At 37.7% G+C, this 72089-nt stretch overlaps 3 protein-coding genes across 3 annotated transcripts in view; 2 read left to right on the forward strand and 1 right to left on the reverse strand.

Annotated features, from left to right (window-relative positions):
- Nucleotides 1-1000: 1000 nt before the first annotated feature.
- Nucleotides 1001-26960, reverse strand: BPG2 (P-loop containing nucleoside triphosphate hydrolases superfamily protein). Its single transcript, XM_089140842.1, is given in 6 exon segments — nt 1001-1841; nt 22840-23003; nt 24689-25647; nt 25649-26048; nt 26131-26295; nt 26657-26960. Coding segments are annotated over 5 exon segments (1995 nt in total). The 5' UTR covers nt 26249-26295; nt 26657-26960; the 3' UTR covers nt 1001-1487.
- A 30675-nt stretch (nt 26961-57635) lies between these two features.
- On the forward strand, nt 57636-60127 carry LOC149000150 (RING-H2 finger protein ATL52-like). The gene is made up of 2 exons (XM_089140969.1): nt 57636-57938; nt 58155-60127. The coding sequence occupies exon 2, from the start codon at nt 58206-58208 to the stop codon at nt 59328-59330; it is 1125 nt and encodes a 374-aa protein (XP_088997095.1). The 5' UTR covers nt 57636-57938; nt 58155-58205; the 3' UTR covers nt 59331-60127.
- A 10899-nt stretch (nt 60128-71026) lies between these two features.
- LOC149000151 (phenylalanine N-monooxygenase-like) overlaps nt 71027-72089 on the forward strand; it is a 2072-nt gene continuing 1009 nt past the window's right edge. Inside the window, exon 1 of the mRNA XM_089139878.1 lies at nt 71027-72030. Coding sequence (XP_088996004.1) covers nt 71296-72030 — 735 coding nt within the window. The 5' untranslated portion in view covers nt 71027-71295. The remainder of the gene's footprint in view (nt 72031-72089) is intronic.

Raw genomic sequence — 72089 nt, forward strand, 5'->3', positions numbered from 1 at the left:
AGGGTACCAATTGCTATCCACATGTGAAAATGCGGTAATGAGCAAACGGAGGCTGATAAGGATAAAATAATAGCAAACCGGGATTAATCGTGGTCAGACCAGTGAGCCCGGTCGGGACTGGTTTGAGAACTAAACCAAAAAGTACCGTAAGCATGAAGGAACTTGACAATTATGAGAAGAAATGTGTCCCGGCTAAATTCAGGATAAACAATTGTGCCTTACATGGAAACAATAACAGACTCAGATTAAAATGGTAAAACTACGATCGGACGGTCACGAAGAAGTACTGTGAACGAATCTAACAATCGAAAATAAGAGGGAAATCCTATATAAACTAAAGTAACATGGAAATTTGAAGTATCTGAATCGTTTCCCTCCATTGTCATTTTCAATTAAGCTTTGCATTTAGCTAGAACTCTGTGGTGATCCATTATTGACTTAACCTTCGGAGGTGGCTTCTCAATTGTGGAGTCGACCCACATTTAATCTTGTTTTGCAAGCACACATTAAGGCATTGATCAATTTTTGGACACATCAGAGTCACATGAGAATCACCTTAGAATGCATGATTAAACCTCTAAGTATAGTGAAGAGCATGATGGCCACATCTATTACATATTTGACAAAAATTGGGTCTTATACTAGAGGTAGTCTAGTATAATGCTGAACATCTGAAGCATTCAAGAAAAATTGGATCAACCATGAAAGAGTTTTCTCCTGTTATTGTGCCTACTCGGCTTTGAAAGTGTGGAGGACCTACATTTGGATTAGAATGAGAATGGGCAGTAACAACGTTAGCCTTTTAAATCCTATTTGAAGATCTTCCCCACTTCTTGCCTCACTGGTGTGGTAAAAAATCTCCCACATCACATCAATGGTACTTTATCCAATCTACATGTTCTACAATGTCATTAGATGAGAAAAAATAATATGAAAATGATATAAAGTGCACATGGTACATAGGAATTTTCAGGTCGGTTCAGCCAATCTTGACCCCAAGGTAGGGTTGGAATTTTTAGATTAGGGTTTAATTAGGGAAGTTGGATGGGCAGGTATGAATTGGTAGGGGTCTAAAGAAGCCTGACCAACAAGGAATATAATATGCAAGTGCAATGTTTGTTTGAGAAGATGGTTGCCCTGGTAGATTTAAGCAATTTTCCTTCTCAAAAATTCCTCTCTCATTTGACATCTTATGTTTAGTTTCAATCCATAATTAAATAGTGAAGTGGACATAGGGTTTATACATCTTGATGTCAACAGCCACTGTTAAAGATGATTCTTTGAATGTCCAATTGAATCCAAGCAGATGCCATGATGATTTCTGGATAAATGGGACTCTTTGTTGTTTGCAAAACAGTGGCTTGAAACTGAATGCACCCAGTTGATCCAAACATAAACTTCAGAAGAGTATCCAGGGCTTCTCATCTAGAACTGACAGCTAAGCTTGGTTGGATTCTCAGTAAGACCTCTATCATTTCTTTGCATGTTCAGGTAAAAAAATCTGAAAGTGAATCCATTTCATCATCTTGAAGCTTCTTCTTTTTTTCAGCTTCGAGCTTAGTTTGGTTGCCAATGGCATCAGATATGGCCTTGGGCAGTAGGAATCCAGATCTCTCAAGGAATTGTGCCCGGTCGAGAACTAATGGCTCTCGCAAAGTTACTTCGACCCCATTATATGTTGACAAGGCCAAGGTTGCCTCACCTTTCAGTCCAAAGGAAAACCAACCAAACCCTGCCACTGCAATATCCATGCTATTCACATCCCAGCTGCTTCCAGAGACCTTGAATTCTTTCTGTTCCCACTTTCCTAATTCAGGTACTCGATCCGTTCCAATTGGAGGCTGAAAAAAACAATAAGAAGCAGAAATAAACTGAAATTTGCCAACCAATTATCTGGAATACAACCCCATTAGAAGAACTCAATAAGTGCACTGACTAATTGACAACCCCATTATGAGAACTCAATAGCTCACAGGCTAATTGATTAGAGATGGATTCTGTGGTGAAAAAGGAGGGCAAGTACAAAAAAAATTCAGAATTTGGATCTCTTTGTGATTCTAGAGAGTTGCTAGATTTTAGGTAAAGTAATCAGGAAATAGGAGCATGTGTACTGGGGACAGTCTTCTTTCAATCAGGAAAGCGAGAACTAGTAAGTATTATTGGAAAATCTTATCATTTGCCTGTTTGCTTTGAAATGGAGCCAAAGGATTCGATTTCAGGATTTCAGAGATCAACTAAGAAGAAGCACACAAAGTTTCACTAGTCAAGCACATGTCTGAAGCAAACCAGAAATATAAAGTTAAATATAAAAAGGAAAAAGGAAGATCTTGCAACTAAATATGGAAAATTAGATTTTGGTTTACTTGTCATCCAGAGGTAGGTGAGTTCTACAGGGAATTCAATCAGTTCAGGAAAATCATCTTTGTTATATCAGTTGCATACTATAAGTCGACTGACTGATTGGGGGAGGAGCAGGGCTTTAGAGTTTGAATACAAACACCTCTAAAAGAAAGATTCAGCTACACCCAGCTAAAACATAGCAGTAAGAAGATAGAAGAACGATCAAATGGCCATCTCAATCTGAAACATGCAATAACAAAAACAACAAGCCTTGCCCAACTCAGTTCATCTCAATCTGAAATATGCTGCCACATTTTATACTTCAAAAACCAACCATATACCGAGAGCTGTAAGTTGATAAGAAAATTAATATAAATAGTCACATATATATCTAGAAATTGCCACTTGACGCAGCTGTAAGGACTGTGGATTGCTGTGGCCTGGACATGGGATCTAATCACTCCTTTCACCTTTCGTCTACAATTTGACCACACACCTCAAAAAACTTTTGCCCTCAAAGGCAAACAGGTAGGGAAAAAAAGAAAGAAAAAAGAAAGCATATATAAGAAGTTCAAATTACTGCCTTTCCTTAATTTAACTCAGCCATTTTTCAATTATTTAAAACATAATTAAAGTTGAAGTTCCAAAATCCTTTCAGTATGCAACCATATTTATAAGGGTTCCTATTTTGCAGACCGAAATCTCAGTCCAACCTACTTGACTCGCTGGATTGGAAGATCAATTCGGGCAACTCCACTGGTTATTACTCAGCTGTATAATTGACAGGGCTGGAACAGTCAGAAGGTCCAGACGTTTTGGCATTGACCAGAATATCATGCCTTGCCTAGTTGGCGATCATCTTATCTCTATTATGGACTGAAAGCCATTAATGTATTTCCAGGTTGAAGGGTAATTTAGGACTAGAGATGCTACAAGAAAGGCAGGTCACATTCCATCTCTAGTATAGGTTCACTCAGAAAAATGTTTGGGATCCCTTGTAAATGCTAATGGACGATTGCTAATGCATGTACAGGTTTTTTGGCAGGGACTTTGAGGGCAGAGAAACAGATATAAAACATAAAGATCAAAATCAGTAACTAATGGGAATCCAAAAATATTGATATATAGGGAAGTCTCTTTTAAACCATCCTCTTTATTTCTACTTTTTGGCCACAAGGATGGCTAATCCTGATAATCAAACCATTACAAAGAATTCCCATGGGAGATTGTTCAGAAGTAATGTTTTCAGCCTATTTCATATACATAGAGCAACAACTTGTCTTTTGCATTATCAACTGTTAAATCAGGACCAAAATAACAGATAGGTGATTGGAAACTACAGAGAAGGTAAATAGGGGACCATCTGCATAGGCTATTAGGCATGTTTAAGGCAAAAGTTTGACTAGCCCACCCTGTAATAGATACCTAACCATCTAAATCATCATAAAGATTCAGATGTGACATGTGATGTGTGTTTTGTCAAAACTTACCATGAGTCATGGGAGATGTTGACAATGTTTCCACATAACTCAAGGGTGAGATTGAAAACATGGGCGTACTAGTTCTGAGATTCCATGACAGATTTTTAATGCCATTTAGGAAGGCTTTCCTAAATGGGATGTAGGAAAATGCCACCGTTAAGGGGAAAAGCACATAGGGTAATTTGCAAATCCGTGGACAAGGAGAGATCTATCATCAAACCCAAGAAATTATTCTTGACATTCTAACTCACATCCCCCTTACAAAGGGTAAAGTGATACTACAACAAAATGCAGTCCTAGGTTTAAAGGAGATCAACTAGGAACCAGTTCTTCAAGGATTCAGTAAGAGCCAAACTTGAATTTGGAAAATTAGGATCAGCATTTGCTGAACTTCAAGATTAGGGTTTCTTGGGTTTGTAGATAGAATTTAGGGGTGGGGTTTGGATCAAGCTCTAATGGGGGTGAAGGGGTATCCTATCCATAATAGGTCCAAAGTGATGGCTAAATGAGATCTCAAATCAGGATCTTCCCAAGAGAAACTGGTAAAGTCCAGATGATGTAGTTTTGTCTGGTGCAACCAGATTCAAATGGTTGTTAGGAGTGTATGGGATCTGATACGGAAGTTTCCTACCCGATCGGGTCAGACCTGGCTGGGGCTCCACATCCAGTCGGTTCTCTCATGATACAAGTTTCCTACCCGATCTGGTCATACCCGGTTGAGGCTCCATATTCAGTCGGGATGAGAGCCGACTGGCATGATTGAGGTGCGATGAACACTCGACTAATATGGCAACCATTCTCAATGAGGAAAGTCAACTCCTTTGCTGATTGAGCGGGATCGACCATAGGAAGGCGTGATCTTAGGAGAAATGGCAGCCACCGTCGGGTAGACTTACCAAATACATAAAAGGTAACATGAACATTATAAGAGGAGGAACCTACCCCTCCGGTAAGTATCCAATACGTTCTGAACTTCGTCTTGTGTTCTCTTGGCACAAGACCTTAGATTGTTCACTATCTAACTTGGCCATCGGAGGCGGTTGCTCGGTACTCTAGCTGGCCCACGTCTAACTCTTTTTGCAGGACTCATCGTCTTCTGCTTGAAGAGGGCTCAGTCGGGTGCAGCATCAACATAACTGATGCGCATCAGTTTGGCGCCATCTGTGGGAAACGACAAGTTTCTAAGTCATGGTGAGACAAGTAAACAACGGTCGTACTCGGCAGAAAACTGCCGGGGAAGACAATCACCAAGATGATCGAACACATCAAGAAGAAGGGGTCGACCGCTCGATCCAAATGGAACAGGACCCTCTCGAGGACAACTTGATTCCAGAAGACCCGAACGGGGAAGGTACATCCAAAGGTCCCCAAGGGCACGCCACTGCAGCGGATGTAGATGAACTTAGAAAGAGCATGCTCGAGATGCAGGGAGTATTGCGTAACTTGGTCCATCAAATTGGAGTCGAGCAAGGACCAAGGTGTAACACTCAGGTGGGACGATTGTTGAAAGCCTTCCAAACTGTTAAGGGATCCTGACAAAGAAGGGGGATCCCGAGAGGAAGGCAAACCGAGAGACGGATACTAATCCACCCTGATTAGGACAATCGTCAGCAGACTCCAAATGGAACCAAGGTCAGTGCCCTAGATCGTATTTCGGTACCATCTAAGATGGGGTCCCTACCTCAAAGGAACCGTCGGGAGGAGATTGAGGACCAAGGAGAAAGTCTTCCCTAGCCTACCCGGTCGAGGATATTGGTAGCATGAACACAGTCCGAAGGGAGGATGCCGCTGAATCTGATGAGGACGGAGCAAGACAAAATTGTCTTCGAAAGAGGATGGCTGAGGTCGAGCGAAAGTTAGAAGATCTGGATCATGAAGAGGATCTGGACGTGGTTGATCGGGAACCTTTTTCAGATGAAATCATGAATATGCCCCTTCCATAGAACTTCATCATGCCAACTTTCACCCCTTTCGAAGGAAAAACCAATCCGAAAGAGCACATAAGTTACTTCAAGTCAGTAATGACTATCCTCGGGCGAGAGGACGAGTTACTTTGTAGAACGTTCCCGGCTTCACTTAAAGGACCAGCCATCAAGTGGTTCAGCAGCTTGAAACCGGGATCCATCAACAACTTCTGAGAACTTGCTCAGAAATTCATAGCCCGATTTAAGAGCGCCATCAGGAGTAAAAAGACGTCCGATAGTCTATTCGCCATACGGCAAGGGAGAAATGAATCCATTCGGGATTTTCTGAAGCGCTTCGATGAAGTAGCCATCGAGATAGAAGACCTGGACGACCAGGTCACCTACAGTGCACTTTGGAGTGGTATCACACATCAAAGGCTTCTGAAGGTTCTTTTTACGGACAAACCTAAGACGTACGGGACGCTGTTACGCAAGTGCCAGAAGCAGGCCAGTGTGTATGAGGTGATCAATGCACGGGTGAAAGCTGATTGGGACCGAAGAACTGATCGAGACACAGAGAAGAGTTCCCCGAATGACCTAAATCAGGGATCTAAGAATAAATGGAAACGCGATCAAAGACGGGAAAGTTACACTCCCCTCAACGCAAAGCCATCAGAGATTCTGATGAACATTCGGGATAAGAAGTCTCTAAAGTGACCCGGGAAGTTGCATTCACTTCCAGAAGATCGGGATATGACAAAATACTGTCGTTTCCACAAAGATTATGGGCACCACACGGATGCTTGTGGAATCCTGAAGTCGGAAATTGAGAAATTGATCCAAGAAGGCAAACTTGGACAATACATAAGGAGACCCAGGAAGCCCCGTGACGGTTCACCTGAACCGAAAAAGAGAGCCCGGTCACCTAGCCCGAGAGAAGCCACCAAAAAGGCCGATAAAGGAAAAGAAAAAGAAGATCGGGAGGAGACACCCATCTATGTGATCATGGGAGGCCCGACCATGGAATCAATCAGGAAAGCAAAGCAGAAGGCACGGTTTGTGGGAGCTGTGCATCTACCTAAAAAGAGGCCAAATCCAGCGTGCCCGAAGCCAATAACATTCACAGATGCAGACCTGAGCGGAGTTATAGCGCCGCATGATGATGCAATCATTATCAAAGTCAAAATTGCAAATCGGGAGGTTCATAGGGTCTTGGTTGATACAGGATCATCATTCGATTTAATATCTTACGAGGCTTTCAAAAGACTCAAGTTAGCTGATGACCTACTGACCCCTTCATTAACTCCCTTATATGGTTTTGCAGGATCCTCGGCAATAGCTGAAGGAACAATCCATTTGGATTTAAAGATCGGGAAATTGCCTCGAGACACCTTAGTTCGGGTCAACTTCATGGTCGTGAGAGATCTATCAGCATACAATGTGATCCTGGGACGACCAACACTCAATGCACTTGAGGCGGTTGTGTCTCCCTAACATATGAAACTTAAATTCCCGACCGATGCAGGGGTCGGGGAATGTTGTTCCGATCAATCTACTTCCCGTCAATGTAATATCAATTACCTGAAAGAAAAACGGAGGTCAGAGAGCTCGGGAAGTGCATTAACCATTGAAGTTCGAGATGATCGGGAGGAGGAGAATATGCAGAGGGCAGAACCAATAGAGAAACTGGAGAGAATTCAACTCAACCAGTCACTACCCGATCGAGGGACATTCATCGGATCAAAGCAACCAGATGAATTTAAGAAGGAACTCACAGAATTCTTGTGTGATATCGCTGACATCTTTGTGTGGTTTGCAAATGACATGCCTAGGATAGACAAACGGGTAGCAGAGCACAAACTTTGGATACAGAAGGATGCTACCCCGGTCATTCAAAGAAGAAATTTCGCGATTGAAAAGCATGAAGCAATCATAATCGAAGTTGAAAAACTCGAAAAATCAGGTTTCATTGAACCAATTGAATGTCTCACCTGGTTGGCCAACGTAGTAATGGTCAAAAAGGCGAACGGGAAGTGGAGAATGTGTACCGATTACACAGATTTGAATAAAGCTTGCTCGAAGGACTGTTACCCTCTCCGAGGATCGATCTCCTGATTGACGCAACCGCGGGACATGAAGTCCTTAGCTTTATGGATGCTTACTTGAGGTATAACCAGATCCTAATGAGTCGGGAAGATGAGAAGCATACATCATTCATGACCGATCGGGAAAGTTACTACTACCGAGTAATGCCATTCAGGTTAAAAATCGCAGGGGCTACCTATTAGAGGGCTGTCAACAAAATTTTTCAACACCAAATCGGGAGAAACATGGAGGTTTACATTGATGACATGCTCGTGAAGAGTCTTGTTCGGGCAAAACACTTGGCAGACCTTGAAGAAACCTTTGATGTGTTGAGAACATATCAAATGCATCTGAATCCCGAGAAGTGTGCCTTTGGAGTTTCCTCCGGAAGTTCCTCGGTTTCATGGTTTCTCAAAGGGGAACCGAAGCTAACCCGGAGAAGATCCAGGCGCTGATCGGGATGAAACCGCCCGTTTCTGTAAAGGAAATCCAATGTTTAACTGGAAGAGTGGCGGCACTAAACCGGTTCACTCCTCGATCAGGGGAAAAGTGCAATTTTTTTTCAAAGCGTTGAAGGCTACACCCAGCTCGGGAGCAATCACCTGGACAGAAGAATGCCAGCAGGCATTTGAGCAATTAAAAACATCACTCGGGACAACACCTGTCTTGGCCCGACCAAGAACCGGGGAACCTCTTACAGTTTATCTCGCCATCTCACCGATTGAAGTCAGTGCTGTCTTGGTAAAAGGAGAGACAGTCCAAAATCCGGTCTACTATGTGAGTCATGTACTCATTGATCGAGATAAACAGGCTCTCGCTCTCTTGGTGGCATCGCAAAAGCTAAGGCCCTATTTTCAAGCACACTCGATAGTGGTCCCGACCAACTTCCCACTCAAGAAAATACTCCAAAGACCTGATGTAGTTGGAAGGATGGTCGGGTGGGCAGTGGAGCTTAGCGAGTACCAGATCGAATTCAAACCGAGGACAGCCATAAAAGCACAAGTTTTGGATGATTTTATCGTGGAGAGCAGCCTACCACAAAATGTATGTCAAAACAACTCCCGAGTCATCAAACTTATGGATTTTACATGTTGATGGCTCGAGTAGCATTTCTGGATCGGGAGCAGGGTTGACACTCAAAAGTCCGAGAACTTTACAATCAACTATGCATTGAGATTCAACTTCCCGGCCTCAAATAACGAGGCCGAGTATGAAGCTGTTATAACAGGTTTGAGAGTTGCCCGAGCCCTCAGAGTACGAGAGTTAGAAGTGAGAAGTGATTCCCAACTTGTTGTGAATCAAATAAAGGGGGAGTACAATGCAAAAGATGAAAGAATGGCCAAATACTTGGCCAAGGTTGAGCAACTCCAAACACTCTTCGATCGGGTATCATTCCTTCAAATACCCAGGAAAGAGAATGAACAGGCAGATGAATTATCTCGGCTATCTTTAGCCAACTACAAAAACCTGGACTCGGCAGTTTATATCGAAGAGTTAGAATTCCCGAGCACGCAGGAAACAGAAGCTTTGGGAATCACCAATAATCCCGACTGGACCACACCTTTGGTGGCATACCTAAAGGAAAATAAGCTCCCGACTGACTCCAAGGAGGCAAAGAGGGTAAAAAATCAAGTTGCTCGATTCACCATTGTAGATGACCAGCTGTACAAAAGATCCTTCACTGAGCCACTCTTGAGGTGTGTTGGACCTTCCTGAGCCAGTTATGCCCTGGCAGAAATCCATTAAGGAATTTATGGCACGCATATGGGTGGAAAAGCTTTGGCACAGAAGGTATTACGTTCGGGTATACACTGGCCGACAATACAAAAAGATGCTATTGAATATGTTCGCAAGTGTGAACAATGTCAAAAACATGCCAACGTTCCAAAAGTACCTACAGTACCCATGATGCCTGTCTCTAGCCCGACACCATTCGCAATGTGGGGAATGGACCTTGTCGGGAAGTTACCGAAAGCCTCAAGAAACCGGGAGTATTTTGTGGTAACCATAGACTACTTTACGCAGTGGGTCGAGGCTGAACCGTTGGCTTCCATTACAGAGAAGCAAATGGAAATTTTTTTTGAAGAGAAAGTTATTTACAGGTTTAGGATACCATGAATCCTAGTAATGGACAATGGAAAACAATTTGAGGGAGCGGGATTCAAATCTTTTTGCAAAAGATATCAAATTGAGCATCGATTCGCCTCATTTGCTTACCCCCAAAGCAATGGAAAGGTAGAGGTCACCAATAGGACACTATTGGACGGGATCAAGAAGAGATTGGAGGACAGTCACGTACAATGGGTCGAGGAACTCCCGAGTGTACTGTGGTCGTACAGGACAACTGCGCGAACCTCGACTGGAGAAACTCCATTTTGTCTTGCGTACGAAACCAAAGCCTTGGCTCCCGTGGAAGTACTGGCCGGGTCACTCCGTTACAACACCTTTGATGAGAAGCAGAACGACCAAGGCCTAAGGGAAAACTTGGACCTCCTGCAAGAAACCTGAGATAGGGCCCAGCAAAGGAATCAATTGTACCAAAAAAGAATAGCTCAACACTACAACTCCCGGGTCAAAAGCCGAAGGTACAGATCAGGATATCTGGTGCTGAGAAGAACTGGGGCTTCGGACCCAAAGAATCAAGGAAAACTAACTCCAACATGGGAAGGGCCTTATTTGGTTGACAAAGAAACAAAGCCGGGAGCATACTGACTGAAAGACTCAGAGACTGGAAAGCCAATTGATCGGTCATGGAACTCCACCAACCTGAGAAAGTTCTATCAATAGTTCTATAGCAACTGGCCGGGTCTTTTCCGGTCATCTTACACCTTAGGGTTAAACTGTTTCCTGGTTTACTATGCGCCTTTTAAGGACTTGCACTTTTTAAGGCAATAAAACTGATTTGGGTACGTCCCGGTCTACTTGCACCTTCATTAAGGACTTGCATCTTTTTCAAAGGATAAAATTGATTCGGTGTACGTCCCGGTCAACTTGCACCTTCATTAAGGACTTGCATCTTTTTCAAAGGATAAAACTGATTCGGGTACGTCCCGGTCTACTTGCACCTTCATTAAGGACTTGCATCTTTTTCAAAGGATAAAACTGATTCGGGTACGTCCCGGTCTACTTGCACCATCATTAAGGACTTGCATCTTTTTCAAAGGATAAAATTGATTCGGGTACGTCCCGGTCTACTTGCACCTTCATTAAGGACTTGCATCCTTGTTAAGGATAAAATGATTTGGGTACGTCCCAGTCTAATTGCACCTTTATTAGGGATTTGCATCCTTGTTAAGGATAAAATGATTCGGGTACGTCCCCGATTTATTTTACATCTTTACAAAAGATTTAAACCTCTTTTATCCCGGATGAGTAAAAAAGAACATAGTTGAAAAATACTTGGTTCAATTTCATTCAAGATAAGAGATTACACGACTCGGGAACAAGGAGCAAAGTAATGCATGCTAGTTACAGATAAAACTTGAACTCTGGGTTACTTGACTCGGGAAGGTACAGGACACGGGACACAAAAAAAATACCAAGATCACACCGGCAAAGAGATGCTTCATACTGAAACATCTTTGAACTCTTCGCAGCTGCCGAGAGCAAGATTCATGTGCCAATCAAAAGCCATGAATTTACCAACTAGTTGACGCCCGTCTTGGATTGTCACACGCATCCTATCCCAGACACTTCGGTCGATCTTCAAGGAGGGGCTTGCGGGAGCATTCTCTTCAGTAGAAGGCCCGACCAAACCATCATTGGACACATTAACGTCAACAATGGTGTCGGTTGGGGATCCCTTGGCTTCATCTTCAGGAAATGATTTCTCCGGGCCATCATCTTCAGCCTCTTCCTCGGACTCTCCCTCGACCTCGTCTTCGCCTTTTGCTTCTTTTTCTTCATCTCCCTCCTCAGCTTCTACCTCGGGTTGAGTCGGAGGTTGGGGGTCAATATATTCCATAGCATCAGGGAACGGGGTTTCAGGAAGTTCGGGGAGATCTTATGGCCGAGGAAGCTGGAGTTCATCGTATAACATGGGATCCAAGAAGCTCCGTAGTCTCTCGGGATGGGGAAGTTGCGTTTGTTGAAGGGTCAGCTTGAAGGCTTGACAAACACCTCTCTTAAAGGAGGGAGTGGAAATGGCAATTGCCAAATCTTTGAACTCCTGGGATTCAAAGTAATCCTCCAACACCTCCCACCTGAAAGTTTGTGCTCCCGAGGCCTTCAACTCCCCCAACTCCTTCCTTAGTTGAGCATTGTTCTCTCTCTCCTCAGCCAAGAGAGCCTCAGAAGTCTTCACGTCTGCAGCAGTCTTCCTGAGCTTCTTGTCAAGATCATTGACCTTCCCCTTGTATTTGCCTTTGCTTTTGGAAAGGTCGTCTTTCTCCTTCTTCAACTTGGCCAGTTTCCCTTGGGCCTCCTCCAAATCTTTCTCCGCTTGACCAACCCGAACGTTAGCCTTTTGATGCAGCTGTTCGGCCAGCACCAATTGGTTAGCCTGGTCCCGAGCTCTACCCAGAGAATCGGCAAAGATGTGGACCGCCCCCCGGCCACATACCTGAAGAAGAAACATTAGGCAACTGACAACAAAAAGAGAAAAAGAACGGAATAGAACCGGACGAACTTTACTTGTATCCTTCAGAAAAAAATTCTCTATTGGGGAGATTCTTCAAATACTCCCGATCAGCATCTTCAGTGGCATTGTTCAGCCACTGCTCGGCATGAACCGAGTCAACAAAAACCGAGCTAAACTTGGGATTGCCAACGGAAGTCGAAGGCCCGACTTCCTGTTCAGGTTTGTAGATACGAACCTTCTTTGGGGGAGGACGAGGAGCCACCTCCGCTTTTCTTTTCTCACCTCCCGAGGAAGGTGCTTTCATCCTTGGACTCTTTTCAGTCCCGATCGAGGCAGCCGCCGCAGAAGATTGGCCTTTGGCCACAGAAGTCTTAACCGGGACAGAACCCGAGGCGGGAGTCTTTGTTTTCAGAACCCCGGAAGCTGAAGCCTTAGTATTCGTCACAAGCTTCCTCCTTCGGGCCTCGTCCATCCCCCCGAGCGTTGCAGCCATCAGTTTCTCGTCAGAGATGTTCTTGGCCACTGCAAGACAGAGAGATATAATCAGGTCAGAATAGGGAATACAAAGTAAAGGCAAAAGAAACAAAAGCTTACTCGGGGAGAAGCCCCACAGTTGAAGCGCTACATTATATTCCATGGAATAACCATGGATTGCAAAATCATCCCCTTCCACTTGCTTAATGATCCCGACCCTTTCTTCTTCGTCGGGATCCAAGTCAATAGGGGTGTTCAGGAGATCAATGTCATCGTTGGATACCTCTTGGAATTGTGTAAGGAAAGGCTCGGGAGCAGGGGATCTAAAGAAAAGAAAGAATTCCCCCCACTTTTTGGTTGTGGATGGGAGGGAATCCTTCAAAATGAAATTCCCTTGGAAAGAGGAAGATATCCTCTTTGATAGAAAAAACCAGCCACACTGGGTATGAGGATGCAAGGAATAAAAATGATGAAACATGCCAAAGGTTGGGAAAACTCCTAAGGCATGGCAAAAACCGACAAATCCGATCATGATGCGCCAACTGTTCGGGCTCAAGTTAGACAAGCTAAGCATGTAGTGTGCTAAAAAATCTACAAAAAGATAATGCAAAGGAAGACGCAAGCCCCCGATGAAAGCATCATAATATAGGGGATAGAAGCCCCTCGGGGGACTATTTGCCCTTTGATTATCAGTCGGGAGGATAACCTGGTACCCCTCGGGTATACTAAAGCTTGACTTAAACCTATCTAAGTCTTCTAAAGAAAGAGAGCAAAGGTAGAATTCATGTCCTAAAGAAGACTGGACGAAATCGATGTGCCAAGTAGTCAAAGGCTGAGATTTCGCCAACGCCAGGGCATCCCGATCAAAGGTTTCTTATCTGGCTTACGAGGAACGATTCCTCGAAAACCACTAAGACGCTAGAATGGTGGACGGGGTGGGGCTTTTCTAGAAGAAAAAGACACTCGGGACGAAGTCGAAGCTTCAGGAACCAAGAAAGCTTGGGGAGAAGAGGCTGAGGGATCACGGGAGGTGGCTGTAGATTCAGGTCTTAAGGCACTCTGGGTAGAAGGGGTTGTAGAATCAGAAGCTGCAAAAGACTCGGGATCATCCTGATGTTCCTCATCCTGGGATTCAACACTAGGAGCTTCATGCACATGAGCCTGAGGAGCTTGAGCCTGAGCGGCTTGATATTCCCTATCCTTACGTTCATCTCCCGAATCTCCTCAAGAATCCTAGGGTCATCATCAATAGGGCCATCACTAAAAGTATGGGAGCTTTCATCGTCCGAAGACTGCTCATGAAGGTCCTTTAGGCGATCCCCAGTCAAGTTAAATCTTCTTGTCTAATCGCTGTCACCTTCACTCGCATATCCTTCGGTCCGACGACGTTTCCTTTCTCGATAGATTGGGACGTGAACCTTAATCTGATGCCTAAAACCTCTCAAACTCACTTTAGGTCTCTTCGGGGCCATGGAAAAAGAGAAAGAACTTACTGCTTAAAGACTTAAAAGATCTCAAGAGCTTAGTCGGGAGCTTTTCTTAGTCGAGAGCAAAGAAAACTGTAAATCAAAACGAAGATGAAAGGGTTCTATTTATACTGCCGGAAGAAGCGTTACGCTTCCTGATCGAACGATTACGACATTTAATGATCGACGGTTCAGGAAGGGAGACGATGTAACTCCCCGAGGCAGTCATTATGACTCTACGCATAGCTATTTGACGTGGCAAGCCCAGACTGGACAAGGACTTCGAGGAAAACCGTTACAAAAATGGCTAGTCACTTCATTGCAGGCATTTAATGCGCTCGAAGACAACACTCCCTCATTCTCCCGAATAAAGTTGAACAACATTTGGGACAAGAGATTTCTACTCTCTCCTTGGTCGGGACGAACGATGAAACTACATATGATGGCAAAACTCCCTTATCCTCCCGAACAAAGGAGAATAACGTTCGGGATAAGACGGTCTTGACCTAACAATTGGGATTGTCTTCAACTCATACAAGCACAAACATATATGTCTCTCACTCTTAACCTAATTTTCTCTACATTACATATATCTATCCTCGGGACAATCCTTGATATCCCCCTCAATCATGGATAACCAAGTGTTCTCTCGAAACTTGGCAGCTCTTGAAGGGGGATTGTATGAGAAGGATCTTTTAAGATCAAGAACCGGGAAAGACAAATACACTCGACAGCTTAACTTCCTTGCTGTCCCACACGTTGTAAACAACGATCGGGATAGGGGGCTTATGATACGGAAGTTTCCCACCCGACCGGGTCAGACCCGGCTGGGGCTCCACATATAGTCGGTTCTCTTATGATACGAGTTTCCTACCCAATCTGGTCATACCCAGTTGGGGCTCCATATTTAATCGGGATGAGAGCCGATTGGCTTGATCGAGGCGCGATGAACACTCGACTAATATGACAACCATTCTCAATGAGGAAAGTTAACTCCTTTGCTGATCGAGCGGGATCGACCATAGGAAGGCGTGATCTTAGGAGAAACGGCAGCCACCGTCGGGTAGACTTACCAAATACATAAAAGGTAACATGAACATTATAAGAGGAGGAACCTACCCCTCCGGTAAGTATCCAATACGTTCTGAACTTCGTCTTGTGTTCTCTTGGCAGGAGACCTTAGATTGTTCACTATCTAACTTGGCCATCGGAGGCGGTTGCCCGGTACTCTAGCCGGCCCGCGTCTAACTCTTTTTGCAAGACTCATCATCTTCTGCTTGAAGAGGGCTCAATCGGGTGCAGCATCAACATAACTGATACGCATCAGGATCATAGGGTCCAAAGGAGATCAAGAACGGTAGGATTGGGCTGGACAGAGTTTCTGCAAAAGCATTGTCTATTTCCAGCTTCTTTGAATTTGAAACTTGAAAAAGATTTGGTATGTGGATGTTAGGTTTCAATGGAGTCCATTGGCAGCAGCTAAGATTGAAAGGGGATGAAGCATGGGTTGATTTTGGAGGAACCAACGGTGAATTAGGCCTCAAGATGGATACCTGGGTATATAGAGCATAAGTAGAAAGGAGAAAAGAAGGGAAGATGGCTCAGATTATTACCCCTTACCTCGTACAAGCTTCACTTCTAAGGCATACCCTTATACAAGCCTAGATTCCAAAACCAGAAAGAAACTAGGATTTTAACACCTAGCACCCATGATCCTCCTGAACTTTGAATCACCAGGGAAACAACACTTGGACTTCAAAGCACTAAGCACAATCAGCTAACTGAACTTTAAACACCAGAAGACACTTTTATAGAGAAGAAATGCAGCACAAAGTTTGTTCAATGCAAAAATTTGATTATTCAAATCTGTTAGAAAACAAGCTTTAAACAATCAAAATAGCAGTTGAACTTGAACAAAGAAAAGAGAGAAGAAGAAGAAGAGAAGAGAGATGAAGAACTAGTAGAAAAGACCTGTGATTCTTAGCTAAAGAGTCTAGAATCACAGAGCACTTTTATTTATAGCTTCTAATGAATCTAATACAACTTGAGAGACAAGTAATTGTCCTCTAGAAGAAGGAAACAAAATATTACAGCTTTAGTAACTTCCTAACTCCTAAAATAGAAAGTTCTGAAAATAGAAACTACCACCAAAATAGAAACTATGCTTTCTAAAAAACTCCCAAAACTTATGTAGCAAGATTCCCAAATTAGAAATAGAAAATATAATCAAAACAACAGCAAAATACTGTTCACGTGAACGAAAAGCGTCACGTGAACGAACGTGAATAGTAAACTCCAAATTTATGTATACTTTAACACTCCCCCTCAAGCTGGAGCATACAAATCTCCCATGCCCCACTTGCAATGAGATAGACTGAAAACTTGGTTGCAGAGCTTTGGTGAACAAATCAACTAGTTGGTTAGTAGAGCTCACAAAAGGAGTTGCTATAAGCTTCTTCTTCACTGCATCACGCACAAAATGACAATCTACCTCTATATGCTTCGTTCTCTCATGGAACACTGGATTACTAGCAATGTAAGTGGCTGCCTGATTATCACAAAACATTTTCATAGGGACAGAAACTAGAAATCCTATTTCCTCTAACAATGAATGAAGCCACATCAATTCAGCACCGGTGTGGGCCATAGCCCTATACTTAGCTTCAGCACTAGATCGAGCAATGGTGGACTGTTTCTTACTCTTCCAAGTCACAAGATTTCCACCAAGAAAAGTACAATAACCTGTGGTTGACCGGCGATCAATGACGGATCCAGCCCAATCTGCATCAGAAAAGGCAACCAAGTCCATACTCCGATTTGGTCGATAGATGAGCCCTATTCCGGGCGCACTCTTGAGGTACCGAAGCACTCTCATCGCTGCATCCCAATGAGCCTTCCTAGGAGACTGCATAAATTGACTCAACACACCAACATAATAAGAAATATCAGGACGAGTAATAGTAAGATAAATAAGTTTCCCAATAAGACTCCTGTAACGATGGACATCATCTAACAAGTCACCATCATCACGTCCTAACTTCAACTGAGGATCCATGGGAATGTCACTAGGTTTAGAAGCAAGCATGCCAGTCTTAGTCAAAAGATCTAACACATACTTTCTTTGTGACAAACTTACTCCTTTTTTATTGCGGATCACTTCAATCTCCAATAAATATTATAGATCACCTAAATCTTTGGTTTGGAAAGATTTTTGTAAGTGTGCCTTAACTGTATGGATTGCATCAACATCATTACCGAAAGGACAATATCATCAACATAAACTGCCATAATGACAACACAATCACCCTGCCGTCTAACAAACATAGAGTGATCATAATAACACTGTACAAAACCAAAAGACTCCATAGTCTTGCTAAATTTCTCAAACCAAGCCCGTGGAGACTGTTTGAGTCCATAATCGCTTTATGAAGCCTGCAAACACGAACACTGTCCTCCCCCTGAGCAACATACCCTGGAGGTTGCTCCATGTAAACTTCTTCATGAAGATCACCATATAAGAATGCATTTTTTATGTCAAGCTGAAAAAGAGTCCAATCATAATTCATGACCAAAGATATCAAGACACGGACAGAATTAAGTCTTGCCACAGGAGAAAAAGTCTCAAAATAATCTACACCATATGTTTGTGTATAGCCCTTAGCCACCAAGCGGGCCTTAAGCCTTTCAACCGTACCATCAGAATGGTACTTAATTGTATACACCCACCGACAGCGGACCACATCTTTCCCAGGAGGTAAGTTGACTAAAGACCATGTATGACGAGAATGTAAAGCATCCATTTCCACATCCATAGCGGCTTTCCAGCCAGGAATTTTAAGAGCTTCGGTATGATGGGTTGGAATATGAATGGCAGACATAGACAAAGCAAGGCAACGAAAGCTAGGAGGGAGATGAGAGGTAGAAACAAAATTGGAAACAGGATAAACAATGTTAGAGTGTAAAGTGCAAGTACGAGTACCTTTCCTTAAAGCAATTGGTAAGTCATCTGAAGGCAGAGTGGGATCTCCACTAGAAGAATCCGCCGGTGGAGAGGATGAAGAAGGAACATCCGTAGGGCCAGCTTCAGGCTCCACTAAAGGAGAGCCGCTAATATTGTTAGGAGGAACTCTACTATCCACAATATGTTCTGGCAACTTATGTCTTCGCTGATAAACTTGTAGAGGAACATTGCTAGTGGAAGGAACTAAAGAGGGAATAGGAGGAGTATCATCCAAAACATTTTCAACAGACACAGATTGACTTAGATAATAAGGAGTGTCTTCAAAAAAGGTCACATCCGCACTTGTAAATTGTTTGCGAAGAACCGGATCATAACAACGAAAACCTTTTTGAGTGCGTGAGTACCCAAGAAAAATACACTTAATAGAACGGGGGAAAGTTTATCCAAAGGATGTGGTATGTGAACAAAACACACACAACCAAAAATTTTGGGTGGAACTGAAAACGGTTCTCTATTGGGAAAAACAATTGAAAAAGGAGATTTTTCAGAAAGCAAAGGCATAGGCATGCGGTTAATTAAATGACCAGCAGTCAAAATTGCATCACACCAGTAACTCTTTGGAACATTCATCTGAATCAAAATAGCGCGTGCAACCTCCAAGAGGTGACGATTTTTGTGTTCAGCCACTCCATTTTGTTGGGGAGTGAATGAACAACTGGTTTGATGAATCATTCCAAGAGAATCACACAAGTTAGATATATCATGTTGCACATATTCTAAAGCATTATCAGACCGAAAATTTTAATAGGAAGAGAAAATAGAGTCCGAATTTCATGAATAAAACTTTTAAATGTAGTTAAGAACTCTGTCCGATCCTTTAAAAGATACAACCATGTAAGACGGGAGAAATCGTCCACAAAAGTAACAAAATATCGAAAACCATGCCTATTACTAATTCTACAAGGGCCCCAAATATCGGAATGAACAAGAGAAAATAAGGACTCACTACGAGAGATAGAGCGTGGAGGATAGGTGGCACGATGATGCTTCCCTAACTCACACGCTTCACAATTTAATCTAGACACTGATTTAAAAGAAGGAAATAAAATTTTTAATCTAGGTAAAGACAGATGGCCTAAACGACAGTGCCACTGGAGAGCATTTACACAATCATCAGAAAGAGCCGCAATAGGGGTAGCATAGTCCAGATAGTAGAGTCCGTTCCTTTCACACCCTCCACCAATCGTCTTCCTCGTGTGAAGGTCCCGGAAAACACAATAAGTGGGAGTAAAAGTCACAGAGCAGTTTAGTGCTTTAGTTAATTGACTAACAGATAATAAGTTAAAAGGAAAGTTAGCAACATGAAGTACGGATGATAAAGTAAGAGAAGGTGTAGGAGAAACACTTCCAGAGCCTAGAATAGGTGTGGAAGTCCCATTAGCTATGACAACAGAATTTTTAGTGGTAGATTTAGAAAAAGAGCTAAAAAGTGATGACTTACCAGTCATATGGGAAGAGGCCCCTGAATCGATGATCCAAGGGGTGGGAGTAGAAGTGAGAAGTGCTATGTTACCTGCATGAGAAAGTGTGGCAGCAGAAGTACTAGTGGATGTGGAAGCGCCAGTTTCAATATTTTGCAATCGGCGAAGGATTTGGCTTACATCATCTCTTAGAGTCTTAGACAAGTCCCCTGAAGAAGATCCAGAACCACTATCGTTGTTTGCTACAGTATCAGTACCACCATCAGAAACGGCATGATTGGCAAGGTGCTTGGCCCACTCTGGTTTTCCATGTTTGGCCCAACAAGCTTCCACTAAGTGCCCTGTTTTACCGCAATGAGTACAAAGTCGAGATGTCTTATCAGACAGTTGAACACCACGACCTCCAAAAGACCTACTAACTCCCCCTGAACCACGACCACGTCCCCTTCCATAAGAGGTAGTGAAGGCTGAATTTTCTCCTTTAGAACTTTTGTTTGGAGAACTCCCTTCAGGCAAGGCAATACGTTGAAGTCTAGAATATGCTTCACTAAGATTAGGGACATGCTCACCAGCAAGAAGATGTCCTTTAACAGATTTCAGTTCAGGGTTCAATCCTGCAAGAAACTTAGACACAAAAAATTCATTCCGTTGGGCCTTTAGCTTCTCTATATCAGTGGTGAGAGGTTGAAAGACATTCAACTCCTCCATCATGCCTTTAAAGGAGTTGTAATAATCCCTGAGAGACTTGTCGACTTGCTGAAATTGAAATAGCTTTTCATAAATACTAAAAATCCGAGTCATTTTTAGCTTGGGAATAAGTCTCTTGCAAACCATCCCATATTCCCTTTGCAGTCTTATGGAACATAACATTCGCTGCAATATCAGGTGCCATACTATTCCACATCCAAATTTTGATGATTGCATCATCTTAGATCCAACTAAAATAGGATTTATCAGTCTCAGCAGGAGGTTCATCCTCAATGAACTTTACCTTTTGTAAGTATGTACACCCGAACCGCTTGTGACCACAACAAGTAATTAGAACTACCTTTGAGCTTGATAGATGTAATTTGAACGTTTACATGATCTCCTTGAGATCCTTTTGATTCAGCCGTACTCATGATTGAGTCACGTGTAAGTGAAGACATTAAACTGAGGTAGATAGCACTCAAATCAGTTTTCCAAAACTTGAAGTAGAATGAGCAGAAAAAAAAATTTTTTTCTGCAACCTTAGGACAGAATAGGATAAAAAAAAAAGAGAGAGGTAACAAAGGTATCCAAGTTCTAGAACGTGTAAGAGTAAGGTAATAGGTAGAGAAAATCAGTTCACATGAATATCTGATCTAACAGTCCATAATATACAGCATTAGGTGGCTGCACACCAAGGAAACAGAAAAAAAAGAATTTTAGAAGAGAATATTGAGAACAACACTATTTTGATTCAAAAAAGCTCTGATGCCATGTTAGAAAACAAGCTTTAAACAATCAAAATAGCAGTTGAACTTGAACAAAGAAAAGAGAGAAGAAGAAGAAGAGAAGAGAGATGAAGAACTAGTAGAAAAGACCTGTGATTCTTAGCTAAAGAGTCTAGAATCACAGAGCACTTTTATTTATAGCTTCTAATGAATCTAATACAACTTGAGAGACAAGTAATTGTCCTCTAGAAGAAGGAAACAAAATATTACAGCTTTAGTAACTTCCTAACTCCTAAAATAGAAAGTTCTGAAAATAGAAACTACCACCAAAATAGAAACTATGCTTTCTAAAAAACTCCCAAAACTTATGTAGCAAGATTCCCACATTAGAAATAGAAAATATAATCAAAACAACAGCAAAATACTGTTCACGTGAACAGTAACGTGAACAGTAAACTCCAAATTTATGTATACTTTAACAAAATCTAATTTCATTTCCCCCCTAACAGTAAAAAAAGGGGGGGAAATACCCGGGGGGGGCCTTTTTAAAAAAAAAAAAAATATAAAAAAAAAAAAAATATATTTTTTAATAAAAAAAAAATTTTTTTTTTTTTTTTAAAAAAAAAAAAAAAAATAAAAAAAAAAAAAAAAATAATTCTTTTTTATATTTTTGGGGTTTTTTGTTTTTTATAAAAAAAAAAAAAAAAAAAAAATAATGGAGTGGGGTTGTGTCTTTTCCTTTTTTTTTTGTTGGGGTTGGGGGGGGTGGGGGGGTGGGATGTAGGAGGGGCAGGAGGGCCAGCCCCCCCACTTCCCCCTCCCTTCTTTTTTTTTTTTTTTTATTAGCACAAAATTGGTTGAGGATCTGCATCACAACCACAGACATCTAGATCTAGGAGAGTGAAGTTAAGCAAAACACAAGGACATCAACCTAAGAAAAATGCCTAGGATCTAAGGAAGAAAGGAGAAGGGGATGTTAAAAGTCAGAAAATCGGACTGATCTTCCATGAATGTTTCTGAAAGAACATTAGCTGCAGCTTGGTCAGTTTCGAACCTGCAATAACTGTTCCAGATGTATACATGATGCCTTTGAATAGAATGAAAAAAGTGATTAGTGTGACTGCAACTTCCTTGAAGCATAATAGTGAGTACATGTCCTTAATTGATCATATAGAACCAACGTAGCCTCTAAGCATCCTGACTCCACCATACCCATCAAAGATTCAATTAGGATTGATTCTGATGTTTGAATTCTCAATTTTGGTTTTGCAGGTGATGCTTGAATAAACTGATAAGTCCACCCATTCCTCCCTTCTAAGTTCCAACCCACCCTTTCCACCCTCCAAAAGACACCCCCTACTTTTTTCTTGTATGCCTTGCCCAAAAAGTCAATGCAATAATTTATCTGAGATTAGCCAACATGTTGGGTTGTGCCTCTCTCCTACTCCTGTTTTTCATCTTTTCATCATTTTTTTTCTTCTCACCCTTCGGTTGAATTCCAGTTTTCCTTACCACTGTTTTGTTCAAACCCATGCAGCCAATCCCTTTTAGTTTAGAATTAGGTTGAATCTGTCATTTGTTGTTGTTGTTGCCCAAAACATTGACGCATTCATTAAAAACTGATACTACAACTCTGTTAAGTGAAAATTTTACCTGTAACCTGACACCAGCATGCTTTCTCCACATTTCATCAGCATTTTCTATCTTTCCCAGGTGAAGAGAAACATTTGGTGAGGCCCAAATTGTAACATAAATTGTTTCTACTGAAGCTTGATTCAGGTCCAGTCTCATTAAACCACCAACATGCACTGCCTGCCCTGCCTACAAGAAGAAAGACAGTTTTGGAATTAGAAGCAAATAGACACCTTCCGAGGCTAATATTTGCATTTGTATCGAATTTGGTGAGGACCTAGTAGAGACAAAGGAACAAAAATTAGAAATGTATGCAGTTGATAACAGTTTTCTTTTCTTTCCTTTTTTTTTTTTTTTTTTTTTTTTTTTTTGGGGGGGGGGGGGGGGGGAGAGAGAACTAAACTAGTCTCATGTTCAATGAGAATGGTAATCATTTTTCTCTTGAGGAAAAGATGTGTAATCATAACTAGCCAGGATCCCAATTGTGAGTGGTAGAGTGGCTCAGAATGACCCTAAGGACCTCACCTTCTCTCTTCAGTATGATATATATATATCTTCTTTGGTCATCTTGAACCTTTATTGAATCATATTCTTCCATTTTGGTATAGACCAATTACTTACGTGTTGATCTTCATCTTCCATTTTTTCTAGTCTTTTCCTCAGGTATATATATACCATATCATCACTACCACGAACCTAGTCATAGATTCAATTTCCAGCCATGTCAGAATATTAAAACCCTCAATCCAGGGCCCTCTATCTTATTTTTTGACTCCCCCAGACTCCAATTTCTAACTTAGATTTAGAGCAACCCAACCATTAGAACCCTCCAAAATTGGAACCACATAATGCTATACCACACCGTCTTACTTGATACAAGTTACAGCCCCATCCAGTGACTATAACCTTGGTTCTTGTGTACTTCAACATACTGGCCAAACCTCAATACCCTAGAGTCCCTTGGTGTTGAAGAAAACATCTTTTACCCATCCAATTTGTTCAAACTGAAAACAGCCTTGTATTGCCTCTTATCACACACCACACATAATTCTTGGGTTTAGCTGACTATCCAAGACCTGAAAATAGATAACCCATCTTAATAAAAAAAAATTAAAAAAAATTAAAAAAAAAATCCTCCAATCATCCACCAAAGTGGTTCAAAGTTTGAAAAGTTTCAAGTTTTGACAAACAAATAAATTTCAAGATCATCTATTGTGTCACGCCCCCATTTACTAGGGGCAGGTACCCATGACACCTAAACCCTACCGGGCAACATGGCAAGTATTTCTCTTTTTCCTCATCTAGGACAATAATGGAGACCATTATTACTATGCAACAGCGGAAACATTAATATTAAAGAGAGAGAGCAAGTGCAAACTTCAGATTATCTGATGGCAATGATTACAATGTAGTTATACAAAACCATAGTCTTCAATATTATAGTATCATCTAAATAGGACATCCCTACTATTTTATACAAAACCTCAAAAGTGCAAACATAACCCTCGAAACTGATATAAGCTAAACTATCATTTCTCTAACAAATTGCCTTGTAGATCCAGCAAAATCATAAGGAGAGTATACATGATTGACATGAGAGAAAAAAGACTAGCAGTGAAATAGAACAAACCAAAGGACGTTCAGAGAGAGTTCAGCATTAATAATATGATAGTTTGCTCCCTCAAGATATAAAGAACTTTGGCCCTCAACTGGAGTTATAACATTGGCCTGCTCTTGAGCAAATCATAAATTGATGAGTAGGCAGTCAATTCCTTTTAACTTTGTCATTTGTGCTCCTAGATAAATAAACAAGAAATGCATCCAAAGGTTCAAACAAAAAATAAGTGGTGGTGGTAGTAGTCGGCAAGACTTGCCTTTATTCTATAGGTCCGAGGTTTCAGCTCCTTTCGAATTTCAACCATCTTTTGTTCATCTCTATTGAGTTTCATGGACATCAAGTATGGATGCAGGAGGCCTGGTGTATCATACATTTTTGCCTTGGCTGGAAGAATCCCTCCAACTCTTAATATACCTAGAGTCGTCCCTGGAACTGCAGCCTCTGTAAGCTTTGTAACTTTTCTACCTCCTTTCTTGGCTAATGCATTAATCAGGGTAGACTTGCCAGCATTTTGAGCCCCAATGACCCACACATTTCCTCGAGGACCTGCAAGTTCCTTAATGAAAGATAGAAGATTTCTAACACCTAGATCCTTTCGGGAACTTACAAGGTACACCCCATTTAGTTTAGGGGCACCTCCAGCTTTGGCACGGTTGCGGACCCATCTATCTAATCTCGCTGGTGAAATCTCAGATGGTACGAGATCGACCTTAGTGGCAACCAGGACACACTTTGGAAATTTGTTGCTGAGTTTCAGGTCCTTCTTGCTATGTTCCAATGCCCTGAATAGTGACTTGGCTGCTCTTTTAGGGAATGAACCATCAAAATCAACACAATCAACAACCATGACTACGACAGTATTGCCAGAGTTACTGCCCGGTTTCATCAATCGACTAGTAATCAACCGATCAAAGTCAAAATCTGGTATCAGGTTTTCAGCATTTGGGTTCTTGACCTGTCCATAATTTCTCAAAGAATGACAGCGAGCACAAACAGTAACCACCTCTTCATCTCTTTGAGCTTCTCTGACTTTTTGTTTCTTCTCAGATTTTGAAATTCTCTCCTTATTTTCCTTTTTAAATGTCTCTTCAGTAATGTTACCATATCCAATACCAGCAGGTGTAAAACCATCCAATTCCTTCCTCCAATTCTCATCTTCATCATCAATCAAGGATTCCCAATCATCTGAATCCCAATCAATTGCATCTTCCCTTCTCACATCCACTGTCGCTATCTTCAAATTTATTCTGGAAGTCATCCATGAAATCCTCTTCTTCCTTGTCTCCACTTGACTGTGCGAATTCATCAATACCAAGGGCATCAGAAGCCTCCTCAAACAGTCCTGTTTCCTTCTGAGATTCTCTTCTTTTCTGAAAGAACCCTGGGAGATTTGGGTCTTTATCCTGCATGAATATGCCACAACCAGGGCAGATAAGGCCATGATTCTCATCGTCATCTCTTCCTTCACTCAAAACTGGATTATGAGCATGTTTTCTTTGGCTTTTTCCTATTTGGGCTGCCACCACAGCAGTTTTCCCGGGCTTTATTGAGCAAGAAAGAGACCATACAGATCTACCTCTAATGCTGTGATTATATTTCTTCTTCTTGATACCTGAAATGCAAAATTGGTTTAGATTAAAACAGAGTACAGCAGTATAATGAATAGATAATGGCATCGAAGAAAGCAACATCACCTGTAGATAGACTATTTATTAGTGGTTCTCCTTCATTTCTTCCATTGTCTGACAACTTGAAACTTAATTTCCTGAGGGCTGTTTGAATGAGTGTGTCAGTCGAGAGTAGGATTGACATTTTCCCCCTCTATTCTTTAGCGTCGAGTGATTCAATCTATGTCATTTCTGTCACAGCAAATTAGTCATGTTAGAGGTGGTGGAGATGAATGAAAAACCGTAAGCCACTCTATACTTTGACAGTAGGGACGTTTGTGAGGGTTGAGAAACTTTAAGGGAGGAAGCAAGACAGCCCATATATTCTATGCCACAGAGTCTCATCAAGAGACCTCATTAGCTAAAACCCAATCAATGGACACAAGAGAGTGAACCCACTTCTCATAACGTTCATTACACTAGTTGAACTGACCTGTTCACTTAGATTTTACTCTCTTCGGACAAAATTCAAACACTTGCAATGCACTCTCATGAAGAAACCGCTAGTGACCGAAACCCACTAATTCCTATTGCAAAACAGAACGAAATTCACCTCTCTTAAAAATATAATTAGACTGACTGATCTGTCACCGATGTGCTTCAGTCCCAAAACACTGGTTTGCCAACCCGTAATGTCACAGAAATCTTCTTCGTCCTCTTATAGAATTCGTCGGTTCTTTTATTTTGGCGGTCATTAATTTTCCGGAACTGTCCTTCTGAGGTGGAGATTTGTCATGAATTTCAATGCCTCCCGGCTACTGTTATCTTTTTTGAATCCGGATATAGGAAACCATGGAATCATTTCTTCCGTGCAATTTGTTTAAATGAAAAAAAAAAAAATGGTGTTTCATGTAATTTTTTTTTTCCACCACAGAAAATGTATAAATACCAAGCAAACAACGTACATCCCCTACAGTTGCAAAATGTGTTCTTGGCGCATTTGGTAATGGGTCAGAGAATTGTTTTTGGAGTTTTATCGTTTTCATAGCACTGTAAAACAATCATAATGTATTGGCAAATTGATTGTTCTAAGACTGTTCTAACAGCCCTTTCCTCTTTAAGTTCACTCCCACACTTCGGTGCATAATGGCACGTTCTCCAAATAAAGCTTATAACTTTTGAAGGTGCATTACATGCCTACACATTCCTCCAAAGTTGCACAGAAACTTGACTCACTGCCTTGGCATCTTCTTCATGCTCCTTTAGATTTGTCAAGTGGTCGTATGCAGATTTAGATGAGTACTCCATTTCTAGTCGGGCCTTATGCTTGATGATCTATCAATTGAAACACTCGAATTTAACCTTAAGGACTCCTTAGCATCGTCTGAGAGGGTTTGTTGCACCAACTATGTATTCTACATTCTAGTTTCTTGATCAATGAGCTATGAACTTTCTTCTCTAAACTTGCTATGCTACAGCATATAATTCCATGTGGAGCCATGGGTTGTCCCACACATACCCTCAATTGATCCATATCAAACCACTATTCAATACATCCCTACCAATTAAGACTCCTCTCCAACCCCAGGATATTGAGGATCCCGAAACCCACGGCCACCCCTATCCTTACACTTGCACATGTACTCCAAGAGACCCAACAAGGTGTTGCCTTGTCTTCTTTGTTACCCTAGTAGAATTGGTTGATTGCTTGCTTGAGCTTCTTAGGTGTTTTAGGCAAAAGTGGGAACTGGGAAGTAGCATAATTTCGCATTGATAGAGCAACAAACTTGATCATCACTTCCTTGCCGGCCTTAAGCAGCTTCCTCCTCCACCTTTGAAGTTTGCACCCTAACTTCTCATTTATCTCCTTAAATAGCTCTATCTTTGAAATACCAAATTTAGTGGGAAGACCTAAATATTTCTTGGGACCTGAGGAGCGGAATTTTGAAGAATCTTTGCAAACCATCTCTTGAACTTACGAGTGCAACGAAAGAAAGTGATGCTGGATTTTGAAAATTTATGCATTGCCCACTTGCTTTGTAGTACAACTCTAGGCATTCCCTCAAGTTATGCACTTCTTTCATCACCTTAACTTTTGAGAAGATAATATTGTCATTTGCAAAAATTAAATCGGTGAGAGGTCGAGTTCTGCTTCTGATTCTAATCCCACTAATTATATTTGCCTCTCTAGCTTCATTTAACGTTAGCACTTAGGACTTGAGCACAATACAAGTAGAGTTGGGGAAACGGGATCACCATGTCTGATCCCTATGGTGGGTGTAATTGGATCATGGGGACTCCATTCACCAAAATTTGGTAAGATAGCAAACTCAAGCATGACATAATCATATGCACCCACTGCTCGCAGAAGCCAAAAGCACTAATGGTTTTTCTATAAATTTCCACTCCATATAGTCGTAGGCCTTTTCATATCTAACTTAATGACCATGAGGTGCTTCTTACGTCTCTTTTTTGCCCAATGTAATGGAAAGCCTCATATGCTGATTACATTATCGGGATATATGAGGGCTTCGTGGGGTTACATGAACAATGAGTACCCGTTTGGTTACAAAAATTCAGAATCACGAAACCGGGACCCCACAAAATGTGACGGAGGGGGAAATCTAGGATCAAAAGTCACCCACCGCGTCAAATAGTTAGGAGCCGTTCCCACCAAACTCTAATTTAGAATTCTATAGATTTGAAATCTATAGATTTGAAATCTCCAGACTCATGTAATCAAACAGGCCCTAAGAGAATCTATGTAACTCTTGATCCTTGATGCCATGATCTTGCTCACCACCTTACTGGAGATGTTACATCAACTAGTTGATCTATAATGGTCAACCATTTCGGGTTGATTCACCTTTGGGATTAGGCAAATATAAGTTAAATTTGCATGGAAATGTATGTAACTAGTGAGAAAAAAATCCTTCAACAAAATTGCAATGGTCCTTACCCTCAAGAGACCATAACCTCTGCAATTACTTTAATATATTAAATGTCAATAGTGCAATATAACCTCGGTTAATTCCAGCTACTTTAATATATTAAATGTCAATAATGCAATATAATTATTGTCACTGGCCTTGTTTTGTAGCATAGGATAGTCATAAAATTAAGAGCATTGTGATATTTTTTTCTCACATTATTCTTTCCCCTTTAAAGCCATCTATCCGCCTCGACAAAGATTGAGTATTGGATTTCTCATAGGTTGCACTTAATTTGAGTTTACAAGCACTTCTAACAAAATTTTGAGATAAAATAAGTTGGAAGGACATGTAGTGGGACTTTTACAGGAACATGATGTGAGATGTAATTGTATTGTCATATTCAACAAGAACTTAAAGATATGGTTCGAAGTGTTGGCCCGCCATGTCGGACTGGGATGACACGACCCCTCTGACACGATGTCACACCCCACGCGCCGGTCTTGGTTACCAGCCCGACAACCTGTGGGAGTGAACCGTCATAGGATCCACGGTCTTACCGCCATCAATAATAATAAATGCAAGTAATAGATAATCATGAACGTACAAGAATAAATGCGATAATTAATAGAAAGATTACAAGAGTCCAAATACTCCAATAAAAATGATAAAGGAAAGAATCATGGTTCTTATGGCCTCAAATCACGATGGTATTGCTTTATAGTAGACCCTAGAGGAGCCCTGATAAACCAATCCCTACTTCCCTAGGAATGAATAGGTGTGTTGTGTATTCTGTCTCCTTAATATACAAATTAGAAATGCTCGGTAGGGTATGCCCTAGCATTGGGTAACTATATATTCAAAAATTGTGAAATATTTTTAGTTAGATAGGCAAGCACTTGACTTGAGTGCACTGAAATTCTAATAGAGTAAACTAGTACTAAGGTTGCTGAAGTATATTTGAAGTCATTTTATTGTCATTAGGTGTGTAAATTAGGTTTTGATGACCTAAACCCACCTTGATGCACCCTAAGTTTGACGAAGGCATGGACTGAATTAGGGTTAAGGCCTTGGCGCACGGCCCAATCCAACTCTGAACTTAATCATGATATAGTGCTATGATTTAATAATGACTTTCCACTTTAGCTTTCTCGTCATTGAAAATGATCCCTAAGGTGCATTTTCTTTAATTTTTTTTCTTTTTTCTTTCATACACAGGTTTTCAATGCTAAATGGGGTTACTCAAAGTTGTCAAGGCCAATCAGTGCTTGAAAAGGCTAACTAGGCCCAAACAGGGTCAATCAGACCAAGTGGCTAGAATTGTGAATACAAACATGCAAGTGGGTAAATAAGTAATTTCCATGGGTTGAGGTGAGGGAACGACTTGTTTGCCCTAGCCTATACAAGATGAGTGGCGGTGATGCTCTAAATCTAAATCTTCTATGGCGGCTCCATCTTTTCCTTATATTGATGAAGATCTGCTATGGTTCTCCATTCTTTTGAGGCTTAATTCTAGGCGATCTCTTCTTTTTTCTTTCTTCTATAGTATGCTTTCTTCCTTAGGCTTCTGCACCAAGGTAAGACTCATTTTATGCATTTCATTTTCCAGTCTTGTTCTATGAACATTAAAAAAAAGCAGTTGTGTATAATTGTCCTCAAAAAATTTATGCTGTTGTAGATCAACTTCTACTTTTGTGTTAAGTTCTCTAAGATTGTACTGTGTTGCAGATAGTTTAAAGCTAAATGGTGGAATTGGGGGTAAAACGTTCTATTAATTCACAGATTGAACTCATTGTTGATGCAAACTTTCCTGGAGATGTATCACTTTTGTCGATCTCCTCTTTTTATGCTTCTTCTTCTTCATCAGGCAACTGGATCAAGGTAATAATCATTTTGGGTATTTAATTTTCTAATATTTGTTTTATCATTCTAGTGTTTCTAAAGTAACCCTGGAGATTACAAGGTGGGGTTGATCTTGGACTATTTCATATCCCAATAGGAATGACTATCATTGAACCTAAACTAGTTTATTGTTGTTGTTGTTGGTTAGTTTTAAGAGGAAGAAATCTATTAGTGTAGGCGGAATTGTCTTAAATTGAAATGATTATGCTTAATCCAACATTTCATCCAATGAAATTGATTTGAATTTCTTTCATATCCTTCTCTCTCTTTCATTTCCCTTTCATCACAAGATATAAGGGGGAAACTATTGTTGTTATTTTAATTTAACAGAAATTAGGGTTCCCATTGAATTGATCAAAACAACAATTGTAGAAAGAAGGGAATTGCTATAGAAAAGTATGTAGCTGAAGATTCAGATTTTACTTCTATACCAAATTACTTATGATTGTTGCCCTATCGACAAATAGGAGGCAAATAGAAATAGAGGCAAACCTTTTTATTAATTCAAATATTGTACTTATGATTGATTCAAAATTTGGTTAAGATATATCACATGCCTTGCATTATAGTTATATAGTATTGGCTTCTATAATTTAACATATCCTAAATTTTTTTCATTATCTTCCCTAACACAATGCAATGCATGGAAATAATTATGAAAATTTGATCTCAGTTAACCAATGATGTGAAGGATGTACGTGAAAATTGGATCAATGATTTACCAGAGGAATGAGGTTTGTTTATGTTATATTTTCTCTCAATTATGACTTACTCTATTTTTCTATGTGTGTTGAAATACTCCCTATTCTAATATCTGTAAAATTATTGAAGAAAGTTCTTTTTTTTCCTTCAGAGGTTAGTGTTATATCTTTCTCTCTCTCTCGGACAAGATTTTGGACCAACTTCAACTTCCGAGCGATGTTCTTGCTGGTTATTTCCAAATAGTATAAACCCATACAGTGCAATCCTATTGCACCTCCCAAAGGTCCTCTCTCTCTCTCTCTCTCTCTCTTTAATTTTTTAATGTGGTATCAGAAGGACTTAACCCTTAATTTGTTTATTGAGTTTGCAGTTGGAATGAAACTATTTGTCAGGCTACCCGCAAACCGAACAACTAATGGAACTGAAAGTAGATCCTAGGATTTCGTCCAAAACATCAATGCTATGATTCAAGAACAAGAGTGCATAGCAAATCACTATTTCACCCTAATCTATTCTGGAAGAGAATTGAACTCTTGCTACTAACTATATCCAGAATGAAGCAATATTGCAATTGATTTTAACCCAAGAGATGTGATGACAATATCTCTGTGAAAAAAGCTTGTGGGCAGAGGATGAGGCTTGAAGTGAAGATGTTGTACATCATCGATATCTCTGATATTAAATCAATGGTGGAATGCATGAGTGGCATCCCTATGTTTCACCAGAAGCTTATTTATGCGGAGCAGCAGCTAGTGGATGACTAGACATTGGCTCTACCGCAATACATGAATTGAAGGATACTATCCAAAGTTGCACAACACTTTCACCAACTAAGCGCTTCAGCTGTAATGCAATTGAACTTGTCAAGGAATTCATTAATTAAGAAGAAACTTTACAACAATATATTTTTCAACTAGGGGGTCTTAATGGGCATTCTTGCAGTCTCCTACTGTCTATATGGCTCTAGGCATTTTGGCAAGCAACATGATTCTTCATTGCAGAATACAAGATTGTTAAGTGTTTTGTGAATAGCAAATGTGGGTACTCAAAAATTTGGTGTTTGTCCACAAGTGAACCTCTACAAGATGTAATATGTGGAGTTCAAGTAAAGATAACATGGTTAATTATGTAAATACATACCTTTTATCAGTAAATTTGAAAATACATACCTAATTGTAGCTAATCAAGTAATTTTACCATGTTGTTTTGGAGTTTGGATCATTGTTTTGGATTCCGGATTATTGTTTCGGAGTCCGGATCGTTGTTTTGGGGTACGTGAATGACTCCATCCACCCTAGCCTATAAAATGTGGTTAGGAGTTAGTGGAAGGTCATCATTCTCTACATAATAGCCCTTACCATCCTCTAGAGGAAGTTCCCTTGTGTCTCTTCCATTATTTTGGGGCTTTTAGCTAATTTATTGTCAGTCTTTCTTTTTTCTGAAGGCTTAACATCGAAATAAGAATCATCTTGATATCTCCCCCCCTCTAACCTCTTACCCATTTTTATATTTTAACCATAGAGATCAGTAGGTGAATTGACCTTAAACTATTGCATATTGCAATAGAATTGAGTCTCCCATTTATCTGAAACTATTCCATTTCTGTGACTCTCAGTTCCTGGAGGAAGAAGTCCATTAAAGGGTAGGAACGCAGCCTTTAGGTGAAATGCACGTACGTTTAAAGCTGCTCTTCAATTGGTTATCTAAGCTTATCGGATCAATGATTTACCAGGAGAAAAGAGGTTTGTTTTTTCTTCGTATTGTATTGTTTCTTGATATTTTCCATTAAAGAGAATCCAGGAAGGGTCTTATTCCTCACTATTCTATCTAACCTCCTTGCATTTCTTTTTATCCAAAAAAAATATGAATGAGAATAACCTTGTTGTTCTCTACTACCAATCCAGCAAGTCCGACAACAATTTTCAGTTTTGCATGTTAAATCTAATTTTGTTTGCTTTTTTCTAAGCCTCTATGGATCTCTTATTTAGAGAATAATTTAGAATATGGTAGACTGCTCATTTTTTATTCTGTGAATTTTAACTCTTCTGTTAATTATTGTTAGGAGTTAATTTAATTCTGATTTTATTGTTGTTTTGCAGAATATTTCCACCTAGTTTCCAGGAACGCCATTTGCCCTTGGCTATACAAGGTGGTTTTGGGGTGATGTATAGCTAAGGTGATGGCTATACAAACTGACTTGACAGATAAGTTGAGTAGAGGTTCTGTGATTGGTCTCGATCTTGAAGAACCTTGGCTCGGTACCTTAATCTTGAGGGTCAGGCTTTCAAAAACACAAAGAAAAGAAAGCACCTTGTATGCTTTGGTTCTAGGATCAAACCCTAGTGAATATTGGTGGAGATTTTGTTTTTTTTCTGGTAAGCGACTCTGAGGAAGCTCAAGGATTTCCTGGGTAGCAAGGTTGAAAAGGAAGAAGTCAAGCTTTTCGTCATTGGGTTTTATCAATGCCATCTCATTACATGAACCTACAATCTTTCCGCTGATACGAACACGCGCGCACTGGATTTTAGAAACCAGCCCTTCTTTCATTGTAACAAGTTGAGTCTCATATAGTCTCACTCTTTCCTCTGGAACACTTGATGATGCTTTTTCTGAATGCAAGCTTTCTTTGACTTCAGGAGGATCGGTGTCACGGGGTCTTAGTGTTTGCTCTTGGAAAAGCAAGGCCAACCCAACGTTGAGGTGGTAAGCTTCAAGGAATTTACGGTCACAAATTGTATTCTTCCATTCCTTGCATACAAGTGATGCATTGTAAATAGATGATAATGGAAGGCAAAGGAAACTTTGAACCAAAATTTCAAAACAAAGGTCAAGGGCATTTGGAGTCTTCGGGCTCTTGGTCTTTCTTAGTTTTGTCCATGTCGATCTTTTCCTCTTAGAGCCATGGCACAAGAACTCCACAATGAACTCATGACTGAAACTAAACAAGCATTAATGTTTGGGAATTCTTTACTGCACAATAGGGATGTCAACGGTGCGCGGTTTTGGGCCGGTTTGGTGTGTTTTGGGTTTGGGTTAACTAACGGTTTGAGCTAAAGGTCTATACTAGGGTTGACTAATGGTTTGGGCTAACAATTTAGGATATGCAAGAAAAAAGAACAAAAAGAACCAATTGAACATCCTGCAACAAGAGCCAAAATTCTATGGAAAGCAAAATTGCTATTGATCAATTCACATTAAAAAAATGAAAAGTCATTGTACATTATAAAAATTTTACCCACCTTATAGAAATCAAGAACTCAGATAATAAATGGTAACATAGAAATTGCAAGCTCATTCCTTAAGCTCCATCGGATAGTTTTGAATCAAACCTTCAAACTAAAAACCTTTTTAAGATTCCAATTGGCACTATGATTGATTGTCTTGAAATTGACTTCTTGTTTTGTGAGAATGTTGATTTTTTTCCCCCTTCTATAAAATTGTTTTTTTTTTTTTTGGCTTGTAAAGAAATATCTCTACATTGGATAAATATTTACTTAATTTAAACAAACTTGGTACGTTCAATTGGGCATTGATGCTTAATCTTTTTAATTGTCCTTTACAAGTAGTAGAAGACTATTTGATCTTATGCTCAATTTTTCGATAGTTTATACCAACTACCTAGTGGTAATATGATAACTCAAACAATATTTAATTTAAAACTATAAAACAGGTTGTAAAACGGTTTATATTGGGTTTGGGTTGGTGCGGGCTCTGCGACCCTCAACCCAAACATGCCATTAAGGTTCGGTTAGGGCTATGATGGGCTTATGCGGTTCGGTTTTAACGATTCGGGCTGCAAATTGACACCCTTACTGCACAATATCTTCGGACATGCAAGGACCTTTGTTGCTTTGAAATGCACAAAATAAAATATGAGTAGTTCAGCATATTATAAAGAAGTTCCGCTTACCATGTCATAATAGAGCTAAAGACTAAGCCATAAAATTGAGCGAAATGGAAATTAGATTCAACATGAAAGTTCGGAAGTGGTGAACTCTAACAATATGATGATGATAACGACCAAAAGCAAAAGAAGCACTCCTAATTATTTTGACGAGGTGTTAAGGATAATAATGGCCTTTTGCAGTCTGAGGGCAAAACAAGAAAATCACAGGCAACCCTAGCCGAATCTAGGGTTGTCCTAGCTAGTGATGTAACCGCAGTGGGGCCGTGCCCCCCCCCCCCCCCTTTTTAAATTATATTACTCACTGTAATTTTTTCCATTTTTATATTAATTTCCTTAATTTTCCTTTTTTTTCTCTTCCCACATGTGAAATATCACTTTGGCCCTCTCAATATGAGAACAATTTTTAAAGATAAAATAATGGGTATAAATGTCATTCTAATTAAAAACTAACTCCTCAATCCCTATTTATTCTCCCCTCTCTTCTTTTTCATCTTTTCTTCCTATTTATTCTCTTCTCTTTCATAAACGTGGGTTAAAGGAAATATTTGAAAATAAAAAAAATCTTTTTAGGTATTCAAAATGTCATTCCTAATTTGAAACTAGTTTCCTCAATCCCTATTTATTCTCTCCTCTTGTCCCCTCTCGTCTCTCCTCTTTTCTTCCTATTTATTCTCTTTCCTTTGTATAAGAATGATTAATGAAAATTTGGAAAAAAAATCTTCTCCACAATCATGTACTCTTTTTTTTTTTTCCTCAATTTATTTATTGTTTCTGTTTCACTTATTTTTTTGTTATTCTTTTTATTTGATTTGATTTTCTCTATTCTTTATTTCTTTTGCAATTTTTTTTATTTGATTTTATATTGTGAATCAAATGTCTATAGTTAGTAAGGTAGCTTTTTTTTTTTTTGGTAAGAAGTTAATTAGTAAGGTAGCTAACTACCATTGGTTTGCATCTTTTACCTAAAAAAAATTAAATTGATATGCATCTTCTACCAAAGAAAATTTCAATTTGCACCAAAGAAAAAAAATATATAAAAAATTAAATAAATAAATAAATAAATAAATAAATAAATAAATCGGAAAATATGGATATATATCGGATATCGATATATCGTATATATAGTATAAGGTAGCTAACTACCGGCCAAAAACCCAAACATCCCCTTATAGTATATATATATATATATATATATATATATATATTATTGTATTATCTTTATTTTACCTATATTTTGTCGGTATTTTTAAAAAAATATCATTATCAATAATTTATCTATTTTTTCAAATATGTGTAGGCCCCACAAAATATGTGTGGATTTATTCCTTAATATAATAAAATAATTCAGAATTGGGATCCCCAATTGGTCTTATAATGGCCCACACTCCGAAAAAACATTAGTGCTTCCCCAAGTGGGAAGGTTATCTGGATTTTCATTCTTCGCCCCCCCCTCCACAGTTGAATCCTGGTTCCGCCCATGGTCCTAACCACCACTACTCCATGCGTGTAAAACTCAACTACCTCCATGTGTGCAAGACTTTAAGAACTAGACTAAAACTCAATTACTCAAGAGACTAGCAGATAACATCTTATCCACAAGTGGATTAGACTCAGAGTTGTACTCAAACACACAATAGACACTGTTTATACTATATACAAATAGATAACTTGAGTAATTCAAACTCTAGAGTTAGAGCCCAAGATTAATGTTGAGCATGACTCTTGTAACTATAAATATGTAATTGTATTACAGTCAATCTCAAGGAAGCAAATCACATTCCAGTGGATGTAGGTTTCAGAGATCAACCGAACCATGTAAAACTCTGTGTGTGTTTGTCTGTTTCTCTCTCTCTCTCTCTATCTCTCTCTCTCCCCCACATTTTCTCTCTTTCTCTTCATTACTCAAAAACGTGTCTCTCTAACCCAAACTCGTGGCTTTTAACATGTCATCATAGCTCTAGGTTCCCACCCATTTGTTTCCCTCCCTCAATGGTTTCCTCTCAACAAAGCTTAATGAGACAAATTATTTGTTATGAAGATCTCATATAGGTCATCTTCTGAAGACATACGAACTATTTGAGATTGTTGATGGCTCTAAAGATGATGCTACGATCTTTTGACCAAATCCTGACTATCAAAAGTGGAATCATCAGGATCAACTATTGATGTGCTGGATCATTGCTTCCCTTACTGAACCACTTCATGTGCAAGTTATAGGTTGCTCCATCTCTAGAGAAGTCTGGTCTAAGCTTGAGTAGATCTACTCAACTTGCTCTTTTGTTCGCATAATGCAACTTCACCTTTGGATCCAAAATATTCGAAGAGGTAATAGTAGCATTCATGATTACCTTCTTCGCATAAAAAATATTTTTGATCAATTGGCCATTGTGGAATGGCCTGTGAATGATGAAGAACTCTGTCTACATGTCTTGAATGGTTTGGGAGTTCAATACTCTCCTTTTGTGACTGCCATTACCACTCGCCATTCTCCCATCTCCTATGTGAATTACAAGGTATGTTATTGACTCTAGAAATTCGGTAAAGAGATGAACTAACAACTGTTGACTCTTCTTCCCCTATGGCAAACATAAGCCACTAGCCAACCCACCCCTATTAGGTCTCCATGTCACCCTTACAGAGGTCGTTTTTCTCCAAGAGACAGATTTGGTCATGGTTGTTTTCACCTCATCAAGCTAGCAATTGTATTATCTGCCAGATTTGTGATCGTTCTTGACATAGAGCAAATGACTGTTACCAGTGTTTCAGTCATGCCATTCAAGGTACCTTTAATGCAACTCCATCTGTGAATATTTCTGAACTTTCTAGTGCGTCTCCTCCAAATGAAAATTAATTGGTACCATGATTATGGCGCTACACATCACATCACCAATGCACTTGAGAATCTCCATATTGCGTGACCCTACTGTGGTTCAGATGGGGTTCAAGTTGGTAATGGCATTGATCTTCCTATCAATAATATTGGTAACATCAATATAGGTACATCTTCTTCTCCAGTCTATTGGAAGTTTGTTTTCATGTGCTCTCTATTTTCAAGAATTTACTATCGGTCTCCCAATTCACTAAGGATCATAATGCTCTATTTGAATTTCATCCTGATATCTGTTATGTGAAGGATCGTACAATGGGGAGAAGTCTTCTTTAGTGTAGCGTTAAAGATGGATTATACCAAATTTTGTTGGCTTCAATCATTCTCCCAAATAAGGGTGTCAATTGCGTACCGAAACCGTTTAACCGTATCAAACCGCGCCATCTAAAACCGCACCATACAGTATAGTTCAAAATTTGGTATGGTACGTATCGAAACTGAGTTTCTTCGGTATGGTTATGGTTTTTAGTACTCATACCGTTGGTATGTACCATAACTGTACCGAGTTGGTACCGTACCAAATTAAGGGATATAAATTGTAATTTTACAATTAAAACACTTTACCTTTACTCTATCCCTAATTCCCTATTTCAGTTTTTTGTTTTGTCCTTCACTCATTTTCTTAGATTTATTTGTTTTGTCTCTATTACTTAGATTTACTTGCTTTATCTCTGTTAATATCAAATTCTATCTATTGGTCGATCGCAATTTCATTAGGATCTTAATGAATTAATAACAAAAGTGGCATAAGTTCATTCTTACTGAAACTATACCGCACTAGATACTGTGTTTAAACCATTTTCCCGCACCGGTCTAATACTGAAATCATACCGAACCATTTTTGTAAATACATAAATCGTACTGTACCATGTAAATTCGGTACAGTATGCTTTTGGTTTTCGGTATTAAAAGTTGGTACCATACCAAATTACGGAAACCATACCGATTGACACCCTTACTCCCAAAGCATTTGTTGGAGAAAAGACTTCTTTTTGGAATTGACATTCATGTTTAAGGCACCCTACCTCTAAAGTTTTTAACAATTTAATTTCTAATTTTGAGTTGTCAGTTAGTTTAGATGATTTTGTTTATATTTGTGATGCTTGCCAGAAAAAGAAAAGTCACAAACTTCCTTTTCACCCATCAAAATCCGTTTTTGACGGACCTTTGGACTTAGTATTTTCTGATGTTTGGGGCCCTTCTCCTGTGGAGTCCCTTGAGGGGTTTCGATATTATGTGATTTTTGTGGATTATTTTAGCAAATTTATTTGGTTTTATCCTATGACTGTTAAATTTGAGGTACTTGGTATTTTTAAGAGATTTAAGTTGATTGTTGAAAATCTCTTTTCTCGAAGAATCAAGCATTTTCATAGTGATTGGGGAGGTGAATATAGAACTGTCTCCACTTTTCTTCAATAGTGTCATATTGAACATAGGCTCCCTTGTCTTCATACTCATGAGAAGAATGGTGCTGTTGAGCGCCATCATCGGCTGTGGAAACTGAATTAACTTTATTAGCTCGTGCTTCTTGCCCTAAAAAGTTTTGGATGCATGCCTTTGAAATTGCAGCTTTTTTAATTAATCGTTTGCCTACTCCAGTGCTGAAACATTCCTCTTCATATTTCAAATTGTTAGAAGTTTAGCCTAATTATGACTCTTTGAGGATTTTTGATTGTACATGTTATCGATATTTGAGACCGTATAATAAACATAAGCTGGAATTTTGGTTTGAACTAGATGTCTTATTGAGATATAGTTCTTGTCATAGAGGATACAAGTGTTTTAATCCTATTACAAGAAAACTCTTTATTTCTTGACATGTTATATTTGATGAAAAAAAATTTTCCTTTCCTTGCTAGTGAGGTAACTCCCTCCCCTAACCCCACCACCACTTCCCTCCATTTTAGGGTCTCCACCTTATTTAGTGGAAAACCCTAACCCCATTCCCTCAATTTTAGGAGCCCCACCTCAGTTGAACTCCCCTGGAGAATCCTTCACCCCAACTTCTCCCATTGGGTCCCACACCTCCTCCCCCGTGGCTTCTTCTCTTAGTCCCCATGTTTTTAGGGTTTCCCACACCCCCTTGGCTGAATCCTCTCCCTCCCCACCTCCCTTGGCCGAGCCTCTCTCTCTTGTTCGTCTAGTTGTTGACCTACCCTTTGACTCCCAGGCTACTTTGCCACCCATCACTTTCCAACCTTCACAAAAAACTCATCCCATGATCACTAGATCAAAAGTAAACCCTAGGGCTCTTCTCACCCAAATTGATCACACCCACATTGAACCTACTTCCTTTACTATTGCCAACAAATACCCTCACTATACACTTTTGAAGAATGGTACTTGGTCTCTTGTTCCTCCTCCTTCTTCTCATAATGTCATTGGATGTAAATGGGTTTTTCGAGTCAAGCGAAAGGCAAATGGTTCTATTGAAAGAGACAAAGCCCGCTTAATGGCTATGGGTTTTAATCAATAGGAAGGCCTTGACTATCATTAAACCTTAAGCTAGGTGGTCAAACCAACTACCATTCGTCTAGTCTTGGCTCTTGCAATATCTCAGTCTTGGTCTATTCACCAATTGGATATTCAAAATACCTTCATTCATGGGTTTTTGCATAAAATTGTATATATGAAGCAACCACCTGGCTTCACTGACTCCCTTCATCCTAACCATGTTTGGAAACTTCACCTATCTCTTTATGGTTTAAAATAGGCTCCTCGTGCTTGGTTCAACCGGCTTAGCTCATTTCTGGTTAAATATGGGTTTATTGGCTCTAAGATTGACACCTCTTTATTATTATTATTTTTTTGGATTTGCTAGCACTATGTTTATTCTGGTATATGTTGATGGTATTATTCTGACTAAAAGTTCTGATGCTTTATTGGCCCGATTCCTCAGTGATCTTGGCTTTGTTTTTTCCCTAAAGGACTTGGGCTTTCTTCATTATTTTTGGGCATGTTTGTCACTCAATCTCATGATGGCTTTCATCTCTCTCAACATCAGTATATTCAACACTTTTCTTAAGAGTACAAATACGTCTGCTTGCAAGCCTATCTCTACTCCTGCCTCCGTCACTGACAAACTCAATAAGTTTACTGGTGAATTAATGGTGGATCCTACTCTTTATCAGAGCATCGTTGGTGCTCTTTAGTATGCAACTATGACTTGGCCTAATATTTAATTTGCAGTTAATAAAGTTTGTCAATTCATGCACTCTCCCATTGTTGATCATTGATCTGCCATCAAGCGCATCTTACGCTACCCAAAAGGAACTTCCTCTAATGGCATTTTTGTTCATCATCGATCTATGAATTCTTTATTGGCTTTTTCTGATGTTGACTGGGCCGGTTGCCTTGATGATTGAAAATCTATTGGTGGCCATGCTATCTTTTTCTGTTGCAATCTTATCTCTTGGAGTTCTAAGAAGCAACAAACTATAGCTCGCTGTAGTACTAAGGTAGAATATCGAGCCCTAGCAAATGTGGCTGCTGAACTCACTTGGTTACAATCTTTGTTAATAGAGTTAATGGTTTATTTGCCTTCTGCTCCTATTCTTTGGTGTGATAATGTGGGGTCCACATATCTTACAGCCAATCCTGTCTTCCATGCACGTACTAAACACATGGAGATTGATTTTAATTTTGTTTGGGATAAGATTGCCAAGGGTGATCTCCAAGTTCGGTATCTATCAACTAAGGATCAGCTTGCAGATATCTTTGCAAATCCTTTATCGTATCAATGGTTCAGTACTCTTTTGTCCAATCTCAAGGTCTCATCTTCGCCCTTGAGTTTGAGGGGGCGTGTTAAGGATAATAATGGTATTTTGCAGTCTAAGGGCAAAACAGGAAAATCACAGGCAACCATAGCAGAATCTAGGGTTGTCCTAGCCACCACTACTCCATGCGCGAAAGTCTTCAAGAACTCCCCTCAAACTCTACTACCTCCATGCGTGCAAAACTTCAAGAACCAGACTCAAACTCAACTACTCAAGAGACTCCAGCAAATTACATCTTATCCACAAGTGGATCAGACTTAGAGTTGCACTCAAACACACAAGACACAGTTCATACCAAACACAAAGAGATAACTTGAGTAATTCAAACTCTTGAGTTAGAGTCCAATATTAATGTTGAGCAGGACTCTTGTAACTATAAATATGTAATATGTATTATAGAAGGGGGAAAAAAAAGTAAATAAGATACGTAACTTCCAATGGACACAGCCCTTCGTCACTTCTCCCCTATCAGGCAATATCAACTGAGTGCCCTTTAGTCCTCTTACGCAAATCCTCTATGACTTTGGAACTTATGTACTATATTTCAAAGAAAGAAGAAACTTTCGATAAATAGAGCAATCAGTCAATGCATGTTATCTAAATGCATGTACCATCTGGAGAGGAATCTCTTATGATCATTTAAGCCCTCTAAATTTGGAAGTCATAATATTACCTAAAAGTGGTTTATTTTATCGAAAAAGAAAAGAAAAAAAATGTACGATATTTACCTTAAATATTAGAGAGCAAAGTCTAAAGTATCAATATCGAGTATTGTGTGGTTGCATGATTTTAAGAAATGTTTTGTATCATATTAGGAATATGTATCCAATGGATAAAGGAAAAGATTGGGCTGAGTTGAATTGCAATTCAATTAACCAAACAAATCATACCTAGTTGAATGAGAACAGCTCAACTTTACCGGAAGCATCAAAGAACACAAAACACTTTTGTTTGAGGGGCTTCAAAGGTATGAGAAGTCACACTTCACTTCTGCTCCAAAGGTATGAAAGGAAAAATGGGCATTGCACATCTAACCTAAACAATCACTTAACAATGTTATATCAATTTTTATCTAATAATCATATCAATACAATAATCCCGGCTTCAAAAATCAATACAATAATATATGGAGATGGTGATTCCAATAATGCCATGAACACCATTAGAAGTCAAGGGACAATAGTAATTTTATAATTATATAAGAGGGCAGTCATAATGAACTCATGACTAAAGATAAAGCAGAAAACAATATTCCATAGTCTTATTGAACCTGAAACTTGGGAGCTCCATAGCATCCCATTGTAACTTCTTCTATATATTTCCAGTCACTTTCCAATAGAGGTGGAAGTCTAATCCTTAGCTGCAGATTTCACAAGAAAATCCACAATAAGATTTGCTTCATGAAAACAATGCGAGATCCTCCATTCAACCAAATCCAAAAAGGGTTGAACTCATATTACGCCTGCAACTTTTAGTTAGTTACCCTCATATGGAGTTGAATTGAAGAGTTTAATCATACTATGAGTTGCCTAAAAAACCTTGATTTTGGCTTTTTATCGCATAAAGAATCTAGTTGTAATTATTTTAATATATTAAACGTCGATAATGCAATATAATTATTGTCACTAACCTTTTCTTGTAGTAGATGACAGTCATAAAATTAAATGTTCGCGTTCTTTGTAGTATTCTTTCCCCTTCTAGTATTCCTATTTAAAGCCATGTACTCCCCTAGGCAAATATATGGAGTATTGGTTTTCTCATAGGTTGCAATTAATTTGAGTTTACAAGCTCTTCTAACAAAATTTTGAGATAAAATAAGTAGGAATCACATGTAATGGACTTTTATAGGAGCATGATGAAGATGTAATTGTATTGAGATGTCGTGTTCAGCGAGAACTTATAAGATATGGTCAAGAAGAACATGATTCTGGGTCTTTTTCCTTCACCAAGATACATAATTAACGGAAATGCATGCAAAGGTACGCAGTTGTTTAATGCCCTAATGCATACGGGGTCCTTAGATGCAATCCAGTAGAGTAATTAAAGAATTTCTTGAACACCCAATATTTTGCTAGTCACTGTATAAAACCTTGGGCAATGCACTTGGAACCTTGAGTGCACTGGATCTTATGGCCTCAAATGATGGGGTAAATTGCTTTTAGTACCTAAGGTTGCTGAACGTACTATTTGAATAGGTGGTCATTTTATTGTCATTAGGTACAGTGTAAATGCTGGGTAGGGTATGCTGATGACCGGGGCTTAAACCCACCTTGGATTAGGCTGTAGGGACTGTTGCCTTGGCACAGCCCAACACGGCCCAATCCAACTCTGAACTTAATCATGATGTACTGCCATGATTTAATAGTGACTTTCCACACTATAGCTTTCTAGTCATTGAAAATGTTCCCTAAGGTGCATTTTCTTTAATTTTTTTTTCTTTCATACACAGGTTTTCAATGCTAAATGGGGTTACTCAAAGTTTGTCAGGGTCAATCAATGCTTAACAAGTCTAACTAAGCCCAAAAACAGGGTCAATTAGACCAATCCAACCCTATTTCACTCCTAGTTGACATAAAGGCAAAGTGGCTAGTTATGTAAATACTAATATGCAAGTGGCTAAATAAGTAATTCCCATGGGTTGAGGTGAGGGAACGACTTGTTTGCCCTAACCTAAACAAGATAGCGGTGATGCTCTAAATCTAAATCTAGATCTTCTATGGCGGCTCCATCTTTTCCTTATATTGATGAAGATCTGCTATGGCTCCTCCATTCTTTTGAGGCTTAATTCAAGTCGATCTCTCTTTTTGTGTGTCGTATGCTTTCTTCCTTAGGCTTCCACACCAAGGTAAGACTCATTTTATGCATTTCATTTTCCAATCTTGTTCTATGAACTTCAAAAAAAGCAATTGTGTATTATTGTCCTCAAGAAATTTAAGCAGATGTAGATCAAATTCTACTTTTGTATTAAGTTGCCTAAGATTGTATTGTGTTGCAGATAGTTTAAAGCTAAATGGAATTGGGGGTAAAACGTTCTATTAATTCACAGATTGAACTCATTGTTGATGCAAACTTTCCTGGAGATGTATCACTTTTGTCAATCTCCTCTTTTTACGCTTCTTTTTCTTCCTCAGGCTGTTGGATCAAGGTAATAATCATTTTGGGTATTTACTTTTCTAATATTTGTTTTATCATTCTAGTTTTCAAAAGTAACCCTGGAGATTACAAGGTGGGGTTGATCTTGAACTATTTCATATCCCAATAGGAATGACTACCATTGAACCTAAATTAGTTTATTGTTGTTGTTGTTGTTGGTTAGTTTTAAGAGGAAGAAATCTATTAGTGTAGGTGGAATTGTCTTAAATTGAAGTGAATGTTTAATCCAACATTTCATCCTATGAAATTGATTTGAATTTCTTTCATATCCTTCTCTCTCTCTCTCTCTCTCTCTCTCTTTTCTTTCTTTTCTCTCTCTTCTTTTTCCCTTTATCATTACCCTTTCATCACAGATATAAAGGGGGAAACTATTATGATTATTTTAATTTAACGGAAATTAGGGTTCCCATTGAATTGGTCGAAGCAACAATTGTAGAAAGAAGGGAATTGCTATAGAAAGTATGTAGTTGAAGATTCGGATTTTACTTCTATACCAAATTACTTATGATCATTTCACTGTAGACAAATTAGAGGCAAACTTAAATTGAGGCAATCCTTTTCATTAGTTATCATACTGTACTTATGATTGATTCAAAATTTGGTTAAGATATATCACATGCCTTTCAATATAGTTATATGGTATTGACTTCTATAATTTAACATATCCTAATTTTTTTTTTCATAGTCTTCCCTAACATAAAGCTATGCATTGAAATAATTACAAAATTTTGTTCTCAGTTAATCAATGTTGTGAAAGATGCACGCGAAAATTGGATCAATGATTTACCAGGGGAACGAGGTATGTTTATGTTATACTTTCTCTCAATTAGGACTTACTCTATTTTTCTCTGTGTGTGTTGAAATACTCCCTATCCTTATAAAGTTCTTTTTCCTTCAGAGGTTAGTGTTATATCTTTCTCTCTCTCTCGGACAAGATTTTGGACCGACTTCAACTTCCGAGCGGTGGTCCTGCTGGTTATTTCCAGATAGTATAAACCCATACAGTGCAATCCTGTTGCACCTCCCAAAGGTCCTCTCTCTCTCTCTCTCTCTCTCTCTCTCTCTCTCTCTCTCTCTCTCTCTCTCTCTCTAATTTTTGATTGTGGCATCATAAGGACTCGACCTTTAATTTGTTTATTGAAATTGCAGTTGGAATGAAACTATTTGTTAGGCTACTAGCAAATCGGACAACCAATAGAACTGAAAGTAGATCCCAGGATTTCGTCCAAAACATCAAAGCCATGATTCAAGAACAAGAGTGCGTAACAAATCATTGTTTCACCCTCATCGATTCTGGAAGAGAATTGGACTCTTGCTGCTAACCATATCCAGAATGAAGTAATATTGCAATTGATTTTAACCCAAGAGGTGTGATGACAATATCTCTGTGAAAAAAGCTTGTGGGCAGAGCATGAGGCTTGAAGTGAAGATGGTGTACACCATTGATATTTCTAATGTTAAATCAATGGTGGAATGCATGAGTGGCATCCCTATTTTCCACTAGAAGCTTATTTATGCTGAGCATCTGCTAGTGGATGACCAGACATTGGCTCTACCATAGTACATGAATTGAAGGATACTATCCAAAGCTGCATGGCAATTTCACCAACTAAGCGCTTCAGCTGTAATGCAATGGAACTTGTCAAGGAATTTGTTAATTCAGAGGAAACTACAACAATATATTTTTCTACTAGGGAGTCTTAATGGGCATTCTTGCAATCTCCTGCTGTCTATTTTGGAATATGGCTTTGGGCATTTTGGCAAGCAACATGATTCTTCATTGCAGAATACAAGATTGTTAAGTGTTTTGTGAATAGTAAATGTGAGTACTCAAAATTTTTTGGTGTTTGTCTACAAGTGAACCTCAATAGAATGTAATACGTGGAGTTCAAGTAAAGATAACATGGTTATTTTGTAAATACATACTTTTTATTAGTAAAATTAAAATTACATACCTAATTGTAGCTAATCAATTAATTTTACCAAGTTGTTTTGGAGTCCGGATCGTTGTTTTGGAGTCCGGATTGTTGTTTCTGAATCCAGATCGTTGTTTTGGAGACCGGATTGTTGTTTCGGAATCCGGATCGTTGTTTTGGGGTACATGAATTACTCCATCCAACCTAGCTATAAAATGTGGTTATGAGTTATGGAGGGTCATCATTCTCTACATAATAGCCCTTACCATCCTTGGTTCATCTAGAGGAAGTTCCCTTGTGTCTCTTCAATTCTTATGGTACTTTTAGCTAATTTATTGTCTGTTCTTTCTTTTTTCTGAAGGCTCAACATCAAAATAATTAAGAATCATCTTGATAACCCTCCCCCCTCTTTTACCTCTTACCCAATTTTATATTTTAACCATAGAGATCAGTAGGTGGTGAATTGACCTTAAACTATTGCATATTTCAATAGAATTGTCTCTCCCATTTATCTGAAACTATTCTATTTCTGGGACTCTCAGTTCCTGGAGGAAGAAGTCCATTAAAGGATAAGAATGCACCTTAAGGTGAAATGCATGTTTAAGCCTGCTCTTCAACAGCTTATCGGATCAATGATTTACCAGAAGAAAAAAGGTTTGTTTTTTTTTTCTCTTGTATTTGTTTCTTGATATTTTCCATTAAAGAGAATCCAGGAAGGGTCTTATTCCTCACTATTCTATCTAACCTCCTTGCATTTCTTTTTATCCAAATAAAATATGAATGAGGATAACCTTGTTGTTCTCTACTACCAATCCAGCAAGTCCGACAACAATTTTCAGTCTTGCATGTTAAATCTAATTTTGTTTGCTTTTTTCTAAGCCTCTATGGATCTCTTATCTAGAGAATTCTTTAGAATATGCTAGACTGCTCATCTTTTATTCTGTGAGTTTTAACTCTTCTGTTAATTATTGTTAGGAGTTAATTTAATTCTGATTTTATTGATTTTTGCAGAATATTTACACCTGCTAGTGTCTAGGAACTCCATTTGCCCTTGGCTATACAAGGGGGTTTTGGAGTGTTGGAAGCTCTCTAATCTACTGGTGGTATTGGCTAACTGGTTAAGAGATCCAGCCATTTTTGATAACACTGGTACCTCATTAGCCACTACCTCCAACTCCTGCTTCACCACGTCCATCACAAAGTAATCCACTAAAGGTTTCCAATATGGTAGAAACCATACAAAGGCAAACCTGGTTCAAGTCTTAATGTTTCCAATGTAACCCAGAATTTTCTTTCCCATGCGCCTTCAGAAATATCTCTCGAACTCCATATCTTTAATTGAAGTGAGCATCTGTTTTCATACTAAATCAGGGAAAGACATCAAGTTTATGATCTTAACCTGATGGGTCTAAACCATCAGGTGAAATTTATCCTTTATATAATTCGTGTATATGAACCTGATCGTGTTATTCAATCTCTACTGCCCGACCAAAAGTTACACCTCTGTGGCCATTGTTATGCATATCGATAAAAGATGTGGTCTACCTGGTGCAGCAGCAGCAGCAAAGTACTCCATGGTGTATCCTTCAGCGGTGGGAGACAGGCAATCTCAACTCTATTGAATGAAATATATCCCATTGTTACATGGAATGCAAACAGCAGCAAGGTTCGGAACCACAAGCCAGATTGATGGGTGGCCAGCTACCATTTTGCAAGAGATTGAGAGAGATGTGCTTGAGTTGCCTAGCTTTAGGTTACAGTAAAAGAGAACAGAGGGCTGTGCTAAGTGCGAAATTGTATGATTTTTTTCTTTCATGTGTTCCTAACTTTCCACCAATTCTGTGTATTTTCTTACTTAAGATAAATTATTGTTTACCCAAAAAAAGAAAATAGCATGAGCAGTTCCGGATTCAAGTATTATTTGTGTGCCTCTTGTTATGATCAGTAACCAACGAGTTTGTGTGAAAAAAATATTACGGAAATAGATAAAGATTTTTTGTAATCTGATATTATTTTTCACTAGTGTACATTTTCACTTATTAATACAAATGATCTTTTAGTAAGAAAAAATAATAATACTAACATAAATTGTGATTGAGATTGTAGAGAGTGGAAACTCTTTCATTATACAATGAAAGGTGGCAAAGCAGATTTGGTGATTGATCTAATTTTTATATGCATGGATTTCTTATCTAGAAAATTCTTTTGGATAGGCTGGAGTGCTCAACTTTTATTCTGCAGGTTTTAACTTGTCTGTTTACTTTTTAGGAGTTAAATGTGGTTTCATTGATATATCCTTTGCAGAATATTTACTTTGTAGTTTTTTATACGAGACTCCATTTCCCCTAGCCTATATAAGGTGATTTTGGGGTCGGTGATGGAAGCTTTCTAATCTGCATCTGCTGTGGCAGCTCCTATCATCTTTGCTTTATATTTATGATGATCTTGTATGGATCATTTTTATGTAATTTTCTTGTTTTTAACTTTTTTTTGAGCAAATTACATTTACACCTTTTGAGTTTGCAAACAATTATGTTTACATACCCTGTGATTCTATTACAAATGTCCCATTGTACCGAACACCGTTAGCCACAAATATGAAAAAGACATATTTACCCTAAGGCTTAATATAAGTTTAGAAGAATAAACATAAAAGTTAATGAATTTTTAGGTTGAATTGACCTTTTCGTAGGAGATTTTTTAGCAAACTAATTAGAAAAAGATTTTTTTCCAGTAAAAAACACCATCATAATAATCTTATAAAATTAAAAAAAAAATGACGTTTCTTTTTTTGAAGGGTTTGAAATACGCAAAAGAAATATAAAAATTCTATAAATATAATACATGCTGACTCATCACTTAAACCTTATTATTGTAACAATAGGGGTAAGGTTGTTATATTATTTAAAACATAAAGGAGGTAAACATAATAAAATAAATTATATGGGTTTAAATATAATTGTTTACTAACATAAGGGTGCAAATGTAATTTGTTCTTTCTTTTTTTAATCGGTCTTCTTCCTCATTTTAAGTATTTGCAGTTCCATTATGTGTATTATTATTATTCCTATGTTTCTACATTTACCATGGAGACTACAAGGTGAGATTGATCATAAACATCTCATATCCCAATTAAAACATCTCGTCATAAGAACTTAAATTATTCAGATCCATTGTTGTTTGGGAGAGAAGTCCATTAAGGTGGGCAAATTCTGAGATGGAGTTTGAAGCTCTAATGTGGGGTTTGGACACAACCCCTGAAATCATCCTCAAAGGATAGGAGTAAAATGCATCTTGGTGGTTGGTATAACTCAAATATCTTTTTTCGCTAAAAGGTCATCTGTATTAATATAAAGAAAGAGAGACTAATCAATGTACCAGCCTCTTGGCGAGCTTGATTTCTATCTCTATGGAGATTTGGTTGGATACGAACAGTTTGTTTGACAAACTTTATAGATTGGTTTGTGAAGAAATTCTAAGTAAGCGGTTCTTCGATTACTAATATTGTATTTTTCTCTAATATATATTATTATTATATAATTCTTGCCTATGTCTAAAATAAATTCTAACAAAAAAATATAAATTATAATATCTACACTATGTTAGAATCACCATCATTTATACTACAACAATAGTTGCACCCACAACATCCAAACTCACCATAACCCAATAGCAGATATGGTACACGCTCAAAAGAAAGAGTATTAAGAGCAAAACCGAAATCTGGATGTAACTCAAATATTAAAAACCTCCTCCTTGGTTTATCTATGAAAGGTGCAGTGCTCAGCGAGTCAAATTAAGCTGCCTGACTTCCATTGAGTGGTTTCCGTGAAGCTCTTAAAAACATAGGGCTTTAGTTTCTCTAGGTTGCGATGTTTCAGTCTCTGTACAGTTCGGAAGAAATCTTATTGGCTAATGGCTAACCTCAAATTTCTCACAATTTGACAGATTTGAACATTCTAGGTGGGAAAAGATTATTATATTTTTAAGACAAAGTTGAATTCTTAAAAGAAGAGAATCTTTCATCAATGGAGGTCGTTCAAAGTGGCTAGAAGAAATGGGGGGATCAGAAAATCATACAGGATTGTGCCCAACTGTAATTGCCTTTGTTCTTCACTTTTTTAAGCTCTGGCTAATGAGAATCTTCTGGCTTGCAAAACCCACGGTCGTTTGAACATAAACCACAGAGGCTTCTTTCTTTATATTAGGTATATCACCACTGCTGATTCATATTCCACCCAGATTTTTTAAAGGAGAATTTCTCTATCAATCTCTAACCCAACTAAAGGCTTCAAACTCGACTTCAAAATTAGTGTTGAGATGTCAATGAACCTTTGGAAAATAGTTACTACGACCTGGGCATGTTCATTACAGAAGCACCACCAGCCCCCACAATGCCGGGATTCCCAGATTATTCTCTAATCAATGATATGGAGGGTCATTAAGGAAAGGCCATGAAAAGTTATTTTGTGGTACAAGGTCATCCACAAAAGTTTTTCTTTTCTTATACACTAAAATAACGTCTTCATTTACCAAAAAAAAAAATAATAACGTCTTCATGCTCCAAGTTGGGATGCAATTTTGTTTTATTTTTTATTGTGTGTAAGACTATAGATGTAACTTTTTGTTTTCTTGAGTAGAAATGTGGATGTAATTCTGTAGGGGCCATGGTAGATGATGTAGAATGTTGGAGACATTCCATCACCTTCTAACCATCTTTTATAGGCTAGTGTTGACGGAGTCATTTCCTTATCTCCAAAACAACATGGTAAAATACTTGGTTAGCCACTACAGGATCAACTTTGGTAGGGTCTTTCAAAACCCTGGTCTTGTCCCAAATGTCCAAGGTCGACCCTGACCGTTTTCTTACCCTAAACACAAAAAGCAAAACAATTCATAATTCCTTATTGTTGCCCTATTTTTAACAAAAATAACCTATTAGTAAAACTCCCAACCTTAACCACGCCCCGAATATACTTGCCCTTATCCTAGGCCTATAGGACTGGCACAGGTCAAGTAGGACACTTAGTCCAAACTCTAACCTCACCCTAACCACAAAACAATAACACAATACATAATGTTGTATTGTCACCTATCTTTAATAAAAATAACTTACAAGGTGGTATGGTTTGGGACTAAGGCGATGCCCCAGTCAAACCTCTCAGCCTACTAGGCCCTAACCCTAATCAAGGCTATCTTGCCTCATCCCTAGTCCAACCTTGAGGCTCTGAATTTGTAACTGATGCATCCAAACACTGTTTAGCCTTCGGATTCTCCCCCTGCAGAACTAGGTTACATGTGGGCCAATCACACGATCGGGAAGCCATCTCCGAAAGTTGGAAGTTGAAGATGATGAAGCTCCCCAAACTGACACTTGTGACTCTAAGCATCTAGTAACGTCATGCTGAAATGATTCAGATACATTTACTATGTGCGACCCTTAGTTTATATGGGGTTTACCTGTCAATCTTGACTATTAGATCAATCCATGCCCTTCCTTTGTGGCAGCCAATTTATAGGGTTATTCCAGCCCTTTAGGAATTAGGGGAAGTTAACAAAAAAGGAAAAATCATGTAGTCCCAGATTTCACTTGGATGCATTTCTTCCTCGTTTGATTATTCTTCTGTCACTATGCTTTGTTTCTTCACAATTTTGTAAGGATGTTGGCGTCACTAGCTCCAACAAAAGGAAAACCCGAAAATTAGGATTTCTTAGCGTTACCGGAACCAAACTTGTTTGTTTTTTAGAGAGAAGTATATCATATTTAGATCATCATGGCCAAACTTACACCTCTACAAATATTTATATGTTTAGATGTGATGCATGTCTAGGTAAAAGGATCCATTTTCCTTTTTAAAAAAAAACGAAAATTACCACTAAGGTTGAATCACCTTCTGTTGCATAATGCCTTAACGGTGAATAAAGCTTAATACCCTGAATAATAATTTCGTACCACTCCATCTTAAAATTTGTCCTTCGATTTAGTAAGAGTATTTATTGGATTTTTCATTTTTTTTTGCACCGGGGTATGGAACAAATTTTGAGGCATGCGCTCTCTCTTTGTTGTTGCTTGATTTTATTTTTTTAAGAAAAGAAAAAATATCATTAATAACAAGAGCTTATACGAACAATGACATCTGTTTTTGCTTGACTTTGGATATCTTATATTGTCTTCATCGCTATCAATTAATAAGCCAATTGCCCAACCACCTTCATATATACCATACCAACCAAAATAATTAACAATTATGTAATGTGGTTAGCAAGCAAACCACGTTTTCCAACCTATTTAATTAATATCTATATATCTTACGTCACTCTATGAATAATACTACTCATTGACCCATACCAATTGGCACTTGCCACGTCACTTGTGTGATAAATCAAGACCAATGATGTGTCTTAATCATCATCTTATGTCATCATCAAAATAATATATCTTTTGGCCCAGTGCTCATTACCCTGACTTTTCTATCTTAAATGTCATTTAAATTTGATATATACTCCCCCAAGCTACGCGGTTCTAATTATTTAGAGAAAAAGTGAAAACGTAAGAATCACTTTGTGGGCTCTAGTATTCTTGTCACTAGGGAGAGGGGTTTGTTGTTCTTTGGGAGTATTATTAGGGAGCTCATATGGCTATCTATTCAGGTACTCTTAGTTTTGAGATATGTTTTCATGGAAATGAGAGAAATTAGTCTTCCCATACATGAATAGTGAATACAAGAGGTACTCTTAAATATAATAATAGTTGAAGAGAGAAGAAGAGAGAGAGAAAGAGAGACTGAGCGTGCATGTGAAAAAGCACAATAATAATTTTCACATTAATTTACAATGATTTAGTATGGAGCTGTATATAGAAAAACAGAGTCCTCCTTAGTGTTTTAAAACTCTTAGTAGTTGTGATTTTAGGACTCTAGAGTTACTGTATTTTGGTTTACATGAAAAGTAAGTGTTTTATATTACATAAAATATTTACTAGAGTTTTGTACCGATCAATATCAAAGTCTTTTTTGGGTTGCCTAGTGTCTTTGTGAGTACCAATTAGTAGAGTTCTTCTTGTATGTAATAACTGGTATCTGATCAACTATGAAACTTTTAACAGCAGTAGAACTCTTGAAAGTTTGATCAGCTGTGGGACTTCTATCAAAAGTGGAACTCTTGGAAGCAACCCTAGCTGTATAAGCTTGATATGAAGTAGCAGCTAGGGTTTTGATTGATTTTCTAGAAATATCCCTAATAGGTACCCATAAGATTTAAGAGTTGAGTGCAATAAGAGTTCAAAGGCTCCCATACTTTTTGGTGGGCATGGGACATAGATGCCAAACCTGACCCGCCCCACCAAACTATTGCTGTAGAAGCTATTCCTAACAAATATCACTATTCTCAAGTATCAATTAATCCCCCAAACAAGCAAAGACCCACTATAGCTTTAGGCTCCTACTTGAGTTAGGTTGCGCCAAGGTGGTTTTAATCGATAATGAATTCTATATGGATGTCTTATATACATTAATTAACCTCCAAGCGCGTAAAGATTCATTCTATTCAAGGCGGCAGCCGTCTAGTAAGACTAGATTGACTTGACTGAGAAACATCTCTGAGCTCAATAGGGAAGAGTTCAATTTGAGAGTTTTAGTACAGCAAATGACTAGCTTCTTTTCACTTTTGTGATGGAAAGGTGAAAAATCAACCTTCCCTAAAAGATTTGAGTTTAAAGTTTATTGCCTTCATATAATTCATCACCCCTTGATTACAAACATAACCAACACCTTTGTCTAAAGAGAGATTTAGAGAACTCCTTTGATTTCATTGGTCTCAGCAAGCAGTGAAACTAACCAGGCTAGCTTTAGGATAAGATACAGGTGTAAGTTCTCACTCATCTTCCCATATCTTGTTGTTTCATGCCTTTAACCTAATGACTCTTTCTTTATTCTCTTACATATTGCATTTTCAACCATTAAAAGTTTTGGGAATCTTTTCATTGTCGGTGACATTTACCCATTGGTGAATCTCTGTCCCACCAAGCACAGAAATCTATAGCAGATTTCAGGTCTTTATCTTCACCTAAAAATTGGATCTCAGGTCCTTATCCTGCAAACTAAGCACACTTGTATTCTTCTAACCCACTTGGAAAAGATAGAAAATTTCTTAAACATCAATGATATTCAGTGTTTGATTGGACTGGGGCAAGAATTTAATAATAAAAATGACTCTCTCAGAATCTACTTATGGGTCACATCATAATGGACGAAATTCCTTTCTGAAAAAACTGTTTTCAAATTTTATTATCTTTGAAGTCATAATTGATATGAATGATACATATTTAAGGGACCCTACTAGGGATTTGGGGCCGGAGGGGAGATGCATACATGGCTCGATTAGACTGGGGAGAAAGTTGTTAGTTTTATAAAAAAAATTTAAAATATGATAAATACATATTATTATAAAAGGGTGGTCGCAGTAGAATAGTCGGTGAACCACAATTATAGTTTGAGATCACGATATTGAAACAACCTCAACCCTATCTATTAATATCAATACACATTTTATAATATAATTTACAATCGGGTAGGGTAAGGTCCGGCTCACCTAGAGTCCTCAACGCTAGCTAGCCACCTCTACCTTGACCTAGGGCTAGAATCTTCAAGTTTAACTTAACCTACCTTTAAGGCAAAGGTATTTCAACAAAGGCCTTGTTTGGAGCCAATGTAAGGTTAAGTAAACTTGCATTCCTATGTATAACTAAAACCTCAAATTTGTGACCACTGATCACAATAAACAACCTTATTCTTGACGAACCTCAACCATTAATGTAATGTTACAAATATTGATCGCTAAATGTGTTATCTTTTATGCTTGAATGGTCCCCAATGATGTTTGGATTGTAAACTTTTCTTGTGGGTATATCTTTTAAAAGTGATAGCATAAGAGACCATTCATACTCAAGGTTTGCCCATTATGTGATGGAAATTAGAAGTCAACACCATTTAAAGAGCGAATCAAGATTTGAGTATCGAACATACTATTACTCTAACCTCTAACCCTCCACCACACATTCAATCATGAAGGTCAATTCTGAACATTGATAAGATAAGTGGGAATCAAAATACTTTTATCTTCTATCCTCGAGGGTAGAGGATCCGAACTTCCTAGGAGCCCATGATAAGAGAAATTGTCACAGATGATGAATTTCGAGGTCAATTGTGTTCCTAGCCTTCAAACCACATTTGAGTGAGTTCCCCGTTGGATTTGGGTCCTCTCTAGTATGTGACATTCTATGCAGCTAATACAATTTGAACAACTCGAAAGGAGTCCTAGATGGACCGGACCAGGGTTTAGGTCCACCCCTACTTGATCTTGTCTTTTCCTATTTCTCTTTATCTTGTTTGGTTGATCTGTCCCTATTGGCAGTTCAAGATTTAATTTTTCAGACCAAGAGGCAAGTTAGGTCGGACCCAAAACCTAACTTGATGAACCTGAGATTAGACCGGGTCTACTTGAAATGACTCAAAATTCGTATCTACCATTTTCGTTATTAAATTTATGACCATTTGATCACAATCGAACAACCTGATTTTTCCCTCACCTACCACTAGTAGCCGGCTAAGAATTGGGTAGTTGCACTTGACCTTTCAGCACATCACTTTAGAAAAACTTATTACATTGTAAAGCTGATATGTCTCTCTCATGAATTTGTGGCATCAGTGAGAGGATACAAAAATATTTGTAGCCGACATACTCTTTAAGCTCTTCAATAAAATAATATCCTTCTCAGAACCTGAATCTTCCAATTTATTTAAGAAGATTCTTGGTTGACTGTTTGACTCTCTCGATTTCAGGGCAGTTCTTGCAATTTCCAAGAATTCAGACCTCACCATAATTTTAACAAAAAGAGAGAGAGAGGGAGATGGGTGTTCCATAAGTTTTCAGGTGGTTGGCTAGTCCAATGGATGGAGAGTGACAAAGAAGTTGAGAATCGGTTTTTCACACTCAATGACTCATTATTCCATGAAAGAAACTTCTCTGACTTAACACACTAAAGTTAAAAACAGATGAAGAGCCCCTTTTGTTTATCATACTACACTGACCAAATACCCTTAAGCATCTATCTGATTTACACTCTCCAGTGCCCTACTGAACAAAACCCATGAAACAGAGCAAAGGGTGTATTCTAGTTACCAAATACTGATTCCTAGTTTTCAACACAAACCCACTTCAATCATATCTCCATTCTCTCTCTGATATCTAAATTCACTTTTGGGTGTCTCCTCTCTAAAGCTACCAATAAGTAATCTACCTCTACAAAAGTAATATATTCTTAAGAGGTTATAAAAGTCATTTTAGGGTTCATTTTATATAGATATAAAGAAATGGGAGCTTGTATCATGGTATCAGCTCCTTCCACCTACATCTGGCTAGCTTGTCCAATAATATTGTTTTACAGGCTAAAGAAAGGGCAGAAAAGAAAAGAAAAGAAAAAGAAGACCTATCAACAGCACCCATCTCTTACTTGCTTTGCTTTCCATCTAAAACCTCAGTGTGGACCCCTTTTCTCCTCCTCTGTTTGTCTCTTCAACTAATGTATATGATAAGAACTCCCTCCTAACTCCCCCTCTCTTCTAGTGCTATCCAATTTCAGATTGGAGATTTTCTCCAAAGCCCTTGAAGGATTTTATCATGAATTAAAAGCCCAGCAATCACATGCAAGAACAGCTCTCTCAGGTACAAAGTTTTCTCTTATTTCTACAATTTTACTTTTCATCCTAATCTTTCAGTTAGCTTGAATTTGCTGCTATATAGTTTAGTTGTTTCTTGAGGTCCCAAGTTTCTTCTTGGGTTTAATTTGATTGATCACTGGAAATCATGAATTAGACTTAACTGATATCTTACATCTCCTGAATTTCTTCTTGTTAATGGATTAATTACTTGCTTGCTCAGTGACAAGAAAATCATGTAACAAAGTGCAAGTGGAATTAGTACCAGAGAGCCATGGGGTTTGTTGGAAGCCCACAATCTTGGGTGCCATATGATAACATTAAAGACTGTTCTCAAGGTTTTTGCAGTATATATTGTCCTCAGTGGTGCTACATCATCCTTCCTCCTCCCCCTCCTTATGAGTTTTCAGATGAAGGTGATGGCCCGAGCTTATCCCCTCTAGTTATTGCGATCATAGGAATTTTAGCAAGTATTTTCCTTCTTGTAAGCTACTACACCCTCATCTCTAAGTATTGTGGTAGAGGTATAGATTCAGGAAGAACAGAAAATCAGGATGAAGATGAAGAATTTGAAGAGAACAGGGACTCATTAAGCAGTGCTGAACCTTGGCATATCTCTTCAAGGGGATTAGATGAGGCCTTAATCAAATCAATCACACTCTGCAAGTACAAGAAGGGAGATGGGTTGATTGAAGGAACAGATTGCTCTGTTTGTCTCAGTGAATTTCAAGAGAATGAAAGCTTAAGGTTGTTACCCAAGTGTAGCCATGCCTTTCATCCTACTTGTATTGATACATGGCTAAGAGCTCACTCTAATTGCCCTTTATGTCGTGCGAATATTGTGATTGCGAATCCATTGCCACTTCAATTACTGTCTCCAGTTCATGAAAGTTTCCCAGAAGATGGGTCTTCAAGAGAAAGACGGGGAGAGAATGATACACTAGTAGCTGAAGAACACTCAGAAAGGAGTGGTGGAGAAGAGGATAGCCAGGGGAGATCAGATTCTGTTCCCAAGAACCCCATACAGAATTCAAGTCATTCTGGGGGATTGGAGGAGAGTGACACTATAATTGAGATTAGAGAGGAAAGTCCCCAACAGATAAGACACTCAGTTTCAATGGATCACTACTCATGTCGAACTCACATCTCCATGGCTGATATGCTTGTGATGAATCCAGGTGTTGACTCAGAAATGGAGGTTCACCAGTTTCAGACAGAGAATGTTGTTGGATCATCATCGAAACAAAGCAATGGTGAAGAAGACAGCAAGTCTAGCAGCAGAATCAGAAGTGTCTTGCATTGTGTTATAAGTCCCACTGCCATGAAGAGATCATTTTCAAGTGGGAGATTGTTCTTTAGTAGGCAAGGAAGGTGGAGGAACACAACAATTCCAATGTGAAAGTAAAGTACTTATAGTGAATGAAAGGAACAGTTACAGAGAAATAACAGTTTTCTTTTGATTGCTAAAATCATTAGCAAGAGAAACAAAAGGGTTAAAGATCTCTGTTGTGGAAATCTGAGTATTGTCACTGGGGTTGTAATCTTTTGTTCTCTGGTTTGGTGGTTTGAGGGATTCAAATGAGATTTGGATGCAATGGCTTCCATGGTAAGTAATACTTTCTTGTTAGGTAGTGGTGGATACAATTTGCATCTGAGTAAATGATGAAAGAGATTGTTTCACTTGATGTGAAAGTTATATGGTTCTTGTTCATGCTTTTTACCTTAATCATGATCTGATGAGCTTGTGGTCAGTGCTTTGAGTTCTCTTTTTTTATCTTTTTTCCCTTTCTCTTTTGGTAGAATATCTCTTCTTTGTCTGATCAGCCAGGGAAAAAAGAACTCTGTGGGCCTATGAGTTCATGGACCTATGAGAAATGGGCCTAGCCCATGGATTATGTGTGGGCTTATAATATGGGTTCTAGCTTTTTCTTCATTTTGGGTAAACTAATATGGGTTCTAAGTTTCTAACTCTTTTTTTTTTTGTTGACGTATGGTTTCTTTCTCTTATAGTATGGTTTACCCACTAGGATCAAGTGACTTCCCCAAGACTGGAGGGTATTTTGGGTGGATTTAATATGAATAATTTTTTTTTTGGGGTAAAAATATCAATAAGGAATTTTAATCCACAACTATGATTATGTAACAAGTATCATGGTGAATGTTGCATCGTTGTTGTTCACACGGAACAAAGTGTCGGCATTGCTAACACAGGGCGATAAATTGCCTTGTCGTTGGGGGGTGGACACGACTCCCCCAGCAACATGACATATATCAAATGTCTACGATATATCGCCGATTTTTCGACGTTATTTCGCGAAATTCACCATATTTAACAGAATTTCATTTGGTTTTTGATTGATTTTTCATTCGATTTTTGCCAAAGTGACCCCGTATCTATTGGCAACAAAATGTGAAGCATGAGTCATACTCAACATAATTGTATAATGAATTGTAGACTTTAATGCTTCTCTTCACCAATTGTTTATTTGTGTTTTCTTTACATGTTTACATTACTTTATATGAGTTTTTCAAACTTTCAAATTTGCCCGCATATATCTTGGGATGTGCCAATCAGAAACTTTAGATTAAGTGATGTATTAGGTTAAAATAATGCTCCCAATGTGTTTATTGGCCCCAAATTATGTTACACAACAAAATTCAAGCCAAAATGACCCTAAATACCCCTTGAAACCAAGGGTCGAATTTTCATCGACACCTCAGCCAAAAGTCACCTACATGTCGGCGAAATGTCGCCATGTTGGTGGTGTCGCCAGTCACTGACATGGTGACATTGTCCGATATTTCGTACCTTGGATGTTCAAGCTAAATCACCCAAAAATGTGGGGGGGGGAAATGTACACCCATACTCTTTAGAACCCCAAGTTGAAAAGATGAAAAGACCATTATACCTCTACTAATTTGGTTCTCTTACAAAACCAACTAATGATAAAATTTTACTAGTTTCAAGAAATAGGGTGATTATTTTTGTTAGAACAAACACCACGGAATAACAAATCAAAGAATAAACAAAAATAAAAACACAAAAAGATTTAACGTGGTTTATACATCGATGTGGTACGCTACGTCTACGGGCGAAGAAAAAAAGTTTTTCTACTATAAAAGAAAAACAGAATGAGATCTCACAACCAATTGCAAAAATCGGTGTTACAAGAATTCTTCCCCAAAACCCTAATTAAAAATCCCAAGTCTCAATAATGTGGTAGGTGAGCATAAAATACATAAAAACATAATCTAATCGGGTAAATAGGTAAACCCATCGGGTTGGGTCATACTGTATTGCAGAGGCTCCACCTCCGCACCCGCTCTACAAACTGAGATTAGTGGTGGGCTCCAGATTGAACCTATAGCCAAACCATCTACTTTCACATCAGATCTCCACAAACGGATGATTCAGATCACCCATCAAAATATATTATTACGGGTCCATTTTCCAAATCAAGTTAAAACATAACAATTTTCTATTTCTTCCTTCGATTAATGGACTAAAGAAGTTCACCAGATGCTCAGACATAGGCATCCTCAATGAGCATGTATTTATAAATTGAAAAATCATTATTGGTCGTCTCTCAGCTGTCATTGGTCCATGCCAAGACTCTTCAATCATCTTTTCCTTCATGGAATCCTATTTTTTATGCTTATGTTTGATTGTAAAGAATAAGAAAATCAATTCGAGGAGCAAGTGCAGTAAACATAAACATAGAGTGGAGCGAAATGAGTATTCTTTTCCCTAGAAGTTCAGAAATAACATCCAAGCACTATAGTTGAGTTTTGTTCTTCAATTCCATCACTTGTCAACATCTGAGGCAGCAGCAATTGTTTTAGATTCTATTGATCTTTTTCCTTTTCTTTTCCTGTTTTCTTAGTAACGGATTCTATTATTACTAATAATGACAATGGGGTTCTATTGATCCACCATTTGCAACATCTACCAAAAGCTTGCAAGTTTAGTTTTGATAGTCTAAAACTACTTTAATTTGTCCTGATACAAACAAATAAGTGTGGATCATCTCTCATGACGGAGAGCTTTTGTGCTCTTGAAAGGCTTTACAACCACAAACTATATGAGGTACATAAGTAAAAAAAAAAAACCCTAATCCTGTGGATTCTCTTATAATTTGTAGTCAATAGCCGTTCGAGAACACTCTGTGCTTCCCATAGAAGAAGATGATCCGAACTCGATACGAACATGATCTAGGTTCAAAGCTCAAACCTCAACATTCAAGGTGGACATGGATAGACAAGGTTAAGGTTAGATCAGAGTTGAATCACTGATCTGGGTCACCCAGCTTAACCTTTGAAGGATAAAAAATATGAAATTATACATTGTTTTACTGATTTATAACTAGGATGAAATTTACTTAAAGTTAAATATCTAACTTAGATTGTCTTGGCCCAAACCATATTGGTTCTAAGATCCATATTGGTTCTAAGATCAAATTTAAGGCAAAGTCAGAATATCCAATGTCGTAATGTAGGAAGTCCTATGTTCGAACTTCTGTCCCTCTACACCATTGCTTCCCCAACCTCAAAAGAAAAAAGGTTTAGTTCCTCTATCCTAAAGGTATGTACTTCCTTTAAATCTCTTCAAAACACAATTAGAGATAGACTAAGTGAGACTAACTAGGATCCTATCTCTGATTTATTTTGTCTGATTTATTTTGTCATCACTTAAAGATAGACATTACTCCTAGATATAGTGAAGAAATGTAAAGAGAGCACATATACCTCTCCATTCACAGATAAAAAAATTCAGACTATTCTTCCAATACCTTGGGATACAAACCCTTATCCATAGAACACTGATTTGACGATGACTATATAAAAAAAAGTCTACTGGAACAGCTATGGTAGATGTGCCAAGTTAACTAAGCGTGGTGTAGAAATCTTGTATGGACAGCAAGTGTGGATCAGATAGTTGCCCATGCAGTCGGTGATGAAACAAGTGTTTTAGGTGTACTGTTCTCAATGGAATCATACAACAATATATATAACAGTGTTCAGTGAACTGTACATGACCTGCAAATATAAATTCCTCCCTGTTTTGAAGCCTGAGCATCGACAGCCTTGATTGATGCATTCATTATTCATAGAGTGGTCCAGACTGGGTGCAAATTTATGGGAAGTTTAGGGTTTGAGAAGAGGATAACCTGCACATTCAAGAACTTGAGAATTCAGGGTGGACCCTGTTACAGAGCCTGAGCAGAGACCTTGAGAAGTTAGGGTGGACCATATTACAGAGCCTGGGAAAGGAAAGAAATGATATAAAGGCCAGTGCAGTTGGTAACCTGTTTGTGAGACAAGTCTCCAAAGCAGAGTTCCAAGACTTATTCTGGGATAGCCTTCTGTCAACGATGTGGCTTTTTTTGTGTATTGTAGAGCCACCTTGTTCATGCGTATGAAGACACGTAATATGAATTATACTTCCTACGTCAAAGTTGAACTTTTCAAGAAAACTAGAATAATTTTGAATAAATTTTTTTATACTTATGCGACTTGATTGTTTTCTCATCATCCTTTTATCATTTGTGACTTTTACGAAGTTGATATGGGTAGCTGATGAATATTATTTTTAAATTTAAGATATAAGCAATTTATTTTTTTCTTTGTGACAAATTTTTTTCTTCCTTTGTCTTTTTCTTTTTTTTTTCTTTTTTAAATAGAAATCTATTATATGTGGTTTAGTGTATTTTTATTTTCTTTTAACTCCCTTTTATAGAATTTTTTTTTCTTCTTTTTATGGATTATTGTGTAATCGGAAATATTTTTAAAAAAATGCGTTTATGTTCAATGGATTCTTATAATATAAATACATCTAATCGCATTTAATAGGTTCACATAAACAACTGGAAAAAAAAATTATAAAAGAAGAAGAAATAATTAAATATAAAACATTAAAAATTACATCCAGACACTTAATCCTACAAAAGGGAGAAAAGAAAAATAATTACAAAAACCAGTTTAAAAATCAACATAACTCGTGAAGGAGGTAAAAACAAAGGGTTATTTGGGCTACTTTAAAATATTAGGCTACTTTAAAATATTAGAGAAGAATGAAAAGTAAAAATTTACGTTTTTATGAGAATCAATGATGAAAACTTTGAGAAGAGAGAAAAAATAAATAGAGAGAAAATATAGGGAGAGAAAATTTTTCCTTTTATTATTAACAAAGTCTTTTTAAAATAAGAAAAAAAAAATGAAAGGAAGTTATAGAACCATAAAAGAAAACATCTAAAATTACAAGATAAAACCATGGCAGGGATGCCCGATTGGTAAGACCACTGCCTCTTGCTAATGGTATATATAACATCTTCATCCCCTATATATATGCAATACCTTTTGCCAAAAGGCAAAGAACAGATTAAAAGTAACAAAAAAAGATTAAAAAACAAAAAAGACAAAATTAAAAGGACTCTACTAGTAATTATATCTCTTAAAGGTGCATTCAAATAATTTGAATTACTTTAATGGTGAGGAATAGTTAATGCACTATTGATGGTTCCACCATTCATGGTTCTTTATGGGTTGGATATTTTTGAATTATTTTTGGGTATTATTGACAATTTGGCGTAGTTTTGAGATTCTATTTTAATTATTTTTGCATGTTATTGACAATTTTGGCATAGATTTGAAGTGTCCATATTTTTCTATAGTTAACTTGACTTAGGTGTTCCTAAAATTTTTCTCAATAAATAGAGTGTTGATTCTCCCCGAGCTAGATCGATCCAATTAAATTGCAATTGAAAAATCCAAATCCGACACGATTGAATTCAGTTAGTTATGTTAATTCAGATTGAATTTGGATTTGATATTCAATTTCGGTTGCAATTTGGCATCCTTACCTCACCTTAATACTTTCAACAATACTTATACTTCAAATTTATTTATCTTTTCACCTTCCTCAAAAATCTTAGTTTTTCACATTGATTTATCATTTATGGCTGCCAATATCGTGTGTGTCTTTCTTAATTTTCAGGTCACATCTACCAACTTTCTCACAATTTAGTGTCAAAGCTACTCCTAGACTAGATCCTTTTATCAATTATTTATCTTAAAATCCACACTACTGATATAATGTTTTTATCTGAAAAATGCTTTTGAGTTACTTATGTTGGTGTTTTTCACTTCCCAATACTTAAAATTCTTATTTATTTTATTTCTAAAATATCATCTTTTATTTTACTTTTTTTTTTTTGTTAATGGTTAAGCCATGATAACTAAGTTCATCATATTGTGTTATCTCGCTCGCTAATTTTCATTATTTCATTATCCACTCTAATATAATCAAAGATATGTAGACATCATACTCTGTGTTGTTTTGGTTATCTTAAACTTTTCATTCAAAGATAATCGGACAAATATTAATTAATTCTTACTCTTATTTAATCCACCAAAACATTAACATCAACAAATATATATATATACATATAGATATATATATATATTTATATATTTATATATATATATATATATATATATTTTTGATTTTTTTGAGTTTAAATCATCTATCATTAAGAGCAAACAAAAAGAAAAACCTAAATCTTAACTCTTAATCCAATTTAGTTTGTTGACTCTATTATGATACTTTTATAAGTCCATAACATTATATGTATGGAAATCTAACTTCGCAAATCTAAATCTTTAGATTAGGTACTCTTAGTTAAATAACTTCTTATGTAGATCTTTCTAATATAAACAAGTTGGTTTCTCACAATAGTAGTACCTTCATCGTAAGTGGGTGTCAATGACATTTTCCTATAATTGCATAGTATTCTTTTTTTTCCACTAAAAAAGTCATTGGTATTAAGATAAAGTCAAAAAGGTTACATGTATATATTCATTGGGGTCGGAGAAACTCCTTACTTCAAATAAGGAACAAAATCCACTCAAACCCCATAATAATAGTTACCCTAAATACATCCAACCTCGTTAGTTCCTAAAAAGTTTTATATTCGATCAACTTAGCTTAAAACCGAAATATTTTTAGTCCACCAGCCTCCCTTTCAAGAAAGAAGCAAATAAGGTTTTGTTATACATAATTAGTCATGTTAATTTGCATAGTTTTTTTTGGGCAAGCAAATATCCCATTTTACCTTCACTTTTTTGACCGAATGAATATAAAGTTCCTCATTCGAGCCTCCACTTGCTTAATGATTTTGTTAGGCCACAAATACATCAAAAAACTCATGCACTAAGATACATAATATCATTAGTTAATGTTATTTCTTTATTAAAATTTACATTTTTTTTTTGTATAAAAGGGCTTTATTAAATCGGGGGATGGAGATATTAATAAGCATCAGCAAGAGTCAAACCCACGACTTCTTCATTAAGAAGTGTTGGTTTCAACCACTATAACAATTCTGCGTTGACAAAATTTGCATTTCTAAGAATCAATTTTATTTTTATAAATTGAAACCACGATGCATCTCGATCATTTTATGGCATTTTTCTCACGTTCATTATTTTATTAAATATCCTGATTAGAAATGACAAATTATGCATTTTGAAGTTCTTTCATACTTTTCCTCCTGAGATCTCATGTACCTTGTGCTTTGACTAATTTTTTCCTCACTAAAAGCTTTTGTTATCTTGGATTCTTGGATATCTTATCTCCTGTGCTGTGCCTTTCTGCTTTTTAGCTTTTTTCAGGAAGTGTGACTTTTGACACGACTTGAGAACGTCCTTGTCTATGTGTAGGATTGACTTACTAATGATTAAAAGTCAATTTCATCTTGGGTTGGCTTCTATATGTAATTTTATCTTGTGAGATTTTTTGTTTGTAGGTATTTCCTCGAATGCTGTAGTGAAAAATAAAGCTTTGAACTGAACATCTGAGAGCTGATTCTATTCTTGATATAGGGATTAAAATCTGTTTTACGTTTACATGGGATAACAAAATAGATTTACTGGATTTTCTTGCATGGTTCTTGTTATCTCTTTTTACTACATCTGGAAATCTAGGAATGAGATTGAATTTCTTCACAAAAAGGCTGACCCAAGTAAAACTATCAACACTATCTTTGTTTCGATTAAGTAACTGAAGTGATGTCCTTCAAAAATGACTTCTCATGTCAATGAGGAAACACAATCTGAATCTGAGAATACAGAGACTTTCAAGGAGATAGTCTTTGAGTCTTTTAACTAGATGATCATAATTCAAAAATGTACTTCGATTGTTGCAGAGATTGTTGCAGAGAGAAGAATCCAAGAGGAACGAAATTGGAGTCAAGTAAAGGACTTGGGTCCGATTCCCAACTTTCTATCACATGTGTACAAGTGAGGAACTGAGGATAGATCCAAAACATCTTAGGGCATGGACCGCACACATGAAGGCATGAGTCCTACAACTCAGTAGATCCATTTCCTCATAAAAGCTGGACATCTATCCTCATAAAGGTAGTTGATATAAACTAAGTATCTTTTTTTAAAAATTTTCTTCTTTTAAGAGGTTCTTTTAGGCCAGTTTATCTATACCTCTACTATCTCCTCAAGATAGATTTTTAGTTTTTTTATATATAATTTAAATGTATAGTCACATGATTTTGTCCTTGACACCAAAATTATTCAAATTCTTGATCTGATACTATAAAGTAGTGGTATTTTATCGACTGAGCTAACCCCTTGAGGTTGAGATCTGAGCAGTGAATAGGTGCTTTACAATAAGAAAATACATATATTTCATGTAAAGTGATTTGGACCAGTATGCTTGTTTTATTCGTCCTCTTCTTTTTTATCTCCATTCTTTACAGAAGATGTATTTATGTTATTTATTTTTTTCTTCTTCCATATTTTAAACATGATTTGATATATTTTCAAAAAATTTCAATCTCATATAAAGAATCTACCAAAAAAAAAATAAAAAAAATAATATAAATAAAAGGTTCTATAAAAGAGGGGTAAATAAAATAAAATAAAATAAAAACACACCTAACCACATAGAATGGATTTCTAAAAAAAAAAAAAAAAAAAAAGAAAGAGAAGGAAGAATGAAAACTTTTTTTTTTTTAAAAAGAAACAAATTGATTTAATCAATTAAAGGGACAAAATATAAGGCAAATTGGCTATCTTAAAATATCAGGGGAGAAGGAGATGTAAGAGTTCACTTTTTTGGGAAAATCAAACGTGAAACTTTCAAGAGAGGAGTAGAAGTGAAAAGATAGTAACTACAAGAGAGAAAAAATTTCCCCAAAAAGAACCATTTTACAAATTTAGGGCTAAGTTTTATGTCATTTTTAGCTAAGATTTTACTTAATAACAACTTGAGATATTTTTTACAAAAAGTTTTTATGGGATTGTTGCGTCTATATTCACAAGTGCATGAGGTCGTTCAAGCAATAGAAAGCAAGAGGAATATCGTTCCCACGAAGATCGACAAGAGTCAAATTATCTACTAACTTCAAAAACACTTATAATTATTTAGTGATAAAAACTAAGAATTAATTATTGATTATACTGAGAAAATCATAAAGGAAAATACTAAGCAAATCAATTAATGAAAAATACTAAAATTTCGATTTCACTAAACATGATATAAATTATTGATCGATTCTCACCTTCTCATACAACCAATTTAATCTTTACTCTTGTCAACTTGATTCTCTAAGTTAGATTATCTCATCAGTTACGCCTGAGGATTCCTAGCATATAAAACCCCCTACAAGTTACGCTTAAAGGATCAATTTAATACATTACATTGAACATAAGAAACTCATAAATAAGTTGAACAAACCATCTAACCTATTACGCTTTAGATGTAATTTGTCATTCTTCAATTCTAGGTCCATCATGCATTACTCATTGTTACATGATCGAAAACAAACCACGAGATTCATGAATATTGGCAAGATATTTAGACATTTAGAACAAAATTGAAGAAAATAAGAGGAAGAATTGACTTATATGAAAGGAGAATAAAATCAATAATTATCTCATGTAAGGATCCAACCCTAGCAATAAAAGTTTAGAACAACATGAGAGAAGAAGAAGAAGTAAAGGGAAACATCACTTTAGAGGAAGAAGAAGTAGAAACTCCAGCAACTCCAAAATTCGTCTTGTGTAGCTTCTCCTCTTCAAATTCGTCATTTGCAATTTTCTAAGGCCCAAAAATGTTTTTATTTATTTAGTTTTTATTGTTAGAGTATACTTCCCTTTTATAGAGTGATTTTCTGACATAGTTTGAAACAAACTTTAAGTTCAAATGTACATAATCCCACCGTTGGATTGGAATATCAATAAGTCATAAAACTCTTGTCCAAAAGTCAACTTAATCAGATGTCAGATGACCATTCAATGAAGGACTTGATCGAAATTGGGCAGAATACACTTAAAAACAATGTTCTTCAATTTTTCTTCTCTAAATATGATTTTTTTTTTCTCTTTTTCACTTATTTGATCAACCTTCAAACTCCACTAATTACTCCAAGCAAATCCTTGTTATTGAAGGAATCTAAGTACTAAGATGATTCACTATAAACATAGAATCATAGATGAATTTGAATTAGTATTTACTAGAATAAATATAAATTTATCAAAATTACTTAAATTTGAAAAGAAAACATCTTATGCTCATTTGCATGAGCTATTATGGTAAAATGATACAAAAAAAATATGAATACATAAAAATATATTCAATTAATTATTCAAAATAATATACATAAAATAAACTTATCAGGGATTATAGTTTTTTTTGTTTCCATTAGTAGATGTCGTTGAAATTTAAAATCAAGCAACAACCAATTTACCAAACCATGCATATAATAACTAAGTTGTATGAACCAAATTAGGACCAAATTTATGGCCGATTTTAAGCCATATTCAAGAATCGGAATGAAACTGCAACTGAACCTAAATCGAGTATATTCAGATTTAGATCCATTTTTGAACTGAAACTATTCTTGGATTGGATTCGAATTGCATTTTTAATGCTTAGAACTGAATCAAAACTGAAATAATAACTAAATTGGACCAGCTGACACCCTCAACTTCAGGCTTTCAACCCTAACATGAATAGATGTGTTAGGTGATATCTCTTGGGTAAGTATCACGAGCAATTGTGGGGTAAACCTGAAAACCCAGAATTTCTTTTTCTTCTCATTGTTGTGGTAAACTATGATTCCATCTCTTTCTCAGAGATTAAATTTCTATAAGATTCCTAACAAGTACATTTCAGATTTTTTTTGGTGAACATGATAATTGAAGATGTTTAAAACAAAATAAAATTGAAGATCGGATATATAATCTAAAGTTCAAGGGTATCGGTATCGAATATTGTATCGATTAGGTGAGAATACTATAATTGAAAAGCAAAATATGAATAAATAACTCTCCAGATAGAATATGCAGTGAACACAAATGATCCATCCATGAGATTTGACGTCGAACATTTTAACATGATGGAATGGTGACAACAAAAAGAAAAAAAATGACTAACTAAAATGTATTTAATCCAATTCATCATATGAATGTGATGACAAATTAATATATAAAAGAATTAACAGAAAGAACGATAAGTTAATATATACTAAAAATTAATCACATTGGAAAATATGCGATATAGGAAGGGATGGGAATTTCGTCCTCTCATTAGTCACAATATTGTATTCTATTCAATTAAGAATATTTTCTTCAAAGAATGTGAAGACAAGTAACCTTGGGACCGAGGACATCATGACTTAAATATTGTTATTATTTATTCTGCAAATCGTTTTTCTGGGTAGATTTATTCTTCAAAACTTCACAAAAGCTCTTAAGCTCCAATCCCAAAGCTCAACCCACGGACTTCATGCTTCTGAGATGACCAGAGGTCCAGAACCATATCAACAGCCAAGCTCCACCTTTCCTAATATGAACTGTAACATTTTTAACTTGAAAATACGAAAAAACTGTGCTGTTTCACATGTTATGTTATCTCACGTGAAGTCCGCGTTAGGTACTTCACATCTCAACACATGACAAATAGTCACTATATATAGCGCTTCTCAGCATCTGCTCCTTTCATCCCTCACCACCAGCAGAACCATCTTCGAGCTTCAACATCAAAATGTCAGTCATGGCGAACAACACCTCTAACATCTCTTCCCCATTTCTCTACTCTCCCATGGAGTGTTGTTACACCAGATTGGGTTACCACCACCCTTGGTGGAACCCTAATTAGCTTCACTCACCCAACTACTGCACTTGTCATCTTAATCTCCCTTCTTTTCATTGCCCAGTTTAGATCTGAGTTGCACAAGAAATCCAAGCTTTCTTCACCACTCCCACCTGGTCCTGTTCCATGGCCTGTAGTTGGCTGCATTCCAGAATTGTTCCGAAAGAGGCCAATTTTCCGGTGGATTCTTGGGTTCATGAAGGAGAAGAATACCGAAATCGCATGTTTTCGATTTGGTGATGTTCATGTAATCCCGGTTACTTGCCCGGAAATCGCTAGAGAGGTCTTGAAGAAGCAGGATTCCACTTTTGCTTCAAGACCCATTACAATGGGAACTGAGTATTCAAGCCGTGGGTTCTTGTCCATTGCTGTTGCACCATGGGGTGATCAGTGGAAGAAAATGAGAAAGGTTGTGGCTTCTGAGGTTATAAATTCCAAGAGACTTCAGTGGCTTCTTGAGAAAAGAACTGAAGAAGCTGATAATCTTGTTCGCTATGTTTACAACCAATGTGTTGGTGATTCAGTTGTGGATTTGAGAGTTGCAGTTAGGCAATACAGTGGAAATGTCATTAGAAAGATGATGTTCAACAAGAGATACTTTGGGGAAGGAAAGAAAGATGGAGGTCCTGGTGCTGAAGAAGAAGAATACGTTGAAGCTCTCTTCACTGTGCTTTGTCTCCTTTACGCATTTTGTGTCTCAGATTACATGCCTAGTTTGAGGAAGCTTGATCTGAATGGACACGAGAAGATCATGAAGGAAGCTATTAAGATTGTTAACAAGTATCATGACCCCATAATTGATGAGAGGATTCAACAATGGAGAGATGGGAAGAAGAAGGAACCCGAAGATCTTCTTGATCTCCTTGTTTCAATGAAAGACTCAAATGGGAAGCCATTGCTATCCACAGAAGAGATCAAAGCTCAAGCTGCGGTATGATCTTAGCTGCACCATTTATTTATTCATTCATTCAGTTCAATTTATGATCTTCT

This window comes from Hakea prostrata, chromosome 11, assembly GCF_041222555.1.
Source record: "Hakea prostrata isolate BN-2017 chromosome 11, UWA_Hpros_2, whole genome shotgun sequence".
Taxonomy (NCBI): Eukaryota; Viridiplantae; Streptophyta; class Magnoliopsida; order Proteales; family Proteaceae; genus Hakea; species Hakea prostrata.

What these genes read in the sequence shown, in the direction of transcription:
- LOC149000150 (XM_089140969.1), top strand. Translation starts at nt 58,206, where the DNA reads ATGGGGTTTGTTGGAAGCCCACAATCTTGGGTGCCATATGATAACATT.